Genomic DNA, 72,089 nt, shown 5'->3' with positions numbered 1-72,089 from the left:
TTTGATAGCTGCTATATCTATACTTCCAATTTATTTTAATAGACATCAATCTCAATTTGCTATTTCAAGTAATTTGTATAATGCATTTATCTATACATAATTTGATAGTGTCTTCAGATCGGAAGGTGGCGGATCTGATAATGAGAAAACGCACTAAGTAATTAGGGATATTATAGTAATCCATTATAAATGGGAAAGTGTGTGTGTCTGTTTGTTTGTCCGTCTTTCACGGCAAAACGGAGTGACGAATTGACGTGATTTTTTAAGTGGAGATAGTTGAAGGGATGGAGAGTGACATAGGCTACTTTTTATCTCTTTTGAACCCCCCACTTTCCTAAATAGGAGGGGGGGGGAGGAGTTTGTATGGAGCATTCCGCAATTTTCAAATTTAACGCGAGCGAAGCGCTAAAGCCGGTCGGTTTGACAACCGGTCTGGCTCAGTCGGTAGTGACCCTGCCTGCTGAGCCGCGGTCCTGGGTTCGAATCCAGGTAAGGGCATTTATTTGTGTGATGAGCACAGATATTTGTTCCTGAGTCATGGATGTTTTCTATGTATGTATTTATCTATTTAAGTATGTATATCGTCGCTTAGCACCCATAGTACAAGCTTTGCTTAGTTTGGGGCTAAGTTGATCTGTGTAAGGAGTCTCCAATATTTATTTATATTTATTTTATTTTAAAGCTAGTACATATTATATAACTATGTGCTTAGCAATATTGTGACGCAAGGTGTGTATTTCTTTCGCCTTACACAATATTTAAAGCCACAAATATAACAAAGAATTCCAGTAAATACACGCTAGCTATATTTAATATCATTGCATAAAACCTGCCTAGGTACCAATCGCAGCAAACCACCATTTTATCAGACAGAAGTTCAATAAATGCCTACTAAAAATAACTTATCGAGTGTCCTCAGCGATATCGAGCGCCCACTTGATGCCATCGCTCGCTCAGACAATGCCACTGAAACCGCTATCAGGGGGGTTACCATTAAGACGATACGATACAGGTCAAATCTCCATACAAACGCTCTCGACTATTTCCTCCCTAGTTTTTGAAGATAGAGCAATGATTTTTTCAACACAGATTATTATGATTTTTATCTGTGTCAGACCGCTTTGTTTTTTTTTGCTATTTTTATTTTAAAAGGCGCTAGAGCCAATCAAAAATTCCTAAAAACGACCTTTTTCAATATGGCTCAAAAAAGGTGTGATAATCAAGATTGGTAACAATTAGCCAACAAATCTAAACCGTCCGACACAGATGATTTCATTGTTATTCAGATTTTCAAATTTCGTTCCATTTAAATAAGTTTTGAAGGAGGAAACAGTCGAGAGCGGAACCTCGATTTTAAAGATTTTTTCACAATATCTTTTAACTGAGTTGTTCTTAATGGACTTTTTTTTCGATAAATCTAGTTGATAACACTAGTATTGGGTTGGTAAGAAAGTAATGAGCGATCGATTGAATTCCACATAAACTTTTTGAGAGTTCTAGAATCTTCTATGGTCGAAAGTATATAAAGAGCGAGTCGCACAGTTTCTCGTCAGTCATTCACTAGCTGTCGCCGAGCTAATTAGGAAGAAAATGGACGAATAAAAAGTGCATGTAAGGCATTGCTTACTATATGAATTTCAGTCTGGCCATTCAGCCGCCGAAGCAGTGCGTAATATATGTCAGCGTGTTGCTCCTGAAGTTGTGTCTGAGGCCACGGCGAAACGATGGTTCCAGCGGTTTCGCAGTGGCGACTTTTCATTATCAGATCAACCTAAGTCTGGTCGACCGGTGAAGATTGATGTAGCCAAATTAAAAACCTTAATTGAAGGAGATCCGAGGCTAACGAGTCGTACTCTTGCTACCGAGTTAGGCTGCTCTCATGTCACCATAGAAACACATTTACACGAGTTGGGACAAAACTACAAATACAGTGTTTGGATACCGCACGAACTTGATAGAGATCAACTAAACCGCCGTGCCGATATCTGCATACAACTTCTGTCTTTTCGCCGCACATTCAACTGGTTGGACCATCTTATCACTGGAGATGAAAAAATGGGTCTTATATATAAATCACACGCGCAAACGTCAGTGGCTAGCTCCAAACGAAAAAGGAATAGAGGCACCAAAAACAGAGCCTCACCCGAAAAAAGTTATGCTGTCCGTTTGGTGGGATATTCATGGTATTATTCACTAGGAACTCCTACCAAGTGGAATGACTGTTACCGCATCAGTATACTGTAATCAGCTTGAAAATTTAAACCAAAAAATCTGTCAGAATCGTCCACAGCATGCTAAAGTTTTTTTCTTACACGACAATGCTCGCCCACACATTGCAAAAGTGACTCGGCTAAAGCTATTGGAGCTAGGTTGGAAAGTGATACCTCATCCACCGTACTCTCCAGACTTGGCACCTACGGATTACGCATTGTTCAGATCGCTAAGCAATGCCTTGAATGAAAAAAGTTCGATGATCAAGCCCATCTACGACAGTACATAGCTGAGTTTTTTGAATCTAAACCTAAGAACTTCTTCGCCGATGCTATTCATTCTTTACCAGAACGATGGAGACAAGTAGTAGATAACGAAGGCCGTGATATTTTTGATAAATGATTAAAATAATAAATTAAATAAAAATTACAATATTGGTTATGATTCGCTCATTACTTTCTTACCAACTCAATATATTTCACTGAAATTCCCAAATTGAAAGGGGGACTCCTTTCCATTTTAGCATTTTCGCTCCCGTAGCGTCTTAAGTGCTAAAACCGTTCAGGCCCCCTAGCCGAATGGCATTTTTGCGACGCCAAACGCCACCGAAATGCCGCAGAAATGTAGTCTGGCTCTGTCGCGCTAATACGCAAGAGCGATAGAGATAGATAGCTACGAAAGAGACATTATCGTGAGCGTTTGTGCATTCGGATACGCACACAGTTTAGGTTGAGTGAGAGGGACGGAGCAATGTAAGTGCTATAGCTGTGTCGTTTCTCTCGACCTAAACTGAACGTGTTTTGTACCACATGGTAACCCCCCTACTCTCAATAGTCTCAATACATACCTACTTTCATACTTATTCCGACTTACGCCCAGATTTGAACTTTAAGATAATGGATATTAGGTACTTCAAATTCACGTTTTACTGGGAACTCGACAAAAAACGAAAAGGTTATGACGGTCTATTACCCCGGTCTTAATAAGTCTTGAGAAACTAGCCGTGAATCATTCAAAACGTTTAAGCTAATGATAGTAATAAATAGCTTCATTGAATATTATATGGTTAACTGGTAGAGAGTGCCTGTTAGTAGTTGACTGGTAGAGAATATCTGCTAACATTAAGTCTGCCATTCGTACTTTTTTTGGATTGTGCGATAAAGCTTAAATAGAGATAAATAAATAAATAGCTTAGATTCGATATGGGATCGTAAGTGTTCATCTCAAAAATCACTTCATCAAACAACAATGTCACTTTTGGCCATCCTATTGTACGTATGCTCATATGTTCATATTCACGTAGAACTTTACTAATAATTGACGTATTGTCATATTATCTTTACCTTAATTTTCGAATCGCACCGCTACTCAATTTAGGTACTTACTTAAGTTAGTATCAGGATCAGGGTGCGTAGCCGAATGGCACAAACGCTCACGAAACGAAACGCTCGTAGATACCTATCTCTATCGCTCGTGCGTATTGGCGCGACAGAGCCAGACTACCTTTCGCGGTATTTCGTTTTCGTTTCTTAGAAATGCCATTCGGCTACGGGGTCGGTAATAGTCCATTAAAAACCACATTTAGATTTCTTGATTTTTATTAACTCATAAAGTTATTTATAAATTTTGTCTTCGGTTCATATTTTTTTGTTTTATTTTTTATTTTACTTTATTAGGTACACCAAACAGATTTCGGACAAAATCTTGATAACAATTAAATCTTATGCTAAGTGGCTTAAAACTAGCACGAGATCCAAAACAAGTGTACTCAGCATGTTTTACAATTCAGCAGAAACAATACATATTTTAGCACTATCTAGTAAGTAAAACTACAATAGCAAACATCAGAGAACTATTGGGTAACAATTTAGCTAATACCAAATAAGGGAGTAATTGACTTAAGCTAAGGGTATACGCATTTAAACTATACGAGTGAGACAAACTTAAACATATTTAAACGGTAGAAGGAAAATTTAGCAATCAGCGACAGAAGATGAAGATGAGGATGAGGAGGAGGTAAAGAGGACGCCAGCCAAGCGCCTCTTAAATCTAGCAATGTTGGGGTCAAAAATGTCAAGATGAATATGATTAGAAGCTAACTCGTTATATTGGCGGCACATTCTAGTAATGGGATTATAAAAAGAAGTATTGTTTTTATATACTCTAAGAGCGAAAAGTTTTGTCATTGAACAATAAGTACCTAGGCCTAGGTATACACTGTTAATGTCGTTTTTTTGTATATTTCTAATTGTAGTATTCTCTGTGTCAACCAATTGGTGTGGTGAAAATATGTTACTTCAAATAATTTTAAAGAAATCTTATCCAAAAAAATTATAGGGACGGTATTCAATGCGAAAGGTATTAGGTTTTATAAAAGGATGTGTATTTAAATCATAAAGTACAGCTGCGCCCTTCTATTTCCAGTTAGTGTTCGAATTACAGGCATTTTTCGTTCTGGAATCCTCGTGTTCCTATCACGTGACCTATTTTTAGGTGCTTTGTGTTTGCTTCATTGTGAAAACGAATACCTATTGTCAGAAAACCTATTGATATTCGGAATGGCGCGTGTCGTGTGAAGGTCTGATACGAGATTCTTGAGCAGGGCCCGTGGATAAGTCGCCAGCGGTCATGCTCTGTGGCGAATGATACCAAAGAGGATCGAGTATTATAGAGAGTTACTGTCAAAGTAAAATGTGTAATCACAGTGCATAACTGCCATCTCTCGCCACAAGCTTAAAACTTTTGAACCCCAGTTTTGACAATTTGGCACACATTGTTAGCTTCATACGTGTTAAAATGTCAAATAATAATTTTAGCGCCAGGGTTGTGTTTAGTCATTACCAAATATAAGATCTTTTGTACACGCAAAGCAATGATTAAATGAATACTGAATCTAGCCGAGCGTTCCCTAACGGTAACGCCATCTAGACCGTCCCTTTTTCTCTAGGGCTTTGAGGTACGTTTTTTTCTCAGACTTTATCCGTCTATACGGAGTTACATATGTCCTTGATGATACGCAACTTCCTTTATCGCCACAGAATAAATAATAGTGCTTACGCACAGAAAGGACACTTCCTACAAAAGCTTGACAGCAGTTAGGCCGATATTGGAATACCATATGTAGAAATATGATCATAGATAATCAGAGTTTGATCCTACTTCACAGCAAGCATACAATTTTGATCATATTTCATTGTATAGCGGCCTTAGAGTCGAATCGTATTGGCCCTTTCTAATGCATGACAATAGTCCTTTCGACTATTTAGGATTATCAAAAATACACGTTACCTAGCCTGTTGTAGCGCACCAACTCTAATAATTGCTACGTAGCAACGCGAGCCTAACGTTGCCGGAATCGCCCAAGAGAGTGTACCATCCCTGTAGGCCTAGCACATGATTGCCGCGGGAGTATGTCGCCGCGAGATAGATGACACGTCTTCTTCTAACTGTATTAATGACATAAGGACGGGTAGCCTATCTCGCGGCAATCATATGCTAACCCTGCTGCAATCGCTATATGCGACATAGGTGCTGTCGTTCGCGTTGGCATTTGTCTACTAGGCCAGTTGCACTAACATTCATATGACCCATATTCTGAACTGTGCACATAAAGTCTTTGAGTGGTACAATCGTATGCAATTATTGGTATTGACGTGTTGACATTACTCGTACTGATTAGTACATAAATAGAGTGAATGCTGATGGAATTGTAATTAATATTGCGCACGTTCTAGAAACATGAGTAGGAAGATATATGCAATTAATTGCTCCATATATTAGATTATAGTATAATTTATATTTACAAGCGCTGGTAGCCTAGCGGTAAGTACATGCGGCTTTCGTTCCGGAGGTCGCGGGTTCGAACCCCGGCTCGCATCAATGAGTTTTTCGCAATTTATGTGCGAAATGTCATTTGTTATTTGCCAGTCGCTTTTCGGTGAAGGAAAACATCGAGGTCTAGTTTACCCTTCGGGTTGGAAGATCAGGGGGGTTACCATGACGTGCTAAAGCCGTTCAGTTTAGGTTGAGAGAGAGGGACGGAGCTATGTAACTGCTATAGCCCTTTCTCTCAACCTAAACTGAACGTCTTTAGTACGTCATGGTAACCCCCCAGATGGCAGTCGCTTTCGTAAAAGCTAGTGCCTACGCCAAATCTTGGGATTAGTTGTCAAAGCGGACCCCAGGCTCCCATGAGCCGTGGCAAATGCCGGGATAACGCAAGGAGGATGATGAGTGTAATTTATATCAACATAGCTATACATAACATAATATATAGAAAACAATAAGAGTTGTGAATTAACCAATTATTATAGTATGAGCTCGTGACATCAATGTTTTTTTTTAAATTATGGTGAGGTGATGAAATTAGATGCAGATAGTAATAAATTGATGGTCACGTTCAATTAGTATTTCATTTTTAATAATTTTCATACATAGAGCATTAACTATTTAAGACGCAAGTATGTTATTATTTATACATGAAAAGTCTTTGATTACCAGCGACCTTATAGATAATTAAACTTTAAATTGTACCTTCATATTTATTAGACTAAGGTAAGGTTATATTATAATTACTAATTAGGATTATACGTTAGTCACTAGGGTGACACGAGTGTGAAACGCGACAAGGACTAACTGAAATAGCTGAGGACACCAGAACATGACGATTTCATTATGGACCACTGCACACAATTCAGTACAGCTATATAGTACATTACGATACAAGTGCGTAAAAAAGGAAGTGTCGAAACTCGTGTCGATTTAAAACACTCCCTTCGGTCGTTTCGCTTCGAATTTCCTTTTCGCACGTGTATCGTATGACGTTTTTCAGTACAGATGAACCTCCGAAGTTTCGACCTGGCATATAATGAACCACTTCTCACACTAGTGCGTAAAAAAAAACCCATCTGTACTGAAAACACAATTACAATTACCACGGCCCGGAGGTCTACAAAGGTCAATCCGAAGTATCAATGTACAAATTGAAGAACATTCTGAACCGTAAATTACTGGTTCATGCAAAATTCCACTGAGAACATTCTCTTTATTAGGATGTATTACGCAACAGTTGACGATCGCTTCATTTGATGGTTGACACACACTCACATTTAGATTCCGGCCACGATAAGTCTGCAAAGATTTCAATATTAGCCCCGCCTCTGCAAGGGTTAAGTAAACGTCATAATTTCATCAAAGTTTGACGTTTAAAATAACATCCGCACTGGCGGGGCTGTGTAAATCGTTGCAAGCTTATTTTAGATTACCTATATTATCAACTTATTAAATGTCATAGACATTGACATTGAAACATATCATTTCCGTTCAATTCGTCAGGATATTAGGCTCATTAATCTCATTATCAAAGAATAACTGGTAGGTATACTGCTTTTTGCACATTTTTTAAAAATATTAATTTATTTATTAATTTCAAATTTCAACATAAATACAATAAAAAAAAAACCTAAATTAAAACTAAACCCAAAACCTATACATGATGACGTGATCAGCAGCGCAGACTTCGTCAAGTGGACATAAAACAAATCACCTACAGGCTTTGTCAACTATATAAGGTCCTAATTTATTAGTTGCAGATATTTTAACACATGATACTTTACATTAAAATAATTAACTTTAAATATAAATTAAGAAATCTTTTCATGTAACTTTTTTGATTTCATTTTCCTAACAAAAAAATTAATTATAATTTCGTCTAAAAAAAATCATCATGTGCATTATCACATGTCACAATAACACTGTCTGTCATGTCAACAATTGTTTGTTGTAAATGTCGTAAAGGTTCGGCGGGAAAACTGCACATGTCATTGAAGTGGCCAGTTACAGTTAAGTGGTACGTAAAAGAGGTACTAGAATCTGTTCAATGAGTTTTCATTTAATAATCACATAAACAGGGTGTTTTTACGTAGCAAATTTGTTTTTCCGTTTTCTCCAAAAAAACATCGTAAAAGCTATAATGTTTCACGGTTTAATATACTCCAGAGACCGAGTACTATCAGCTGTAAAAATATCTGCATCTAATAAATTAGGACCTTATATACAAACGAAATAATCCGCAACAGGCTTTGTCAAACTGGCGGCTTTTTGTTAAATTATAATACTTTATTACTGTTTTTTTTTTTTTAAATACTACGTCGGTGGCAAACAAGCATACGGCCCGCCTGATGTAAAGCGGTCACCGTAACCTATGGACGCCTGCAACTCAAACAGTGTCACATGCGCGTTGCCACCCCATTAGAAACTTGTACACTCCCTTTTGCTGTGTTAAGTACACAGCAAAAAGGAGTGTACAAGTTCTAAGGAGGGTTCGGGTTGCCGACGACTCAAAGGACAATAGACGGAACAAGTTAGTTCCGTAAGTCCTCCCGTCATCAGCTCACCGCACCCTCGTTGAGCTCTGGCAGCCTTACTCACCGACAGGAACACAACACTATGAGTAGGGTCTAGTGCTATTTGGCTGCGGTCTTCTGTAAGGCGGAGGTACTACCCCAGTTGGGCTCTGCTCTAGATTCGAGCGAGACGATATGCGCTGTGCTGTGCCCTACCACACAAAGCGGAATATCATTCGCTATGCCCTACCTCCTTCCAAGATACTTTAGCTATTTATAGACTTTAACATTGTTATCTATGTTTGCTTGATGAATCCTGAATTTACTTTGTAATGAAGCCCTTGGATTTGTTTGTAGAAAAAGGCCTTTGAATTACACCTGGGAGAGGCTTGAGTGATGCTTGGCCTAAATCTTGAAAAGGAATTATATTAAGAGTACCTAAGCATTAAGTACGTACTCGTACTAAATATAGGGAAAAATTACTTAGCAAAGAAACAGTGAAATTAGAAGTCTTAATTTGAAAGGTTTGTATACTTACTACTAGAATATTTCAGTTCATTCTTTTTGTAATAAATTCACTAGTAATATATATTAAATGTTTTACAATTATACAAGTATTAGCTTTTGTAGTGTGATTTGATTGAAATTACTAGTCTGCTAAATTGTTTCTCTTAATTTTTTTATCACAGATTGAACATTAAAAACCGGCCAAGAGCGTGTCGGGCCACGCTCAGTGTAGGGTTCCGTAGTTTTCCGTATTTTTCTCAAAAACTACTGAACCTATCAAGTTCAAAACAATTTTCCTAGAAAGTCTTTATAAAGTTCCACTTTTGTGATTTTTTTCATATTTTTTAAACATATGGTTCAAAAGTTAGAGGGGGGGGACGCACTTTTTTTTCCTTTAGGAGCGATTATTTCCGAAAATATTAATATTATCAAAAAACGATCTTAGTAAACCCTTATTCATTTTTAAATACCTATTCAACAATATATCACACGTTGGGGTTGGAATGAAAAAAAATATCAGCCCCCACTTTGCATGTAGGGGGGGTACCCTAATAAAACATTTTTTTCCATTTTTTATTTTTGCACTTTGTTGGCGTGATTGATATACATATTGGTACCAAATTTCAGCTTTCTAGTGCTAACGGTTACTGAGATTATCCGCGGACGGACGGACGGACGGACGGACGGACAGACAGACATGGCGAAACTATAAGGGTTCCTAGTTGACTACGGAACCCTAAAAACCAATATAGTGTCTTTTTAACCATTTTTGCTTGAATGAGTATTAAAAGTACAGTCATAGAATATTTCCTATCAACTTCATTAGTTGTGTGAACAATCTGTTACTGACATCCGTTAACCTAACTTCAGGGTTGCTAGGTAATTAGGTCACGAAGTATAAACTACAATAGAGCTGACCTACCTACGACACGTTTTAATATTTTAATACAATTTTTAAGAAAAACAAACCGTATTTTTTGGGGTTCTGGTGAAAGGTACTTGCGAATGTTGGATTATACACAGAAATGTGTAGGTATTTTTCAAACTGCTTTTAATGTAAATCTTTGATGAATTTTCAATTCCTCATGAATCCGATATACGATTATAAGACATCGAGCTTCACAAAATTTGACTTGAAAACTCAATATGCTTAATTTATTTTTAACAAGCAGAAACGTCTGCTAACGATTCTAAACATTTTTAAGGAAAGGCATGGAAAGATTTGCGATGTCCGGCGCGGCTTCCGTAGCTCAATTGGTTAAGAGCCTTGCACGGATTGCAAATGATGCGGGTTCAAGTCCCGCCGGAAGCGTAAATTTTTCATTTTTTCCTTTAATATAAAAATGTCAATATGCTTAACAAACATAGGGTAAACTCGCCTCATTCGGTGACACGACTAATTCGGTGAAACAAACAAAAATCGTCTTTCGGAATAGTGCTTCAAAGCTTGTATACCGAATTAGGCGTGTCACCGAATGAGGCGAGTTTACCCTAACAAAGAGAACAAATCCCCTAACAAATAAATGTCATTGTTCTGAACGTAACAGTACGACGACGGAGATATCGCGGAACAAATATTATAAATATAAATTTAAAAAAAATACAGACGAATTAACAACCATCGCCCTTGAGATTTGGGCGGCGGTTAAAAAGTGACCGTCTCCCCTGTTAACCAAGCCGTTCTCAAATAGGTATTTTTGGATCTATTTAACCATGGCTCATTTTTACAGACACCTTACCTTTTCAAATCTAACATAAGCAAGAAGATTAACATATGGGAAAAATGTTTCAATAGACCTATACCAAAATACTAAACTCATAAATTGGCAAAATTTACTTCACTGGTGTTAAAAACCCGACAAATTTGGTGCCATTAAGGTAAAGAGACATCCATGCTAACGCTCCTGGAAGAGTTCCCAATCCGCATTAGAGGAGGCTCGTGGAGTGTAACGGAACATAATGCGATGATCACTACTTTAACAAGTGTAACGTACGTAATACATGACTTACATAACTTATACCACACAGATTATATTTAAGTAAGTACCTATGTGAACTGCACACGTAGATTACATGGCCGCAATGAAAGCTTTGATTAAACTGGCCTGAGTAATTAGAGACCCAGCTGTGTGTGTGGCATTTCACTGGTGTCGTGCGTAGGTAGTACCTAATCAGTTTCAATCAGATTTGTGGTCTTTACTCTTAGGGCCACTTGAACCAACGAAAATGGTGGGTTAACCCGAGGACCACATTTTATATGGAATTTGACAGATGACAGCCCACTAACCCTGTTAAGTGGTTGGTGCAAGTAGGCCTCACAATTATTGATGACTTATTGCGTCACACTTTCAAGACGTGTCTGTAATAGATACTTAGACGTTAAACTTTCTTGAGACATATTTAAATATATGGATGTTATATCAGCTGCAAAAGTGCATGGCGAATATATCAATAAATTCATTCATAATTTCCCCATCAAGCAATTTTGTTCCGAGTCATATGGAGACCCATCATCAGGCATGAGTGCTCGCGGCGGCTACACGGGCTCTCCCTAGTCCACGTCCAAAATAGGGTTTAACATAAAAAGCCCACAAAATGAGGGTAGCGCCAGTTATTCGCCTAGCGAATACATAAAATGTGAATAGAATAAATAAATAAAAAAACTTCTTCTTCTTCTTCTTTCTCCTGGCTATATTCCCATATCACTTGGGGTCAGCCCTCCTCGTACGTTTTCGCCACAACAATCTATTTTGTTTTATTTTTTATTTATAAATTAAAAATAAAATTAATAAATATTATAGGACATTCTTACACAGATTGACTGAGTCCCACGGTAAGCTCAAGAATCTCAAGATGGCTAGTGTTGCAGGTAGGTACTCAGACAACGACACATATTACATATTTATTATTTACTTCCTTTTATAAGAAGCGTAAGCAGCTTACGACAAATAACCTGTTGTGTAATAATCTGTTTTCTATTACACCACTGTAATACTTATATAACAATGCCATTCTAGGCGGCACGCTAACCCAAATCAAGAAACAGCTTGCCTGTTATAATCACCGTTTTATTATTACTGTACTCAATTGCGAACGTTTATAGGTTGAAAATTAGCCATAAAACTAATCAAGTTAAGTGCCTCTTACGCGTAGCGACAAATGATTTAGTGCGACACGGTCAGTCCGTTACGTGGGCCCTGGTTTAGTTCCGGGCCGTAAATAACTGGATGTCCGGGATACGGCAATACCTCAGGGAGGCGACAACAAGCTGAGATATTACTGCTATCGCCTTACAAGTATAATGTCTTAGGAAAACCAGTATATAAAACAAAATTAAGCGGGTTCCTCACGTATTAAGTTGTTTTGTTGTAATGGAGCGAAACATGTCGAGCGTTATATCGACTTAATACGTGAGTAACCCGCTTAAAATATTTTTTTAATATGTTTGAGTCTTACGGGAGTTTTATAGTTTAAACTAGTATATTCAAAATAGTATGTGTGTTATATTCGAATCTTTGTCTGGTAGGTACTAGTTGTCGATGAAAGACATTTTCTTAACAAGAAATAAACTTACTATTAGTTAAAACACACTTAGGGACGCGATGCGCCCGACAAAATAGACAGATGTCTAATTATCTTTATGTCTTACTCATCCGAACGTGTCAAGTACCTATAACTATTACATACCTGCATAAAAACTACTACACCTATGTCTGTAATGTCCTGAAAGAGCAAAGCAATTCCAGAACGGCTAAATAATCGAATGCACTCCTGTCATCTGTATTACCTGAGGCATATGACCTCGGTCTCTTCAAAATAAGAGTAAACGGGTTATCACTACATTAGTGAGCTCCGTAGACCATGTTTTCACTTCCCACCAGTAGTTAGTCACTATAACTGTCACGTTCTATCACGTAAATGCAAATAGTGTCACTGCCTCCAAGTGGCAAAACCTCGAGGCTAAACGCCGATCAGGACAAAACAAAATCCCGTGAGACGAGACACTGTGTCAGCAGCAGGAATAGCAGCGTCCATGCTACGTGCCGTGGCACAGATTGCGTGAGTGATCGGCGCTTGGATTACTTGCCTTATGTAACGAACCCGTGCTACTTCGATAGAAGTTCGGAATTGTACGAAGTGCGCCTACTGACCCGAATGACTTCATTGCAAGGGTAACGGTTTTTTGAAGAACATGGCTGTTTGTTTGCTTCTTACTGTTCTTACGAAGCCATAAAGCTTGAATCGGTTGAAAAATTTGCTTGTTAGTAGTATCCGAAATGTTACCGCTCGACCAGAAGCTCTTATAAGGTTTAAAAATGTCAAATTCATTTGCTAAGATTTTCCAGGTACGCTACAGCGAACTAGATTAAATGACTACGGAATTTCTTATTTTATTCTGCAAAAATGACTTGAAAAGTGTCATAGATGTATGTGATGGAACATAGGAGTATATAGACTGGTATTGTAAATAGTTAATCGTTTCAAATTTCACTTAAATTACTTGTTGTACTGTTACTGTAAACCTACTGTAGGTACTTATGATTATAAATGGTTTATTTTTGTTACGTAATTGTTATCATCCACCTTATTTCTCCAGAGTACAATGAAAAAAGCAAAATCTCCATAATTACACGTCATTTGTTTATTCTATCTCTTGACATTTGAGGGGACCCAAAATTTAAGTGTACCGTAGACGCCTACGAGCTACGAGCCGCGTAGCGCCGCTACGGAGGCTTGGCTACGCGGCCGTGGGAGGCTGCTTGCTCTAGAAGCTTCTGTTTACTGTACACCTACTATGTGAAGGCGACCTTAAATAATGCCTGACATTTAGCTTATCTAATAAGTCAAGTAACTAATTCTATAAGTTTGCCGTTTAAGCCCTTCCTTTACGTCACGCCATAGGTACAATAAAACAGAACTGTTATTTAAGTTATATTTTTTTTAATATTGAAAAAAGTGTGTAAACATATTCTGTTGAAATAATAGCTCTTGTACATTCAAACATAGGCACAAATATTATATAGTCTTTAATATTACGCGCACGTTAAGTACCCGATAGCGCAAACGTCAGAAAAAATGTATACAATTTTCAGTATTAGTAATTATGTCGTTATTAACATTCTTCATACCATCACGTCATTATAAATGTAACGTTTACGGTAAGTATTACTTATATCAGAAAATTCATGATATCCACATAGTTAAAGTTTTCTCTCATATTCACTATTCTCCATAGATAGACAGATAGGCGTTAAAGTTTCCACGTCCATTGCCATTACCATTCATGAAAATAGCGGCCAAAGGGTGTAGATATTCATTAGCGAGGCTTTTAACTGCCCGTAGACGTGGGCGCGCCCACGCCGCTCGCTGCATCTGCTCCGCGCATATTAAACGGTTTGCCAACCAAATGTGATTAAAGATTACTGTAAAAGTACTGAATGTGGGGTGTATTAAAAACTTTAGTAGTGTATTATGCTGCTAAGATGCACATGTTTAAGTTTAAAACACGTTCACTGACAATTGGACCGGATTAGTGTTAACCTGACGGATTAGTTGGTGAAACCTTGAGTTATCACGTCATTTGCCACGGCTGATGGGAGCCTGGGGTACGCTTTGACTACTTATCCCAAGATTTTTGTCACTGACTTTATCCAATCAATATGGTATTTAAAGGTAGAATCGTCCCACAATAAGTCTGCATTGATTTTAATTGCCCCCGCCTCTGCGGGTTAAACTAAACGTTAAAATGTCATCAAAGTTTTAATAACATCTGCACTGGCGAGGCTGCGAAAATCGTTGCAAACTTACCGTGGATTACCACTAATATTCGACGTGTATCAAACGTATAATACATATATTCAAACGTTTTCGTAATACAAACTCGTAACCGATCTAAGTATTTTCCCGCTTGGTAGAGGAAAACGAAAACAAAAAAAAATCGCCAAGCGGGTTTCCCGTCACTACTTATATTAATATATTTCAAAAATACTTAGTTAAAACAAACCGTGAGAACTCGTCTTTCAATGTCATTTTTGTTTGTTAATCACTCTCAACTTTTCTATCTCTGAATTTGCCACTCAACACTCAATTAGCACATTGGTCCTATTTTTAGGCCGCAGTTCCAGCTCACTTCAGACCACTTCAAATGATTGAGATTGTCACAATACGCGCTAATTACGTGGGTTGGCAACGTCCAAGTTGCACCTAACAGCCACTACCACGAGTTTTTTGCGAGTAGTTTACAAATATATACCATATTATAGGACTTTTTCTACTTGGTCTAACAAAATATGAGAAAATGTCCAGAAGTGGTAATAATTGTGACGGTGAAGGCTCGTTTTCAAAAAATTGCCAAAAATATATAATAGAAATTTTATTTATAATCACTAAGACATAAGAGAAATTTTAGTAAACGTTGTAAATTAATTTAGTACGAAAATAACTTCGATGTGATGTAGATTTTCAAAGAAATTGTCACTTAATTTTAGTTAATTTCTGAAAAAGAATGAATTCGTCTTAGCCTCGTTTACTCTTTTTCAAAGTAAAAATGTAGTCTGAGATGATTGTAGTACAGGATATACGTTTTATAAATTTACCAGTTTCAGTATTCAAAATTGTCAAATTTTACAAATAAGATCGACTAATTCAGCTCTATACGCAGGTTTTCCTAAACGTGCATCAGAGAAAAAATCAGCTTGTGTCGTGTATGCAGGTTTCCTGGTTAAGTTGGTGGCTGAATAGGGTAACCTATCGATGTTTCGAAAATCCTTTGTCCGATTATCACTTGTCCGAAAACGGTTGACAGAATTTTTATAATCCAAATACATTGTTTACCATACTTTTATTATGCCGCTAGTTTGCTATCCCACATTATCGTTTTCCCGAAATTCAATATCCAGAAGAACGGTTGCCAACTTTATCATTTGACAACCGATTTGTTAACCACCTTTTCATAAATCCCATGCTACGTAACATCGAAATGTCATTTTCCCTAATATCATTTTATAGAAACTCAATAACCAGAAGAACGGTTGCCAATCTTATCATATGACAACCGTTTCGTTAACCACCTTTTCATAAATCCGATGCTAACGCGACATCGAAATGTCATTTTCCCTAATATCATTCTAAAAAAAATACAAAAAAAATTGGTTAGGTTACGTCACGGAAACAAACATTTGCTAGAAAAGTGGGTTAGGTTAGGTTAGAACTGCGACCATACAGAAACAAACTTGTGCTAGAAGTGGGTTAGGTTAGGTTAGAACTGCGACCATACAGAAACAAACTTGTACTAGAAAAGTGGGTTAGGTTAGGTTAGAACTGCGACCATACAGAAACAAACTTGTGCTAGAAGTGGGTTAGGTTAGGTTAGAACTGCGACCATACAGAAACAAACTTGTACTAGAAAAGTGGGTTAGGTTAGGTTAGAACTGCGACCATACAGAAACAAACTTGTGCTAGAAAAGTGGGTTAGGTTAGGTTAGAACTGCGACCATATAGAAACAAACTTGTGCTAGAAATGTGGGTTAGGTTAGGTTAGAACTGCGACCATATAGAAACAAACTTGTGCTAGAAAAGTGGGTTAGGTTAGGTTAGAACTGCGACCATACAGAAACAAACTTGTGCTAGAAAAGTGGGTTAGGTTAGGTTAGAACTGCGATCATACAGAAACAAACCTTTGCCATAAACCCTTATGGCAAGGATTCTTAAGTCAAGTAAGAACTGCGACCGTGAGGGTCGGCAACAAACTTTTGTTAGAAAATTAAGGATTTACTGAACTTTTGATATAGCGGCTTGATAATATTTCGAATTATAAAACTATACGCCATACAAAATAGCTGTCAAAGGATACTTAGGAATTTTAATAAGTGTTAATTTGAATTTCGAACTTTTGATATAGCGGCTAAACAATATTTCGGATTAGAAACTTTACGCGACAAAAAGTAGTTGTCAAATGATTCTTAGGCATTTTAATAAGTGTTGATTCGAATCATAAGCGAAACAAAATTACAGCGACATAAGAATGGGGAAAATAATAATAGGGGAAAAGTACTTTCGGGCAAACAAAACTTAGGGCAATTAATAAAATGGGAAGCGTTTTCGGGCTACTAATATTCGACATTACAATTTTCGACTTTTTGATAGGTAACCGGCTGAATAGGTATTGTTTAATCTTTATTTTAAAACTATGAATACTTTGCAGGTTCCTCAAGGGCGGAGGGATGTTATTCCAGCATTTTGAACTTTGATATTTATAACTTCCTCGGAAAGCTGCCGACGCGTGGCGTGGCGTCAGCAAATGGATCCCACATTGACGGCGGTCGCGAAGCTTAATACAAGATAGCTTATTAAAAAGATATGCAGGCGATTTATACTTCAATACTCCGAAGAGTAGAAGCCAAATGAAGCTTACGACGATGCAACATTTTAAGAATTTTATGCTGATTAAGGAAGGGAGTCACGTGGGCTCTCAATGGAATATTGAAACAAAAACGAGCACAGGCATTCTGAACACGCTGTATGAGTTTCTTAGTTTTAGCAAGAAGCCTAGGCCCAGTTACTACATCCATATAGTTAAGTTTGGATAGGACAAGTGACTCGATCAGTCGGATGCGCAGAGTTTCGCTAAGATACGGCCGAATTTTATATAGCACCTTAAGCTTGTAGAAGCAACTTCTTACAGCTTCTGCGGTATGCTTCTCAAAACGAAGTTCGCAATCCATCATAAGACCTAAGTTTCGTGCTTCACATAGCCTCTCAACTGGTTCATTCATCAGCATAACATCCACTGTAGTACCGACACTGGCCAGCCGCTGCTTGCTGCCAAGAACAAGGTACTTAGTCTTACTTGGATTTAGCAGCAGACAATTAGCTGATACCCAAGTGGCTATTCTTGTGAGATCGTGATTGAGTTTCTCTATGGCAGTGTTAATTTCCGCTGGTTTACATGATATGTAGACCTGTATGTCATCTGCGTAGATGTGATATTTACAGTGCAAAATGTGAGATCTAATATCTGCAGAGTAAAGTATAAAAAGGAGCGGGCCTATCACCGATCCTTGCGGGACACCTCTGGTAAGCTCGACCTTTTCAGAAACAAATGACGAACCATTACTAAGTCGTACCTAACTATCTGTGATCGATTGCTTAGGTAACTTTCGAACCACCTAATAGTTTTCTGGTCAAAGCCATAATAGGTTAACTTAGATAAAAGTAGGTTTATATTTAAACAATCGAAGGCCCTAGAGAAATCAAGAAGTACCAAAACAGTGCACATGCCTTTATCTTGCGCATCCAAAATGTTGTCAGTAACATCGAGTAAAGCAGTGGTCATGCTGCGACCTTTCCGAAAACCAGATTGGACATCAGGCAAAATGTTGTTCATTTCGAGGTAGGTGGTTAACTGTGCACAGACCGCTTTCTCTATTATTTTCGATAGACAAGGTAGTATGCTAATTGGCCTGAGGTCTTTTATTACAGATGGGTTAGAAACTTTAGGCAGGGGATTAACAACCCATATAACCATAATCGGTCGCCGTTCCTACGCAAATCCTCCTATTTTGTGTACACACAGGTCTTCGGGTCTCAATGCTTAGTCGCAGTACGGTCGACGTTTAGTCGCGGCGACCCAAATGGGGACGATTGGTAACAGGCACAAATGGTCACAGAAGTGACAGAAGTGTGCACTACGCGTGCACACATTGTTACCGTTTGGCGACTACTTTCCCAAAATCATTCGTTCATTTCATTCTTTTCAAATGGCGACTATCAGAGACGTCAAAGTAAAAAAGAAATAAAATCATTTGACATTAAAATGTAATGGCGTAAGAATTTGTTAAAGATAAATATTGTTTGCATTTGTAATATAATGTGGGCTAATTACCATGGCCAATTAAATTGCTCGAGTGATTTCATAAAATAAGTCTAAATTTATCAACGCGCCATCAATTTACCTCAGTTTAACCAGTAATAATATTATTGACTACTCGGTGTTTGCGTGTTATGTATACTGATTGGTGAAGTTTTAGTGCTCCGGTGCATATACTATACTGAAATAATAAAAATAATGCCTAGAAAACCAATAAAGTTGTTAAAATATGGATTAAGACGGTAATATTCCATGTAAAAAACAGTCGCCAAACGGTCACCAAACGGTCGACAAACGGTCGCAAAATGGTCGCAGCGTACACGCGTGACCGAAAGCAGTGAATATTTATTATATTTTCAAAATGGCTTGTATTAATTTTTTCCAGGTATCCTCAAACTTTATAAACAATTAAATATGCCGTCGTACTCAGTTGCCCTCACTAAAGAAGATTAAAAAAAAATTGTAACGTGCGTACCGAGCTGCTGGGTTGTAAAGGATCGGGGATCATATTATTATGGTCTTCTATAGAGCAACTAGTATTTTGCGGCATTTCACAATTGACACTTGTTGAAGTAGTCTTCATTAATATTACTATCAACATTCATTTCAGCGATCTGTATTTCTTTTGTCAAGATTTTTGTATAGATAAGTGTCTACAAATTTGTAATGTTAAAGAGACATAAATAAAACGTAGTAGAGTAAATAATGTGTTTTTTTTGTAACCCAAACAAAATACTTGTAGATACGAGTGCGGAAAAGAGGAAAATCGATACGAGTAGCGATAAATTAATACACGAACGAAGGGAGTGTTTTAAATCGACACGAGTTGTGAATGTCCTTTTCGCACGTGTATCGTACGACGATTTTCAGTACCTAAATCTAAGCTAAGAGTTTCGACCAGACAAGAAATGAATCATTGCTTGATTTGCTCGCACTACTGCGTTAAAAAAAGTAGCATCTGTACTGAAAAAAACTATCATTGCGCAACAGAAATTCTATTAATATCACAGTAAATACTCTATTTCATTTGATTCCTACTTTTATTGTGTAAAGCAACACTACACTTCATTTTTATCAATAAGAATTAAAAATTATATATTTAATACATTAAGTAACTATAAAGTGCTTATCTATTTGTATTATCATTCTGCACTTTTCTTAACTTTCCCACATTTCTATAAAATGTCGAAGAGTGCTTAAATGGTCGTCGTCGTTTATTATTATTTAATTCGCTCATATTTAAATGATTCAAAGCAACCAGTCCACAACTTCACAAGACAGTTTGAGAAACCTTCGTATTTCAGATTGTCATTTGCGGATACAGTGGTTTAGGAGCAGTTCGGTAATCAGACCTACACATGTGTGTACAAATTCTGTCAATGTCACTGTCAGAACGGTTTCTGACAGTAACATTGACAGCCACAAATTCGTCCACATGTTGTTACCGTTATGTGTGCAAACGTTGACTAATAAAGTGTCGTTAAAAGTCATTCTGACAGTGACATTGACAGCCACAAATTCGTACACATTTTGTTACCGTAACGAGTGCACACGACGACTACATTTTGTTATTGTATCAATACGGTCGCATTGTTTGCACGACGTTACCACGCGTTATGTCACATTTGACAGTTAGTTACTGATTTGAAGATTTTGCGACTGAAATGGTTGTATGGGAATTGCTAACTTCCATATATCGGGGAAAGTCGATGAAACTATAGATAAATTAATTAAATAAGTAATAATATTAATTGTATAAGGCAGTGTTAGAATAATCATATTTAAATTTATCCCATCAGCACCCTCTGCATTAGATTTTAAACCTCTAATTATTTTCATTGTTTCATTAGAGTTAATTGTGTTCAGACTAAAAACAGAATCATCAAACCTATGGAACTCAAAATAAGTTAGCTGTGATAGAGTTAGATTTAGTGAGTTAGTTTTCAAAAATCTAGTCTGATAAGAATCAAGACAATAAAATTCTCTAATTGAAACTTGAATTAAATATATCTAATAGATAACGGAAAGTGTAGTTTTTCACCGACTAAAACTATCAATTATTTTGACGTTTTTCTTGAAAGTCTTAAGGGTGCTTTCAAGATTTTTATAGTATTTTCCGAGTGGGATGAGTTTACGTCAAAATATAAATTATTGTTCAAAAATATTTTATAAGTCAGTGACTGGCAGGACCATGTCATTCCTTCTTCGGAGGCCAAGATTCACTTTGGATCACTAAGCCAAAATAATTAGTTATATTTACTTAGTAAGTTACGTAACCACTTGGGGGTTCTCGTAAAACCACTTTCTCTCAATGTCATTTTTCGTGACGGATACAGTCAAGTGACGTATTATAAAACGTCAGAACTCGTGGTAAATGTTTAGCTTACTCGTGTGGACGCGAAAAGGGAACAGGGTGCTCCACCCACGGACATAATATTCTTGAATGAAAGCAAGTTTGATTATGTTTATACGCTCTTTGTTGTAGATGGGATGTTGAAAAAGTTTTGATCCTTTTTGTGTTTATATGTATATTGTTTATTTGTCATTCGTATTAAGTTTTTGTAGTATTAACTTTACGCGCGTGCAAGGAATTGTAGCCATTATGTTTTTGGATTTTAATGTTACGTATGTTTTAACAAACAAAAAATAATACATGACTTTCCTCAACCACCGTATACGTGATTTTTTTAAAAGCTCTGGTCTCAAGATCTACAGCATCTAAAGGGATCAGCGAATCGATATTAGTTTTATTTTTAGCTTGTTTCCGTCACCTCGTTTGCCAAACTATCAAAATAGATATAAACCATACACTTTTCTCACAATCTCATCATACATCGTCTACCTACTTGTGCCTACTACTCAGAATTGAAATACCATTCATAAAAATGAAACTACAACGGAAACGCTCTGCGTAACGCAGTAAGCAGAACCATACGCATTTGTCTATTTATTTTAAATTTTCTATTAAATATTGAACATCAAATCAAACACTTCGGTGTGTTTAAAGAGTTTTCAGTTACAGTTAAACAATGCTTCTGATGAACCGGCGGGGGCATATGTTTAAAGTAAACAAATGCGAAGCGCGTTTCATATTTTCTTGGAAACTTGGAGCGTTATTATTGAATGCGTATTTGAAGTACTCATATCAAAATGAAATTAATGCACCTATTCGGTGCGGTCCTTTGTACCCTCAGCCAGCGGAGAGAATCTGTTCACTTCGGACAAACTCGGTTCCATTCGACTCAGCATTATACAATACAATACAATACAAATATTCTTTATTGTTCACCAATATAACAAGATTACATCACATAACTCATCACAACAACTCATCATACTTATGTACATAATTAATTAATAATAATAATAATAATCAACGCAGGGCAGCTTGTGGCGAGCTGTTGGGGAACAGCGACCCCACGTACCCGAGTGCTCCTGGGGAGTTCTGTTACCCGTAAGGCGGGTGGGTGGGACAGTACTCTCTACCTCTGGCTTGCCTTGGCTGGCCGTCCAGAGTGGAGTCGTTAGGGCTATATGCCCCAGGGATGGAAGTGAAAATTTGCATAAGACGCGAGTTGGTGCAGTGGCTTGACAGCCACTGGGCAGAAAGCGGTGTACACCTCTCGACACCCTTGAGTTCTCACACCGGTGTTGCCCTTGAGCCATCTTGGATGTCGCTTTTTGTGGGGGCCCATCTTGTGGGGACGAGTCACCGTCTGCCGGAAATAAAATTGGATACCGTTTTATTAGGCAGGCGTTCGGTTTTTTTATCCATAGCCCAGTAATTAGTCCATCACTTTCATCAAAATAGACCAGTTCATTTTAGATTCCATTAACTCTCAAATAGTCCTTACACCCTGGCGGGTGTTGCCTCTGCGTGTGTCCCATGATACGGGCAAGGGCAACATCCGCTCGGTGTACCCCTTACATTTCATTAAAGTGTCGAAAGGGCCTCTACGTGTTGGCTTCGGCCCCGCGCACGCCTCCCAAAGGTCCGGAACACCATTGTTCCGTGATGGGAAAGACATACAAAAAAAAAATAATAATAAGAAAGCCGAGAAGGACAAGTCCAGTAAGTACCTAGACTTGGCTTACGAGATAACCGCCATGTGGGATGTTGATTCGACGATCATTGTCCCGATAGTCGTTTCAGCGAACGGTCTCATAGCGAAGAGTCTCGACCAACATCTCGAGAGACTCTCGCTAGGTGGATGGATCAAGGGCCAGATGCAGAAGGCAGTGATCTTGGACACAGCGCGGATAGTCCGACGGTTCCTCTCTCTGCAGCCCTAACCACCGGCAGCTTGGGCCCTGCCCCGCTGCTGGCGGCACCCTAGGTTAGGTTTTTTATAATGTGTTTATATATTTTGTATTGTTTTGTATGTGGTTTTGTATTTTACTTTTATAATCATATTATAAGTAGCCTAACTTAAGAAGAAAGATAAATAAAGAGAATAATAATAATAATTATGTACTCCGACCATGGAAAATTAGGAAAAGCTCTGCTCAGAGGCAGCTGCAGGCATATTGAGAAGGGCCTTCCTAATAGGACCCTTAATAAAAAAACCGGCCAAGAGCGTGTCGGGCCACGCTCAGTGTATGGTTCCGTAGTTTTACGTATTTTTCTCAAAAACAAAAATGGATAGCAATGCATAACATTAGAAAATTACAAGACTCGACCTTGAACTGCTATCAAACTTCAGTTTTTTTTGTACTGGTTTCTATCCTGTGTCTCAACTCAGCTATTATTATATGGCTAGTAAGCGCTGGCATGTATTACAAGCATAATATCAATTAGCATAAAGGCCAAACTGGAACATTAGCGTTGGTAACACGCGGTGAGAAAATATAGTTGCTTATGCTGGCCTACCACGCTTTACAAAACTACATTAAAAGTTTAAACAGCTATCGGAAAACTCAATTAATAGTTTACTGATTTCTTACACAACAAGTTACACCTGTGCGTGGTCGGACAATGAACTTTTTCTATAATAGAGGTCGAAGACTTAATTCTCACAGTTCTTAAAATTGTTAGTCTCATTGATCTCAGAATCAGTAGCAAACTCAATTCAAAAATATGTAGGTACCGATGCCTAGAAATTTTGAGACATTTGTTTTGATGGCGAGGTGATAAATGCTGACGATTCTGCGTAAGAAGAAACCCACAAATCCCAGTTTCATTAAAATCTGATATTATGATTTTTTTTTAAATCTTCAGTATTTATTTATCTGGTCGATAAGGAGCGATGATAGGAACCAGTACAGTCATATTCAATGTGAAATCAGTACAGTCATATTCAATGTTCATTTCTATATTCTGGAGGAGGTTTGAAGAAAATCGAATTGTTTTGAAGCGGGAATTGCGTTGCATTGACTCATGTACGCTAATGAATGAACTTGTTTACTACACGGGAAATTTAAAATTGCAGTGAGATTATCGACTCACTAATAGTGTCGATGCACTTTTACAAAAAGTTTTTTTTAAATAAATATTGGGGACACCTTACACAGATCAACTTTGGCCCCAAACTAAGCAAAGCTTGTACTATGGGTGCTAAGCGACGATATACATACCTACTTAAATAGATAAATTTTATTTTATTTTATTTTTATTTTAAATACATACATAAATACATACTTGTATACATAGAAAACATACATGACTCAGGAACAAATTGGCATTTCTACGACGCGAAAGGAAAACGAAATGCCGCGCCAATACGCAAGAGCGATAGAGATAAATATATACGAGCGTTTCGTTTCGTGAGCGTTTCGTGAGCGTTTGTACATTCGGCTACGTACGCAGCTTTAGCTGGGTCAGCTGAGGTGTTATATAAGCTTTACTGACTCTATAACATCGCACCGCAGGTTTCTGGTAACTTACGCACATGGCAGGAACACAAGTAAAGTCTAGTGTTATTTATCTGCGGTTTTCTGTAAGGTGGAGGTACTTTCCCAGTTCTGGATCTGCAATGGCATCCGTTAGACTGATTTGCTCGTTAATACTGATTTGGTCATTCTGAAAAATTAATATAATCTGGTCACAAAATTTTACTAGAATCGGCTGAGAAATGCGACCCTGTAAAGAACATCCGGGCATACAAATCGCCCGAGCCAAACCGTAGACATGCTACCGCTTTGGTCAGTTACGAGTTTTTTAGTGGCATTCCAAAGTGTTAGAGGTTAGCTTTGATTTGGTTTCCGTTATAAACCTGAAAGCTACCGCTAACATATATATACACAGGTAGTAAAAAAAAGTTCTTGGCCTAAATAACTCCGTCGTATGTCGTGAATAGTTAACGTTATTGGTTTATTGTCAATAAAACGTCAATAATGCCGTTGTTCGAGGCATTGTTTATGCAAAGTTAAGGTCGCCGAACAAAAGAAATGAATACAGAAAATACGAGTATATTCCATTAAAACGCTGTCAACCGATTTCAGAAGATAATTAATGGCTCTACGTTAAATTACTAAGGTAAAGTGAATTGACTTGGACTTGTTTTAAAAAGACCACCCTGTATGACTATCAGTGGTAACGCTTGAACGCAGCCGACGCGCGCGAAGGAGGGTGTCTATACAACTTTAACATCCACCCGCCTTCGTCAGTTTTCCGTGATCATGATGCATGCAACTGCGTCGAAATATCGGGATTTTTTTCTTGTACAGATTTTTTAGGACTACAGGATGGCGATGAGGTTTGAACTCACGATTTTTTTGAGTCTTGCTCGTTAAAGGGTACAATTGTTCAACTTTTTCTTGTATTATTTTTTTCTAACTACTTGTTATTAGACCGTTATTAATAAATATAATAAACAACATAATTCCTCCCGTCTACTTTAAGTACCTACGCGGCGCAGCTTACGTTACTACATAGTAATATCAATAAATATTGGGAAAAATCTCATGTTGATTGCAAATCGCTGCAGTCCTTGAACTGGTTTCTTTTTAGTTGGATTTATAGTAACGCCCATCATTACTTTCCATTTGTTTTCAACCTAAACAACTATGATTTATTCTCTATTAAAAATTACATGTTTTAAACTGAACGCGATTAAAATCAAGGTTGTATAAGTTATGGAGTCGTATTAGCGAGTTACGGCTGGAACCGGTCATCACTCAGCTCCGAGGAATGTGGCCAGCCGTCTCAGCATGCAGGCGTGCCGGGGATCAACGCTCTCATTGTGTCGGTATTAAGGCAGTGACAGCGAAAATTAGGCTCCGGATTCCTTTGATATTTTTGTATGCACAAAAAGCGCGGAGGGCGGGCGGCGCGGCTCGCTACAGCGCCGTATATATAGACGGGACGGCTGCGCGGCGCCCAGTCGCCCGCCGTCGCTCGCCAGCGCCCCGTATCGGAGTTTGCGCTTTGACAGCTTTCTAGCATTTCTATCACACTTTCACAAAATCCTTTAGCAAAGACTGAACATTGTGTAGATCGGGATAAATCGGTGTGTTTAGTGGATCGGTTGAGACTGTTTGCTGTGATTCGCCGGTGGTTAGCCGACCTGTAGCTGCCCAGGCTCGTTTGCCATTGTTCACGCCGCCAGGTAAGCTTTCATTCATAAAGTTATGTTTTTCAGCTAACGTCAAACGTAATTCAGCTGAAAGCCTTCAATAGTATCTACTTTTTCATTTTATTAGTAGTTAGAGGTGATTTCTGTAGTTGTTTTCATATTTGTAATCCGTTTTCTGAAATAACCTCAGAAAATGTAGCTACCGATGGTATCACCGGAAACATAGAAACGTGGTCCTTTTAAGACTGATAAAATGATAAGTAAATCACTGAAACTAATATGGCAACGGCCCTTATTGGTCTCAGACTGTATATTGATAGAATAGGTATCATTCAGTTGGAAATCAAAGGTTGAAATCAATGAATTTCAATAAAATCAATCAATAAAAGGAAACTGACAAATATTTATTGTATGTGTGCTTGTGCAAAATGTCTGTTACCATTTTAGTAAAATTAAAAGGTCGCTGCGATCGACTCATCTCACTCATGGTTTTCCATTGATCTTTTTGATTTCGGCTTTCAGATTTTTTATCTGTGTATGTTTACAGTAATTTTAAATTTGGAATGACATGCCATGAGTTACTAAGCATTCACTAAGCACTGAAGCGCGGCTTATTTAAAGGGACGTATTGGAACACAGAGAATTTTCCTGAAAGGTACCGAATGATTTTTTTCATCGTAGGTAGGTAATATTTGAAAGAGGATGCAATTATGGACAAAGACGACGGATAAAAATAAAAAACGATTGCTCTGTTATATCCAAAATATAATTCATTGATAGACATTTCAGTACAGATGTGATCAGCTTATTACGGCGTGTCTCGTCTCGTCACCGTTTCTCTCTCTTACTCACTTGGCTTTAAGCTGCCATGGAACTGAATCGAATGCCATCAATACAATTGAAGTTATTTTTTAAGATATATTTTGATATCAGTGAGCTCGGTCTAGCTTTAAGCTAGAATAAGGCGCGTGCTCAGATACGATTTTGATAGAATCTCAAGATCGAATTAAGGAAATTCTTAGGAAATTTTCAAAATAGTATATTTCGATACGCGGAAAAAAGTAAGGTGCGAAACGAGTGGCGATAAATTAAAACACAATCGAAGGGAGTGTTTTAAGTCGACACGAGTTACGAAAGCACCATCTGTACTGAAAAAACAATATGTTGCAACATACAAAAAGCCAGGCAAGAATGGCGTGTATAACCATGAGTTAAATCTGTTAAATCATGAAGGTGAAGCAGAACAAAACTGATATACCACTATGATCCTGTATAGAGTATTGCAGCCACCTGTGGGACGGCTCAGCTAAATACCAACTCGCCGCTTTAGACTCAGTGGAGCGCAGAGCCAGGAGGATGATTGGCGACAAGAAGCTAACGGCCAAGCTACAGTCTTTGGCCCATCGGCGGAAAGTCGCCAATCTGTCGGTGTTTTACAGGTTGCACTTTTTTTTATTTTTTTTATCTACTCAAAAAAGGTTACACAGTATTATTCTAATTATAGTACTTCGGGGAGTGTGCTCAAGAGCTACACGAGCTTATTCCACCGTCCTCATTCTACCATCTGACTCTTAGACGCACGGCCGGTTTTCATCCTTACTTGGTAGATATTCCGCGAATTCGCACGAAGCGCTTCGCTTCTTCTTTTCTTATGCGTACTGCCAAGGAGTGGAATTCCTTGCAGCTATATTTCCGAGCTCATATAACCTGGCAACCTTCAAATCAAGAGTGAACAGGCACCTTCTGGGCGAGCTCACTCCATCGTAGGCCACGTCTTTGCCTTTGGCTAGTCTGTGACCAAGAGTAAGCCCATTTATAATTAAAAAAAAAGATATATCAAATTGTCTATACAAATTTTCTATCGAGCAAATCTCATAAAACCATTAGCAATATCACTTCTTAAAATACGATCAATTTATATTGGTGTACTCATAACATAAAGATCGCTTGACAGACGAGCAACTATCGAGAGTGGTATAACTGGTATACTTCATCCAACTGCCAGTAGAAAGTATGGACAATTGTCATAGCCAGAGAATCGTAAATTTGTATACAAACACTTTTTCCTAACCATGCCAGCTAATAGATTCGAACATACATACCTTTAACGCGACAATGCTGCACCAAAATTGTTACTAACTTTTACGATAACTAGTCATTGCATTAATTTTAATTACCCGAGTTGTGCGTAATCACACAAATATTCGAGAAATCTATCATTTGAACAAGACGTAGGAGCAGTGTAGCATTCTCTGGCCGCCGTTAATAGTATGTATCTGTCATGGATCATGCTATTTTCAGATATCCTGTTTAACGCCATTTAGCCATCACAAATGGTTTAAATGGCTACATTAATTTTCTATATTGATTGCCAGATAAATATTATAAATTAAAACAAGAATTCAGTTTATAAACAATCTGAAATACTTACCTACTTTCAAAATTTATAGGCATGTATGTCCAAAAAAGGATGGGACGTACAATCGCTGTTTTAAATTGGTTAGATTGTTATACTGGGCATTTTCCATAAGTCCATTGTGACAAGCACTACTCTAGCCACCACTTGCTCATTAGACAGAAATTATCTTTCTAAATTACAGATCGTTGATCGGAAAAAACAGGTGGGTAAAGTTATAACTGTTGAAAGCCCTAATATTTGCATTTACTTCCGCCCGAACAAGCTAACTATCTCTTCGAGTGTCAGTAAATACCTAACTTCCCTTTGTCTTTTCTATTTCTATTCGCCGAAGTGTCCAACCTATCTTCCTACGATCCTTCTACAAACAATTAACTCTAGTTACCTATCTACACCTCGAAGATGTCAGCGACCTCTATCTACTGAGAGATTAAGTAAAGACCAGAAATTATAGATAAGCTTATTCTTTACGAAAATAAGACAATATTTGCAATACGCCCAAAGGAATCTAATAAGTAATCATATTTTATCGTCGGAAAAATTGTGCCTGAAAAAGTTTGAAACAATTTCCCGCTTAGTAACAGGATAAAAAACTCGTATCCTGTTCTGGTCATGACCGCTTTTACTCATACCTGAACTCCCCACGGCAAACACGGCGACAAATTACAATTATGCGCGGAGCGATGGAGGAACTCGAGAATACATCCATTTTCATTAAGTCCTCGTGGACGCAGGTTTTCCTGGCGGAATTTTTGCACAGACTGGAAATTTTCCGAGCCGTAAAAAGTGTCTGGGGAGCAGAGTTCGACAACGATGTTTGACACATGCGGTAGGTACTAGGTACTTTAGATACCTACCTTTACTAATTTGGCGCTCGGCTTGATTAGAGTGTGAATTAATAGTTTTTGAAAACCAGATGTCGTCTTTAATGTTGATTACCAACTGATTCATTAACGCCGCTAAAGAAAACGAATTATGAAGAATGCAATATATATAGGTAGGTATTAAGAAGTATGATAACATAAGAATTAAGAATACAAAAACGTGCAAATAACACCCCACAGAGCGATTGACAACCTTAAATTTGTTTAGCATTTAGCTTAATAATTAAAGATTAGAGAGAGAGAGAGGGGTATAGAGAGAGAAATGAAAAAAATATATATTCAACACTCAGTCGATAGTCACATGTTACCTAGGAGCGGACTGTCCGCAATCGATCAAGGATAATCATGTAATTAACGATCAGCGGTCAATAGATCGTTACAGAAAAATACCGCACAAACATCCGTTGACGTCTATACAGATGAGAGATTCTAGAAATTCTCAATCACATAGGTCATCCACCAGTTTAAATTATAGATCTAATTAAGAATTTTAGGAAGAAATCTAGAATGGTGAAAGTTACTGCATATTTTAACACGTTATAAAAAATGTTTCTTACGAAAAATCTTTGCCATTGAATAAGAATTGTTTATTGCCAAATTACCTACCAATTAGGAAATAAGTATCTATTATGTAGAATATGTAGATGACGAAATAATTTGGTCCATATTTCCTCCGAACTCATACCATGTATGTAAAAACTACTTGTAATTTAACATACGCATAGGATATCTGCGCATTTACGTTATGATTAATTATAAGTGCGTTTTCACATTATCCGATCCGATATCGGATGTCGGACAGATATCCCATACATTACAGGCGCCATCTTGGATTTTTTCTATGGAAATCCTTCCGACATCCGATATCGGATCGGATAATGTGAAAACGGCGTAATGCCACGTTGCACGTCAATAACAAATTCTAAATTAACCTCGGCTTACGGTACACGTGCCTACACTAATGAACAGGGTAAATACAATATAGGGTAAATTTTCCGCGAAATTGAAAACATTCCGCGATGCTGTTGTACAGTAAATCAATGGGTATTTTTAGTCATCATCCTCCTTGCGTTATCCTGGCGTTCGCCACGGCTCACTGGAGCCTGGGGTCCGCTTTGACAACTAATCCTATTGGCGTAGAGACTAGTTTTACAAAAGCGACTGCCACCTGACTTAAACCCGAATGGTAACTAATCCTTATCCAGCCACCACTACTTACCACCACTGGAAAGCGGCTGACAAATATGAAATGACATTTCGCATATAAATTCCGAAACACTCATTATTTAGTCGGGGTTAGAAACCGCGACCTCCGGATTGAAAGTCGCCCGCTATTACGACTCAGCCACCAGCGCTTCATGAGCATTTTTAGACCAACACGAGAAAAATTAACTGCACCTACAGTTTTATTATATATTGTATAAGTAACTATGGGCAGCTTTTTAGATTAAAAGTCTTAGCCAGCCTGATATTTCGCGATTTCATTATACCTATTACATTACAAATCGCGTTATTTTTCAACCAGTTTACACAAACTTTAACAAATTATACGTATACCTTTCTCAAAAATCACACTATACATAGATGAAATTGTACGAAAATTCGTTTAGTCGTCTGAGTTTACCGGGAACATACAATACATACTGACGGAAGGCTTTGTTTTCTAAGGCGAAGGATAAGATTCAGTGGTTTTCCTGCACGCTAAAAATATTTTGAGAGATTTAATCCCTTGTTGCAATCTGGGTAAAACCCAACACAAGGTACTTACGTTTTCAAGCCGCCCGGCAATATATTATTTCGCGGCTTACAATATTGGCATATGATGTTTGTGATATGAGCCACGAGTGAGCGAATAAATAATGTGTGAATGGTATGAATGTACGATATGGAAAATTTCAGAAGTACTTATTACTTACCTACTATTTATTATACGCTTTAAAACAATCATTTAATCATTTATTTTGCGTTCATGTACAACAAAATGAAAATATGTTAAACATGAACCCCGAGAGGTTGTAACAAATTAGTAATATTTATTTTTATAACATTGTTTAGTATTAGTGCATGCGTACTAATCTATTGTTATTAAAAATTGTAAGGTACAACGGGGCAAATCTCGACTGGGGGGCCATTGTAACTGATCCATTTTTTCCATTATTACACTATGATGTTGAGTTCTACATGTATCCACTGAACACGCTTACCATATATAACCGGTGGACACTCTATTTAATAATGAAAACATTGTAAAACATGGATAAAATGGACCAGTTTCATTTGACCTCCAGTCGAGATTTGACCCGCTGTACCTTATTAACAAAGATATTTGATGAAATTCGTCAGGTGAATAAGTGCATGGCGAAATTATGAATGAATTCATTGATAAATTCGCCATGCACTTTTGCATCTGATAGTACATTGAATCTAGTTTTTAATTTGTACCCTCCCAACGTATTATTTCAAAACAGTGATTGGCTTTAGGATAGGAAAATTGTTGTTGCAATTGCTTCAGTTCTAACAACACACAGTAACAAGGCCAAAACTAATTATTTGGCTGACTGTACTTACACTCGGTGAACTTCATGAGTTTCATGAGTCATCGTGGTTGTGAAATTTTCATAACATTGTTAGTGAACTGGGTCAAGTTTACTAGACATACTGATATTGATGGATGGCTCCGTTGCGTAAGAGTGCCTGTCACTTTTGACACATTCCTTAGAAAATGACCTCATTCATCAACATTTTATTATTTGTCAAAGAAAGAAAAGTTATAATACCTACTTTAAACTCTCGCGCTTTACGGGCGTAGAACGTGGTTAGATTTCACTATTTTATTTTTTACATGAAGATGAATATAAACATACGGTTTTGGGTAATTAGTGTTGTTTACCAAGATATCCTGTGACATAAATGTCTGTTGTCTACTAAGCATATCTACATCTAATTCTAATCTAATACCAATATAGATCTAGGGAACAAACCAAATTATTTTATTGAATATTTTTCGATTCCCGGCTCGGCCAACAGTGGGCCTTGTTGTTTTTTTCTTTCGTGTATGATATCTGTTTCAGTTTATAATCTAATCTTATGTCGGATAAACTGCAAATTAATGGCATTTAATCGCGTTTACAACGAATATGTAATTTTTTTTTACATATTATTATTATTTTACAAATCGATTTGTTATTTAGGTTATATTGATATCTAGGTTAAAATATCTATCAAAATATTCATAATATTAATAAAAGCTCGATAACAAATGTATAACAGGTGTTCACGATAGGTTCAGTCAAGGCCGGACGCATAAGATAAACCAAGGGTTAAGAAATCCAGTTGGCGCGCCATAACAATGGTTTCGCAACCGTTGTGTACCCTACACTTCTTGTAAACTGCTCGAAGATTAATTATTATAACGGGATATTAGGTCAAGAACGAGTCGTTTTGGGAGAGCATTGCAACATACGGCTAGTGCAGAGTACCTGATGAATACTATAGCCACCGGCTTGCACGCGAGTCAATATCAGTTGCTGTATCTGATGTTATGTATGATTATCAGTGCTTTTATGCATGATATTGATTCACAACACCAACGTACTTAAAGCGTAAGTACATTCTTTTAAAATATAGATATTTATGTATGATCATGTAATAATATTGCAAATTAAAAGGAAAATGAAATATAAAATATTGACAACTACAAAAACAAGACGTAGTCTGGAATATTAAATTAACAAGAGTGGCAAATTGCCAATTATAGTTACGATAAAATTTTACAGATTTAATATATTTTAGAGACCAGAATGCAAAATTTGTACAAACACTTTAGGGATCCATTGAGCGATTCAATATCACTTGCTTTATCAGAATCCTTATCAGAGCTTTTAAACACCGAAGTACCTGAAGCGTAATAGATACTTACTCGTAGTTTACATCATCATTGGCCTTAACGTCTGATGCAGACGATTTATGGTGTAATATTCGAGGAGCACCTTTTATGATGACTTATTAGACCGATGCGAGACCGACATAGTCTACCGCAGGACTGACAAGAGAAGTTTGCGGAAATCGGCGATGAAACACCTTGGCGTCTCTTCTGTCTCTTATCAGCGAGTGCAGCAAACCATGACTCATCGCAAATTTTGCGACACTCCACAATGCATTTGCACCACTCCGTTCGTTGTTCTGCAACCTTCTCCCAGAGTCGGTAGTCAATATGAAAGGCAATCATGTAGTTTATAATGTATATAATTATGCGAACTATTTTAAACTCGCTACAATAATTTTCAAATTAAAAACCAGTTGACCGGTGTAAAACCTTTATACGAACACTTTAGGTCTCGATTAGAGACGTCCTGAATGACCGGGTCACGATCCCTTTTTACACAGTTCGCGACTTTAGTATAATACCTTGTTACCTATTACCGATTACGTTAGGAACTTTAGTAGACATGAGGGTTCGAGGGTTACACTACATTATACTCCTTGAGTTATCCCGGTATTTTGTCACGCTCACGCCTCATGGGAGCCGCTCCGCTTGGAAACTAGTCCCAAGAATTGGCGGTAGGCATCGATTTTTAAGAAACCAACCGCCATTTGACCTTCCATCCCGAAGGGTAAACCACTAAACACTACGCCTTTTCGGGATGAATCCGTTTTCTTCACGAAGTTTTCCTATACTGAAAAGCGATTGGTAAGTAAGTGACATTTCGTAAAATTAGTTTAGAAAAACTCATTGCTATACGAGTCAAGTATTATCAGGGGTAGCTCACTCCGCGATTCTATCGCCGTGCTACAAGTACATGCCGGCGGCCGCGAGTCCACGGCCCACAGATGTCATATATACCATAGATCAAGCAAACGTATCTACTTAGCGTGTCAAATGAACTCAGTGAAATCCACTGAGTTGTCCGTCTTTAATCGCAGCTTGCAGCTTTCGGGTGTCAATTTTTGTAAGTTGAAGTCAATCAAAACATAAAAAATGCCTCGTTACGTGATATTCAATTGCAACAACACAAAAATTATGAACAATCAAGAGCCTGAGACATATTTAAAATTACAGGCAAGAAACAACTTCAGTACAAAATTTGACACGCTCGGCCCTTATACAAATAGATGAACTTGTTTCTTCTATCTAAATATAGTTCTGTGCCACGGCCTAATTAGGGGTGCAGGCGCGCGTTCTCACGGAACGCACTTTCGCACTTTCTATTGTTATTTTACGTCGCGAGTTTTTCTTAAGGTTCATATGCGATGTCCACGTGTGGAATGGCTAACAATGCTAAGTTAAATATACATCATGAATAAAATATGTACCATAGGACATTCTTACACAGATCTACTATTGATTAAGTCCCACGGAAAAGTTCAGTTAGGCTTGTGATGTTGGAACTTAAACCAAAATACTGTTTTTCTACTCGTCGACTATAATCTGTCAATTAGGACATCACAGATTAAACTATAAGTGCTAACTTTTCAGTGTTGGATACTCTATGGCAGCTCCAACTCAACTATAATAATCTCATTATAGTTGACTTTTAGTTAACTGAAATAATTTCAAAAATAGAACTTCATACAATTTCTATACTAATTTGCGATACCTGGCAAATTTGTCAGCATCTGAAACACATTTTTTTTATCTGTCGCGTTATCGGCCAATCAGAGACGGTTATTACAAACAATTGGTTGCTAGGTAATTCGATGTTGATACAACGGTGAACGACGCTATTAATATTAATTTTAACTTGCATGAATGATGATATTTCCGTCCATTGATGATGAAGATGATGACTCGTAGAAAAAGTATTGTATAAAATAGTGATATAATTAAGCTTTTCACTCTCGTACCGTACTATTAGGCCACTCAGCAAAGCTTCGTGGCCTAAACATGGTACTCGACTGAAAAGCTTTGTATTATATCACGATTGTATAAAATACTATTATATACGAGTATATACCTAGAAAGTACCCAAGACTTAAATATAATAGTATAAAATTTTATCTGAGTAATTTTTCGTTTTAATCTATAGGCAACCTTATCATCCGACGCTGCGCACGTGCGGCTGGTTTCTTTGTAAAATTTTTGTAGGCATTTGAATAGGCGGCATTTCGTGAACATTAAAGCAGTGGGCCTTCTGTACTTGTACTATTATATATTCTGTGGTATTATACTAGTTTTAGGTGTATACATGTTTGAATAAAATATTATAGTTTGTAATACTTAGGTATCTATTGTCCCTGTTAGATTTAAAAAGTTATCGATTTTATTTTGCCAAGCCAGAGCTTTTCGATAATAATACACCCACTCTTAACAAGCGTGTCGAATATGCATAGATTTCTGACATGTAGATTTAATGGCCGCGTTTAAACATTTTATGAATTATTTTATAGATAGGTCGCATCTGTGGTAAGGTTGACGAAACATAAAGTGAGCTGATCTCTCAAAAAAGTTCAAACATGATCCACTCACTTTATATTTCGTACACAAAACGACATATTTACTTGACACCTCTTCTGAAAATGATTCGACTAAAAATAGCCTAATATTTACATAAAATAATGTCTCACTACTCGTACTTCTATCTCAAATGAAATTATGATGTCACTTTCTTTATATCGCCTCCTCCCGTGCGATATCGTACGCATAGTTTACATGATACGATATTTTTTTCTCGTACTTCGATAATCGTAAGTTCGAGGCGAGAAACTCGTACCATCTAAATGGGCCTTTAGGAAGAATCGGCATGATTTAAGTACGACGTACTAAGTATATATATTAGACTCGAAAGTTTGGCCCATTTTAAGTCGTACTTGACACAATTAAGAACAAACTCTAATTTTAAGTTACATTGTCCTTAAATTACTCGGATTAGTAGGTCACAACTCTTAAACATTGAGCTTCAATTTTGTCACTGAGGGCACTCAAGTACTAACCTAAGTTGTGACAATTCAGAGAATTAGACCTAATAATGAGTTTCAAAGTATAGCACTAATTATGTTTAACAAATAGGTAGTATGAAGCTGATAGGTACCTACATAAAATGTAGTCTCCTCCCCTCTCTCCCTTTATTAAAGCAAAGGAAATTGAACTTTGAGAGACGTAGTTAGAATTAAAGAATATTGTTATTGACGATACAGACTTGTCAAACTTAAACTTTAAAAAGCATGACAATACAATCGAAGGAAGCGTTTTCGTGAGTCAGGTGATCTATACACCTACGTATGAGAATTTCAGCGAGCCGCCATGGCGAACGCTGGAATAACGCAAGGAGAATGATGATGACATTATGACGATGAAATACCAAATCGAATATTGCGTTACTCAACTAATATAACATTTTTATATCCATTGTAAAACGGGTAAAGAGGTAATTTTAAGGAAGCTGTTACTGAAATGCCAAAATATTTTATTTTAAATAAGAGACCGTTACTAGGTATACCGGCTCCTTATAAGTTATCTCCGTGCCGGCTCCTTATAAGTTATGAACGTGTCATATAAAATTAGTGTCTAGGTATAACTCCAGTTTCAGTAACTACAATATCTGCTCACAAAATTAAAAAATAAATTGACAGACAGACGGACAGAGTCGCACCATAAGGGTTCCTTTTGTACCTTTTAGGTACGGAACTCTAATAACACAACTAAACCAGAGACTTTCGCTTACGCCCGGTCGGTAAAAAAAAAACCGCTTGGCACTTGTTTCTTTCAGTAACCATCTGCGTACGAATTTTATAATAAGTACTTTTTTGGCCGTTTTATATTGGGTCATTGTGTCACTTTATCGCTGATGTTAAAACTTTGCAACTTTTAAGTGCTTAAGCCTTGATTTGTGTTTCGACAAAAGTTTAGGCTTTTGGCCCATTAGTAGGAAATATGAGTACTTATACTTTGACGTTTTAGACCATGATACATAATAATAAAAACATAATCACAAAACACAAAACCACGACGTTCCATGGCAAACAATACGGAACTGATTGTGTGGTACCAATACGGAATAGGGATAGAGAGAGATAACTACGATACGAAGCGTCAACGATTGCACTCTTGGCTACAGCCGGCCTAGCTGAAATGACAATCGTTCACGCTAGACGCCGTCCAACACGCAGTCTGGCTCTGTCGCGCCAATACGAAAGAGCAATAGAGATAGTGATATTAGCAACAACAACGACATTATAAATAAATAAATAAATATTGGGGACACCTTACACAGATCAACTTAGTCCCAAACTAAGCAAAGCTTGTACTATGGGTGCTAAGCGACGATATACATACTTAAATAGATAAATACCTACATACTTATATACATAGAAAACATTCATGACTCAGGAACAAATATCTGTGCTCATCACACAAATAAATGCCCTTACCGGGATTCGAACCCAGGACCGCGGCTTAGCAGACAGGGTAACTACCGACTGAGGCAGACCGGTCGTCCTATTATAATAAGCGTTTGTGCATTTGGCTCCGTACCTACACAACCCTAACTGTTTTGTTAATGGAAAAGAGTTGTTTCCTCTTTCATTACGTAAAAGATGTTTCTTTAAACGGCATTAAAAGCTCTTAACAACTTTCGGGGTCTCTCCATTACCATTTATATAACTTTATTACAGTTTAGAGTACAACGACTTCTGGGTTCGCTGGCCTCATTAAGGTTCACAAACAACTTTAGACAAAGCGGAATGCAAAAACTGAACTCTCTTTGCTGGAATAATAAGCTTTTCTTACCTAAAAAACAATGTCGGTACAGGAACTGATTAGATATTAAATCGGTTGGTATCGGATTAGTTGTAGTGATTTATTTTTATCTAATTTCCTATAAATTAAATTTCAGGTAAATGAATCTCCATAAATAGACACACTCAGGTTCCTCAAAGTCTATATCGAGTGTAGTGGAATAAGGAAATTGCTTTGAGCGAGCGCAAACTACTACGAGTAGGCTTGTCTAACGGAAGCTTGGCAATTTGTCTCTGCAATATGGGGCTGGATATTTTATTTTACTATCTTGTTTATTTCACTTAATAAATAAAATATTACGATACAAGTGCGGAAAAGAAGAAATCAAAACGAGTGGCGACAAATTAAATTACAATAAGTATTCGCTCGTGTGACGATTTTAATATATGGTCCTATGAAGTTTCGATATGGGCACATAAAGTATTCACTCATTTGTGCACTAGTGGCAGAAAGTAACATCATAGGTACTGTATTTAAAATACGAGTTATTTTAAATATCAAACTTCTGTGAAACTATAACGTTTACTATCAAAATCGCGGTCAACTTATTAGCTTGGTAGCATATTATCACATTTTTGCTCTGTGGTAAAGTTACATCACACAAGAAACGTAATAATAAAGTGGTTAAATCGCACACCCACTAAGATTATTACAAAGTTTACGAATATTATGATATCAAGAAAGTGGTCGTAAAGCTTCAGCGTGGTAAACGTTACCAGATGTGAAGTAGAACACGCTTCAAGGTTTCACGTATTGTATAAAACGTGCAAGCAAACCTAAATAAATAACTGGAGCCATGGATGTGGTCTTTGAACTCGATTAGTAGGTTTACGATTTGCTTATTTTACAAGTCTGAACCAGGAAACTGGGGTAAAATTGAATACGAGTGGGTAATGTATACAGGTAGTTACTAATGACGTGAAAGCTATGAGCAATTGTTGAATAGGAAATATATGTATAAAGTGAACAGCGCTCCCAAACGGTGACTCACTAAAATAAAAAAATAGATAAGTATCTTAGCGACGAATACATATATTGATAACAATGAATAATACTAATTAGTACCTACTATGGTTTATTTTTCAGCATCAAAGACAACATCTAATAGGACTTTATTTAGTAACTGTCTCTTCTCCAAATTTCCGACCGCCAATCTTCGCGGATAACTGTGATTAATCCGATCATTAGTTATTCTCGCCCCACCAAGGCCGAGGACTCCTTGTCATGCGAATCTTGACCTTCGACGTTGTCGCGTCAGCGTGACGTCCTTGCTTCTAGCCTTCAACCCCTGTGGGAAAATCCTGAAGAGCCTATTTGACCTTTGGGCCGTGGCCTCTAACAAAACGCCTGAGATGAAGGGCGTTATGTAAACACTTTGTAAGTGTTGGGCGTCTTTTTACTATCAATGCTCTTGGGAACACATAATCGCCGTCCACGTGCCGGCTTTGATGTCATAATGGAACATAAAAGATTCGTATAGAAATATATTAAAACAAGGATATATTTTTAAACGAATTCTTCAATATGCCCCAGAAATATCGTTCGTACCTACGCTTTATATGCTTTGGAAAATTTCGTTTAAGGATAAAGAACCTTTCCCAGTGAAAGTTTGATGAATTTTATCTTTTTTATTACTTCTTATTTTGTATGATTATAAATATATATTTCCGTAAGGGTCGAACTTTAAGTGTATGTGAGAAAGTGGGAGGCGTATATAATAATTTAAGTCCATAATCCTGTATCCATTATTCTACGCCAAATCTTGGGATTAGTTGTCAAAGCGGACCCCAGGCTCCCATGAGCCTGATGCTGTATCCGTTATTATCTCTATATTTACACATTTTTATAGTAAACCTTATAGCTAAGTCATTACATTAATTCGATTGCATTTAAATTAGTTTCTCAAAAGTAACCTACTTTGTAAAGCTTCGTAAGTTGATTTAAACAACATAGTACTTTACATGTGATTTTTTTAAGGTGTTTTAAGTACTGCTAATTCACTTATACCTATATATCTAGGTATTATACAGGCCATTATAGTCGATCATGTCAAGAGCAGAGCCTCACGTCACGTGACGCCTTCCCCACGGGCCGTCCTTCTGCTAGCGGCTTAGTAGGTACTACAGTGCCAACTGTATCTTAGTAAACATAGACATCTGCCAATATGTAAATACAACAATTGTGAGCGCACTACGCACTGAGCATTAAAGTAAATAAACACATTTGTTAACGCCATAACAATCGATTTTGCAGCTGATTTAAAGATTAGTTAAATTCCTTTTTTAATGCGGAATAGAGTACAAGGCATAACAAGGCAAACGCTGATAGTTTACGCTCCACGAGCCTCCGCTTGTTATTGCGATGAACTGGAAAGGAAAATGGAAAAAACCTGACGACAAACAAGCTTGTTGCACATCAACAAGAGCAATTTATCAAGCGCAGCATGCAAAAAAAAACCTTAGCGTTTCTCTCACATGCACATCAAGAGTAAAATAAAAAGTGACGACACTATAGTGGGATGACACTAGAATATTTTCACTTTTTAATTTCTACGCTTTTTGCAAGAATGTAGGTACAACAAAGGATGCAGAAGAGGCAAAGTTCGTTACAAACTCATCAAGTAGATAGGTATCTACATCCATATCCTGTTGCATGGTCGTCAATGCTTTCATTTAATTTATTTTGGCTACCTTTTCACTGCGTAGTATGTGATTTTTTGGCAGCTCCTGACCACAGCCGGTTGATAGATTAATTTTATTAATTTTGGCGCCACGCGTAAATAAAAAGTGGTGTCGCCGGCTAGGCGGGTTACAGTCAGTATTCCGGTTTAGAGATATTTCAGTGTACATATATATCTGTCACGTTGGATTTATAAAAATCTGTTTGAACGACAAATTAGCTTTCATAAATTCCATTTGATGGGACTTAGCCTGGGAATAATACCAGTATTCGGTAACATTACAATACAATACAAATACTCTTTATTGCACACCTCAATACAGGAAACAATATATTAGTAAGTATACACAACAACTTAAGAGGTAAAACAAGAGGTGGTCTTATCGCTAAAGAGCGATGTCTTCCAGACAACCTAGATAGTGGAGAATAATAAATAATAATTATATTTGAACATTAAGTGGCACAATATGATTGAAAACTAACCAAGTTCGTATGACCGCATTTAATATAAGGTGTAGCGGGACAATCCCGACTGGGGGGTCAATTGTAAATGATCCTTTTTCTATTATTACACTATCCACCGAACACGCGTGCCATATATAACCAGTGGACACTCTAATTAATAATGCAAACATTGTAAAGCCAGTAAAAAATGGATCAGTTGCATTTGCCCCCCAGTCGAAATAGTCGTTTTTTTGTATAAATACTCTATACCTACACATTTGGCGCCCAATATTATTTATATCCGCCCATTTAATTTAAAATGTAGCTACTTAAACAAAGCTCGTGTTTTTATTATAAGTAGGTAATATTTTTAAGTCAGCGTATGTGATACAAATTATGTCGGGGAAACCAATAATTCTTAAGAAAGTATTTTAAAAATTAAACGGCGGAAGTAGATATTTATGTACCTACATCAACATTGTGTGTTTTATTTCGTGTTCCTGCGTCACGAGGGCGACGTAATGTTGCGTGGATTAAATTGTTTACATATAGGTAATGAGTTATAAATAAGTAGCCAAGATGACAACTTAATGATCTTAGAATAGTTTGAATGTGTCTATTATATACCATCAATATTTTGCTGATAACAGATACATTATACATAGAACGTTACGAATTAACATACAAGTGTGAAAAGTAGGAAATTCGCTACGCGTGGCGGTAAATTAAAACCATGACCAAAGGGAGATTTCTACCGAACATTTCCGGTCTGGCCTAGCGCGTAGTGACCCTGTCTGCTACGCCGCGGTCCCGGGTTCTAATCCCGGTAAGGGCATTTATTTGTGTGATGAGCACAGATATTTGTTCCTGAGTCACGGATGCTTTCTATGTATATAAGTATTTGTAATTGTATATTATATATATCGTTAACTAAGTATCCAAACCACCCTCTTGAGCTTACCGTGGGACTCGGTCAATCTGTGTAAGAATGTCCTATAAAATTTATTTATTTATTATTAGATACACCTGTTTTATGATTAATAGGTCGCTGGGTGGTCAGTGTCAGCATTGTTGTCAAGAAGTCCGCCTCCATGGTGTTATTCATCGTATATTAGGGTTATTCAACTATTTGCGGGCGCGCGGAGCTGCCGGCCTAGTCGAAGTGACAAACCTTTGACGCTACGCGGCGATCGAAACGCAGTCTGGCTCTATCGCACCACTACTATAGTGCGGTAGGGAGATCTAGCTTACAAAGCGTAAGCGATTGTGATGTTGGCTAGATACCCTGTACTGACGCAGGTCGCATCGACATCGTAAATATAGAATACTTGCCGCATGTTTTGTTTTTGCCATCGATTTGCGTAACACTGATTAACAAATATACAACAACCTTGGCAAAACAATTGAAAACCACAAAATATTTCAGACACTAAAACTGTGAAAGTCGTAAAACTACTTCAATAAATTACTTTATACGATCTAGGAAAAACCTTCAAACCTTATATTAGAAAGTCGTTTAACAAAATTAAGATGTTTGTGGCTTTTATGATTCTGACGCTCTTTCACTACGTCTTTAGCTTATGGATGGACGTCATTTGTAGCAATCAAGCCAAATTATTGAAACCCAAAAGTTACAATTACGGCCTCATGTGACGTTACATTACTTTAAATAGGTACTTCTACTTACCACAAGACTGATCAGAAATCTGAGCTAAGTATATAGCGACTTAGCGAGAAATATTTGGATAACAACGAGATTTTAGACTGTGATATAAATAATGTGCTATATGTTGTTTTTTTCTTATTGTTCCAGTTATAAAACAATTCCAAAAATGAAGGACGAACGTGCGAGTCCCCCGCGCGTGCGCGTCGCAGTTCTTGGCAGCTCACGTGTGGGAAAATCAGGTAAATACTAAATTCTCACACAAAAATGTAATTCCAAACATACGATAATCAATACTATCTCAGGTAGACTTATATTGACCGGGATATGGGCGTGATTACCTTTTAGATTTTTATTGAGGTCCCGATATTTCGACGCAGTTTCATGCATCATGATCACGGGAAACTGAAGACAGCGGGTGGACGTCAAAGTTGCGTAGACAGCGCGCGATCTACTCTCGTTCATTCTTATATCCCAATAATAGGTAAATATAAGTCTAATGAAACTAACCGTGAATCATTTAAAACTCTTATTTTCTGAGATATTTATTAAGTACAGTCAACCAATTGAAACCCTAGGCCACTGTAGAACCATGTCATAGTGACGATAATACATCAGATTGTAAGAAATCTCTTACTGATTGTCATTTTGATATGGATGTAGAGTGGCCTAGGGTTCCAATAATTAGTTGACTATACATCAAATAATGCTAACACGTACACGTACTAAATTAATATTCACTAACCGTGTGTTAAAATCATTATCGCTTGAGGTATTTAGAACGCACATACAAAAATGTGTCATGTCAGAAACATTTTAGATCTCATCACTGATTACATCTTGTGACCTAAATACTACTCCCTAGAGCGTGATGTAATGGGTCCTAGTTTAAGTAAGTAAACAAACTATTTGAAATAGTCTTCTAAACTAGCATTAAAGGATTCCCACGTCTCACGAACCGCGTGGGCGCTTGAGCCCTAAGAAAATACATAAAATGCTTTTATGCTCTTATCAAGAACTGAAGTGTTAAATACAGCTGACCCACTCGACATTACATAAACAGCCAGGCATACTCCAGTGACCCGTTCTGATGTAATACTGTTTTCTTTAACAACAACCAATCAATCTCTACTAGTGAATTCGTAGTTCAACCTGCTTAAAGTCGGTCAACAGATGAACCAAATTTAAGATGATTCATAGATTATCAAGATCCGTCAAGACAACTTGTCTATGCTACCTCGTAAATACAGATATAAAAATAAATATTCGTACCGGCATTTGAAATGGACATTCAAAATTTGTAGATCAATTTGGAGCGGTTGTTGACGTTTTTATATTTCGCAATTGAAATATTTAAGACTTTTTAATAGTTATATGAGTCGTTCACCTATCTAAAAATATCGTTATTAACCTATGGTAAATTATACTTTTTTTTTGTTGCAGCTCTTATTGTAAGATACTTAACAAGGCGATACATAGGAGAATATCATTCAAATACAGGTAATAAAACACAACCACATTTTGCAAATAGCTGAGGAGATAACTCAATTGAGTCCAAATTAATAAGAATATCTTTTTTTTTTTCAGATTTATTATACAGACAGACAGTTCAAATAAACAGCAGTCCTGTGGAATTAGAAGTAATAGATGTCTCGGGCTCAAACTCGGACAAATTTCCAGCAGAGCAGGTGAGTGATCAATAAAGTGTTGTAAATAAATAGGTTACATTTCTACTCGACTTCTTTCCACTGTAATTGGAACGAGATATAGGTTAATGCAGTTCTTTACGAGACCTTGCCGACTCCAATAGACTTCACCTTCACGTTAAAAGCTTAATTCAACGGCTGCGAGAAGGTTACAGCTAATTTAACTGGAACTACATCCCAAATAACCAGAAGATTACAGACGGCCTTACAGAACATCTATAATTATCCTTGATCTTGCATTATGGATCGTGTTCTGTTTACGGCGTAATAATGAGCATTCATAATAGGTATAGTCGCTCAGATATGTTGAAGCGGCTACTGTACTCAAAAATATCTGTACACACCTATAATGACTAGGTGTTAGTGCGTTTTCATATTATCCGATCCGATATCGAATGTAGGACCGTTATCCCATACATTTATTTTGATTTTTGCCTTTGAAATCCTTCGGACATCCGATATCGGATCGGATAATGTATAATGTGAAAACGCACAGAGTGCGAGTGCAGACATTTTTGAGCACTTTGGGCGTGCCGATATAGCTGACAGCGACTGTCAAGATTCAAGAACGTCCAAATGTAAAACAAAACGGTTATGATCCAGTATCAGCTGTCTCAATGAACATGCCCGGTTATAATTATTCTCATGAATCATTGGCATTGTACTTTGTTCGATTGATGTTGTTTATGAATAATTTCTTTGATACGGGATTGCACCTGGCTTCTGTCTGCATTGGAAACGATCCCGTCTTCCGCAAACAAAATGGAAGATTAACTGGAGATTAAACTGGCCTTTATGAGTTAGCAACTAGGTTAATCGTCGCTAATATTTCGAGTGGAACGAGTTATGGCTTCTAGTGCTCTAGTGACCAGCTAGACTGCAACATGACTCACAATGTTTACGTTCCAAAACATTATCTACTGAGTTACCTATTCGCAATTCTTCAGGGGAAAGCCCAATTCAAATATATTGTCTTTAAAAATAGTTGTCCATTAAACTGTTAAAGAACAAATTAACCACACGTCACACGTTTTTCCTCCTTGTTGATAAGTACTATTAGAATATCCAAGCATTTTTATAGAATACTTAAAGTGCGAAACTGAACGGACTAATTGAATTTCTGCATAATTTTTTCTTAATTAGGTAAATAGAAATATCGCTTTTTAATTTTCATATCAAAATATTTCAAGGAATAGATGAGAGAGACAATCGAAATACAATACTTTATTACGCGTAATTCTTCTGTTGTAAGCAAATACAGCCCGCATATTACAAGCATTACGAATTCTAAAACATTTAATATTTATTATATTTAAAAGCATCTGAAAAGGAAAGCTGTCATCCCCGGCCAGGAGTGGGCGGGCCGGCTAGACATCTAATCGATGGGAATCAGAAGGATCCATTACAAAGCTTTACTTAATGCTGCCCACGCAGACTTGCATGTATCGAGCTAGCTCGGTGTGGTTTTGCTTTGGGTAAACGATACATACTTACGTAGGAAATTAAGTTCTTGGAAGGAAATAATATCGGGTGGCCGCTAGCTCCATGTTCTCAGACCGGGTTAACGAAAAGTGTGCAGTAGGTTTAGTAAACGTAATATTGAAAAGTCGTAGCGCCTTTTGAATAACAATATGTCTGCTATAAAATTGAATTAGTAAAGAGAGCATCTCGATGGATTTTAAGTCGATAGAAGAAAATGACGAACAGATGCATAAATTTTCTGTGAACATAGGTCTAAAAAAATCTGTACAAAGGCTAAAAGAAGGCATCACACTTACGTGCGGTGAGAGGGAGAAGCATACGTTAGAAAATCAGTATCAAATAATATGTTAAAATGTATGTGTTATCTATATTTTATTCCTACAATATAATATATGTAGGTCACAATGTAATATCGCAGCGCTGTTACTAAGTGCCGTTATCTATAGTCTATTGTTATGTAACTATGTAAATGTAACATTACCTTTCGACGCTCACCCCTTCGAGGATACTTAACGTCGTTACCGTGGCGACATTAGAGCTGACATAACATAATCCACTTAACCCTAAGGAAGTTTCTTGTGCTTGCTCGAGTTATTATTTTATCATAATTAGCCAATAAGGGTGTAATTTGAACTAAATAAACGTAGATTTCAAATAAATCCTGCCATTAACATATGTATGATACTATATTTTTAAACAATTATTTCATTCGGTAACATGTGTTCCTATAGATCATGTCATTCGCGAGGACACGTAGTGTCTTGTTTCGTATATATTTTGTAACAAAATAGTAATAACTAAAACAATGCACTATTTTTAAGACTAGATTTTTAGTTTTGACATTCCCTAGTGAAATAGTGTAAAACAAAATAAATTAGTCATTCCAAAGCTGAATGGGTGTAAGCGTCAACAACACGTCTCATGAATGAGCTGCGAGGTCATTAGCTATTTCCGAAATGTGGGAGTGAGCAATCAGCACTGAAAAGCAATTCGGTTTAATTTGGCCCAACAATGAGCATCGCCAATCACAGTCGTCCGGCGTCGTGAGTCGCGACGGCGCAGGCGCCCGTGAACCGACAATCTAATTTTACCACGGAATGTTGGCTTCCATCCGTAATTAATCATTTATGTCTGAACTCTCAGCTTTTTACGGAGAGCATAGCTCGCCTGCGCTTCTTCAGACTTTAGAAAACAATCAGTCAAAATCTCCCGGACGATTAATAAAGGTCCAGACCGGTTTGCGCAGGTGATTCACGGCTTATTCTTAACGCCCACGTGTTCAAACAAGACAAACAATAATAGAACGCGATTTGACTTTCCTCAATAACAGCTCATGATATGGCGAGCACGTGGCTTTTCTTGTAAAAGGTGAAAAAGCAAATGTTTGCTAATATTCGTATCATTGCCCTAAAAGTTAAGAGTGCTAAATTACTTTCATGGTGTCAAAATATGAACGTGGTGTTTTGACACTTTAAGTGGTTAATATAATGCTGACAGTGATTCATTGGAACAGTTTTCGTACGGCACTATATTAACGAAATACCGGGCAAAAAATAATATTTTGACATTTTTGACTTTTAAATTGCGCTAATGGATCCAGAAAAGTGCTAGGTAATTTTTTTGCGCTACTGAAATTAAGGTTGAAATAACTTTCATTGATGATTGCCAACTTAAATAAAATTCCCATTACTTAATGATTATCAAATTTGATGTTTGGTTTTGTTATTCCAGATCCAATGGGCCGACGCTTGCCTAGTCGTGTACTCAGTGACAGACAGGAGCAGCTTCGAGTACGCCACGGAAGTCCTGAAAGCCCTGAGGAGAGCCCCGGCCACTGCGAGCCCTGCTCACGGCCCCGCCGGTGCTACCACACCCATGCCCTTAGCCCTGCTGGGAAATAAAACGGACTTGGACCATTTGAGACAGGTCAGTAGATACAAAAAATACAATAGAATTCATTCCCCGCTTAGGTAGGTATTGACTTGTGGCAATGACAATGTAGACAAAAATTATGTAGATACAAAGAAAGCTACATAGACTCAACATTATTCTTAATACCTATCTATCAATTCTATTTCGCTAAATAAAGCTTTTCATAAAAGATTACAAACTTCAGTTTCTAAAATCAAAATCCGTAGGAAATGTTAAAATAATTCCGGACAAAAATAAACTTGTGTCATAAAACTTTTTAGCAATAATTGACCTTTAAGAGATAATATTTTCATTCTGACCTATACTAATATTAAGTCAACCTACCAACGCAAATATGGATTAACAATTTGTTGAAATAAATCGTGTTCGCTATGTGGGTGGCAGAGTCAAAGTATTTATTATATTAAAGTGAAGTAACTTTCAAATTTATTGACATTCTGTATTGGCAATTTCTTAGTACAATTTAGTAATTAATTACACATTGACGATGTTAAGACGTTTGACGACCGGTCTGGCGCAGTCGGTAGTGACCCTGCCTGCTACGCCGCGGTCCCGGGTTCTAATCCCGGTAAGGGCATTTATTTGTGTGATGAGCACAGATATTAAATATCTGTGCTCATCACATGAATAAATGCCCTTCAAACATCCATGACTCAGGAACAAATTTTGTTCCTGAGTCATGGATGTTTTCTATGTATATAAGTATATCGTTGTCTGAGTACCCACTACACAAGCCTTCTTGAACTTACCGTGGTCCTCAGTCAATTTGTGTAAGAATGTCCTATAATATTTATTATTTTATTTATTTATTATAAAACAAATACATTGATACATTTCTACGAACAATGAATCAGGCGGTACTTTGCTGAAAACAAAAATATTACGGAAATATCCTGATGAGGGTGCCTCGTAGAGGCGAAACGCGTGTCGAGTTTAGTCCTTTTGGTAATGGTTTGCTACATTTATTTGCGTAGGTATGTATTTATTTTTGGTGGCAGAATGACAACGTTAATTGCATTAATATAACGCAAATATTTAAACATAACGGTTTAGTACTGATGAACTAGTAGGTAGGTATTAGTTTTCGAGAATCAGTGAAAAATATTTATGTTCTGTTTATTTCTACGTCACGCCTACTAAACACAGATGAATATGTGGAAATCTGTGGGCGGTAATCATTCATTCGGAGATCATTGAATCGAACATCAATCATACAATTTTAGTGATAAATGTAATGTACTCGCGATTGTTGCGGATTCATCTGTCATTTCGATAAAAGCATAACTTCCATCCACACTGGAGGCGTATTTAGATCCTAAAAATATCGTTAATGTAAACTGAACTGAGCGTTTTTTTCGCGACAGCAAATTTATGCGAAAGCAAAAGACACAGGCGGCATATCATGTGTGTAGACACAAGCACGCGTACCTAATGGAATACCGTCGGTAATTACGCACGTTTCATATTCATATCCTTACACGTGTAGCCGCGATTCACGTATCATGAATGACATCGCTCCCATCTCCATGATTCCGTGAAACAAGCATTCATTACACGAACATGCCAACAATAGCGGTGCCCTGTTGAAGCCGCCATTCATATGTCAGACTCCTATTCCTATCTGTGAAAGTTCCCTTCGTTTTGTGCACTATAACTTTGATGAGGCATCAAAATGGCTGTTGATAAAAGTGACAGGTTACGCAAACACATTCTTGGAACTTTAGTTATTGAATAGATTACATTCAATTACATTAACATTTTGTATTGACACAAAACTATTAAGCTAATGCTTAGATGTTTGAATGCAGAAACTGCCTGTTCGGCTTGGCATACAAAGACATTGAAATTATTAAGGTAATGCTTAGGTGTCTCAATATAGAAATTGCCTTTGCAGGCAATACAGAAATTGCCACACAGTAACAAAATTATAATTTTAACTCATGGCAGACTTATGATATCTATTGAAAAAAATCTAGTTACATAATTTAATTGGCCTAAAATTCAAACCAGAACCCCGCACATTTATCAAAGAATTCTACAACAAACTCGTAACTAAATGACTTTTCATCCAATTTACGGCCTAACTCGGCCGGCTGAAGTTACGTAACGGGGCCAGCCCGAATGGACGACCGAAATGAACAGAAAAGTTTGCTCCAATTACACAATTAAAGAGGGATAACCACATTCAAATAAGATTTTGGGTTATGTTTTGTTAACTTTTAAATTCAATTGTAATTTTACTGGATACGTACGCGTGTCAACATGTTTTGTTAGTACCTAATGCTACATTGTTTCAATACGTTACGGGTTACGAGTAGGTAGGTTACAATTACATAATATACCTACATATTTAGGTTATCAATTATTTATACGCAATGATTTAGAACGGCCAAAACTGCATCACATTTTTACGACAACCGTTATCCGTTATTACATTCCGCGAACGGTAACACTTTCGTTTCGTCAAAAGCCGCCGAGAAAATTTCATCGTAAATGTCATTCCCAATATATGAAGGCGATTTAAAGCGATTATTACACATCATTATTTTTAAAATCGGGACTTAATCGCGTATAACTACATATTAAACTGACCTCCAAAAGTCTCGGAGAAGACCGACATCAACAGACAAAGTTTTTCGAACTCTTGGTTTTGATTATCAACTTGAACTGTTTGCGCCTAGGGAACTCTGTCGCTGACGATATTTGATTTAACGATCGAAATGTGACAGGATTCCATGTGGATGAGATCCTAAAACCTTCGTCCCGATTGAAATATGTTTTTTGAAGAAATGGCGTTCCGTGGAAAGGACTTTAGGGTCAGATCGATCCAGTGGTTTGGCCCTGACTCTAACAAATTTTTGTTGACGATCACAGCCGCGATGTGCTCCTTTACCCTTGAGGTGTTGAATATGGTCCTTTTTCAGTTTACGCGATTTTCGATTTTAAAAATAATGTAAAATAATTTTTTTGTTATAGCTCTGAATATGGTTTTTCAGTTTCTTGCGTAAAATAATTGGCGCGCATCGTTGCCCGAAAAATGAAAATGAAATTATCTAAAACTTCAATGTTTGTTTTATTACAGGTAACGACCCAAGATGGCCAAAGCATAAGCTCAGCTCACAACGCGTCGTTCAGCGAGGCAAGCGTGGCCGACAACTCGGGCGACCTGTACCGCTGCGTAGACCGCCTGCTGGCTGAAGTGCGCACGCCGCTGCGTACACGCAAGTTCTCCGTTACCAAGATGCTGGGCTCTCTTATAGGTAAAATACTAAGCTTTAGATTAACCTGAAATTTCTGTTTGGAGTTAATTTGTTTAGCTATTAATTACACGTTTTTCCAAAACGTCCTGATTGTCGCGCTGTTCAAAATTCCATAAAAATAAAAGGGGCTCGACGAAACCTTACGTCACATTTTCAAATTAAATTTACTCAAAGCGTTTTCCGTTACCTGCCTATAGATTTTATATTTATTAAGTGCTAAATTACCGATTTTAAATTCGATTTAAATTGTGTCATAAAATGTAGTCATGAAAATGTACTTAGCTATAAAAAGTTCTTCGTTCAACAGAAGTATTTTACGCAGGTGGCGCGACGAACAACAGCCAAGCGAGCCGCAGCGGGTCGATGGTGGCGTGCCCGCGCGTGCCCACGCCGGCGCGGCCGCCGCTGGCCGCCGCGGCGCCCTGACCGGCCGCCGCGCCCGCGCACCGCGCGCGTTGATGCCTCGCCGGCGCGGGCGCCATGTGGCTCGCCTGCCTGCCCGTGCCCACCCGCTTCGCCGCCGCCGCCGCGCCGCTCTCAGCTACCATGTGATTTGCTACTCGTTACCGTACACTCGGCCTAATTCATGTACATTTTAATGAACTGTATATAATCTTCTTGTATAGATCTGATTTTAAAGAAGTGTAAGTTTGTGAGATTATGTGCCGACTGATTAACAACTTGGACCTACTGTTTTAGAATAAAGAGGTGGGCACCTTTTTGCAAACATGGTGCTGATCTCTACCCTGTTGATGAAGCAGATGACAACCAGAAGAAATTTTCATTTTCATTCATTTCATTTCATCTGAGATATTATAATCTCGAATACATGTAGTATCTAATGAAAAGCGTGGATTTTGGTGTTATCCATCTGCGTAGCACTGCTGTAAGAGGTTAGAGCACAAGAAGGTACAGCTATTGTACCTATAAGCTGTCTCACCAAACCAAAGATGGTAATGACTAGTCTTATAAATATGTAAGTTATGAAATTGTAAATAAACTTGTTATAGTTATAGATAAAAGTTTAAGATAACCGACAGTTAGGTAGATAGAGGATATAAGATTTTTTTTTGCAAGAGATGACACCGAGTGCAATCAATAAAGAAGCCAGCATGATTCGTGTATTTGTCGAAAATTGTTGGGTATTTTATTGATGGTGATAAACTGTATCATGGGCCTAATATTGAGTACCTATTTGTAATGTTTACAATTCATATTTGTGCGGGAAACGAAGCGAGTTATGAAATTCGTGATGGATGTTAACTATAGTTGTTACAATTAACGACTTATATTGTTATTTATATTGAAATAAGACAATAACACCCATTCTTACAAGAAAGTTTCAAGAATATATGTTTCTCTTTTAAGCATATAGGTATCCATTTTCATAATATAATAACTTCTTCGTACTTCGTATCCAATATGATCTATTATTACAAATAATGGATTTAAAAGAGTTTATAGTTTATCCGTGTTTACGACGCAACTGTCTAAATGTCTATATTATATCCCAAATAATAAACCAAAGTAGGTACTTACTAGTATTATGTAATGCTCTTAATAGATTTTTCAATACTTTCTGATCTAAACCTAAGCTTACTCCTTGTAAAGCTACTACTTACTAATAGAAACAATGAACCTAGCTTTAACCTGATGATCCAACATGATATTTATTATACTGTTTACAAATAATGATGTATTGACAAATATCTCGTATCTCGATGTCTATACTTGCTATATAAAAAATACAAGGGTACGAAACTGGAATCTAGTGAGAAATTGATTTTGATAGATTAGATAGGGCTAAGATCTGTGCCAAAAATGATAAATTTGGATACCTACTAGGAGAACAAGTGTGATATGTACACTAAGTGCTGTTTAGAAAAGGATGTTATGAATCGTGTGTAGGTAGCCTAAACTACTTATGACTTTATCTAGATGTACTCGAAATAATGGCCTAAATGAATTTTAGTAGGTACTTGTACTCTTTCTTACCAGTTTTCTACTTTTGCACAGTATTATTATGCTATGTAATACGTAAGTCTCAAATTACTTTCTCTGTATAAATAAACTTTAAATGTCAAACTGTCTCTAATAAATACATGCTTAATCTAATCACTACATGTTGATGTTGTTGGTAAACTACAGTGTTAAAAGTAATAGTTCTTGTTAAACCATACAATAGTTTTGCCGAAGGAATAAGAAAGTAAATGCTAATAATGGTTACAAACATGGTTTATCCCTATGGTATATGGGGCATAGAAATTTAGAATTTCAGACAACCCCATATCTGTCCAAAAAATATTCATGAATGAATAAGATTCAAGTTATACTTTTTAAATAATTATATTTCTTAACAAAATACCAAAAACAATGACAACCTTGAGTTTAGTTTGATCTCTTTGATTGTTCCTAAGTTCTGGCCCCGTAGCCGAATGGCATTTCTCCGACGCCAAACGAAAGCGATACGCCGCTGGCTCTGTCGCGCCAATACGCAAGCGCGATAGAGATAGATATCTACTAGCGCTTCGTTTCGTGAGCGTTTCGTGAGCGATTGTGCCATTCGGCTAGCCACCCTGTGGAGATTTGAGGTGGAAATGTTACGATAGGATAGGTACATAAAAAAACTTATGACAACTGATTGAAAGCCATAATCGTTCATAATAGTTCGTGTCATCCACGATGGCACATGATGACATGAGACATGGTGGAGACATGTTAGGTCTGAACTTTAAAAACACGACATTACGAGTAAAGGCACTTGTCTTCGTGAATGACATGATCTACAGAGACCACAGATGTTGTTGTCATAAAAACGTATTATTTTCTGGCGATTTTATGACATCGCTTAATCTAAGATGTACATAACCAAGTTATAAATCAAAATATACCAAAGAATTATGGCTGAAAATTGAATTAGGTCTCATCACTTTTTTTGTAACATGGGTATTTTTTACGCTATTCATACTCAGAATCGCGAGGTTTTTCGATCCTGATAGGAGAAAAAAAAATGTCCCAAGATTTCCATAATTTTTTCAGACCTTCCATTCCGTTATCGCCATACAAAATGTATGAAATGGTAATGGTAACGGAATGGGAAAAAACCTTCGGACACTTTTTTTTCTTCTATTAGGATTGAAAGAGCTCGCGATTCTGAGTGGAAATCACATAAAAATTTCCAAATCCAAAAAAAGTGGGGTGGCGCCCGCGCCCTAATGATACTGATATTATAAGCTGTCATAAATCGACAGGAACTAAAATGGCGCCAGTACCAGTACTTACATGTTCCATGGGCGTAAATTGCATTTATGTGTTGATATTATGAAATATGATTTAAAATATAAAGACTAAAAAGTCGGAACTGATTGGAATAAGTTGTAAATAATTTTGAATTGTTTAGCTTTAATATGACATATTTAAAATAAACTTTATTGAATTATTTGACGTATTTTATTTTAAACTGACACAAAAATATAAGACCACCATTTGGTCACAGTTACGAAGTATGACCTATGTATTAGTTTTTTTTTTTAATAATTGCTCCTATTCCCAACGTTTGTACCTACCTATCGTTGAATAAGACTGTTGAATTAAAAGTAGTAGGATAACACTGGAATGAATCAAACAGAAGTCCGACATTGAAATTATTGGAAATAGAGGGAAGCAAAGCAAAGTAATTTCTGACTAAGAATACATCGCTAAACATAAATGATCCATTTATTAGTCGTATACCTCGAAATCAAAAAAATCCTTGTAGCTTTTCACCTATTCGCGTTTTGCCGCGATATTATAGATTATAGCTTTTTTCAACATAGCGGATTTTTATGTAGTGTTTATCACTAATAGCCTATTCAGTTAGCCGCAAATATTTTTAGTCGCATTTTACCTGGGTCGCATATTGTATTAATGGTTTAAAAAAAGGCTATATCACTGGGATATAATACGTGGGATATAATGGACATTATATCAACATCAAAATTTGCATTAGTAATACCGTGGTAATATCATTGATATGCACAACGAGGTTATATAACCAGAGAAAAACTACTAATGCGAAATGCATTTACAAAACAAAACTATAGGTAAAGCGCTTAAAAGAAATATCACGATATCTAATAACGCGTTACAATAGTTATTTGTTATACAAGGGGGCAAAGTTGTATTTTAACGCCGAGTGTGGAATTGAAAAACGAGCAAGTGAAAGGATTCTATAGTTGAACCACGAGCGAAGCGAGTGGTTCGAGAATAGAATCCTGAACTTGCGAGTTTTTTAACACACGAGAAGTAAAATACATTTGCACCCGAGTGTAACACAAAACTATTCCCCTCACTGTAGCGAGGAAACTACAACGCTTACCTACAACGTTTATCACTGCTTCCGGGCGTACACCCATCTTAAAGGCCGGCAACGCACCTCCAACACCTCTGGTGTTTCGGGTGTCCATGGGCGGCGGTGATCGCTTACCATCAGGCGACCTGTCTGCTCGTTTGCCTCCTATCCCATAAAAAAAAAAAAAAAAAAAAGATTCACCTACTATTATCAATTTTAAATCAGTTAATTTGACTTTATTCAAGGTCAAATTACTTTACCCACTAGTGGATAAAATGCGTTTTTACCCGCTGGTATTAAAGGACAAAACACGTGTTTCCGAGCTAGTGAGGGGAAAACAAATATCTAGACCGATTCTGATTCAGATACGAACTGTCGTTGAATAGTTTGTTATGAAATGATCATAACAATCTATCACCAAAATCACAAATGTCTTTTTTAGTATTTTCATGCAAATTAAAAAGTGCCAACATCTTAGTGTTGTCCCGTTTTCTCACACATACTGATTTGAAAGGGATGTCACTGCAATGTTGCCACTTTTTAATTTGTACTCTTTTTGGTCAGACTATAATTAAACCTAGAATACCTACGTAACTCGGTCTATAGCTTGTCAAGGAGAATGACATTCAGAAAATGTCCATAATGGAGTAGTTATGCAGTGAACAATTACAACTTCCACACAACTTCATTATTAAAAGTGTTAGTGTATGATAAATAGTTTCCTTGACTTCCTGCTAGTATTATTTTAAGTTTCCAAAATTCGATTAGAGATAAAAATGTGCATGGGATAATATGTTTTACATGAGCAAGTGTTATGATTGTTATGAAAATATTACAATTTATTAGTCGTTTAAGATAATACCAGTATAACGTACAGCGGAGCAAGTCTCGACTGGGAAGCAATTGTAACTAATCGATTTTTTTCATTTACACTATGATGTTGAGTTCTACATGTATTCACTGAACACGCCTACCATATAAAAATATAACCAGTGGACACTCTATTTAATAATGCAAACATTGTAAAACATGGAAAAAATGGACCAGTTACATTTGTCCCCCAGTCGAGATTTGCCCCGCTGTAGGTACCTTACACAGTTGTATTTTTTACAAGAAATAACATATCCGAATTCGCAAAAATGATTGATTACCACATACTTCACCCAAATTAAGCAATAAAATACATAACCGTATCGCGTTCTCAAACCCTTTAAATTATTACATTACTAAAGATATACGCTGATGGACTATACAAAGTTAACCCACTTGCTGGGGCGCCCATAATTTAGTCCGGGATAATGTTCGAGATAGAGCTTGTGTAGTACATGTACTAATAGTACAAAAGAAGACTCCCTCCACTGTACTAGAACTATTCTCAAAAGATTTTGCTCTTTAGTACATTTAGTATACTAGTAGGTATACCTACTACAGACACAAAACATGACGGGAGCAGGAGCCGGAGTGACAAAGACCTCCGATTGACCTGACTCCAACCGAACTAGAACTAACCGAAAGCGAGCGGAACGGCTCTAGGTGAGAATGAGCAAGAAACATTTAAGTATCATTCCGTACGTTCAGTTAGTCTTAATCTTGATGTACCTACTAGTGTACTAAAAGTACTACAAGACCGAACTAATACATTTGTAAGAATGTACTAGTTTGGAACGATCTTTTCAGTAAACGAGCAAGCACAACTCTAGATAGAGATGAACACGACAGGGGGCAATGACCGCGCTGTTTTGGGATACCTGCTAGCGATTATTGGTGATATTTACGAATGTGTATAAGAATGTGTGGGATACTATTTGTTCGTATTATTATAGAAACAAGGTCATTTAGGTTGTTAATATAGTTTCGCACTTCCGTAAATTGCTATTTCGGTTTGTATGAATATTCAATCGTATAAGAAAATTAAACTGTAACCTGTGACTAAAAACTCGAATAAATAGTACCTATATGTGGGTAAATTCTTTCCTCCCGTAGATGGCGTAGAAGTCGACTGTGGGATATGGGTTAAATTGAGACGTACGCGAGAGGCTGGCAACCTGTCACTGCTATAGGTACTTATCACAATTTCCACTGGCAGTTTCATATGCTCTGCTTACAGTGCTTAGCCCTTATGTATACAGGTGAGAGTATACTCGTATGTGTGTATAAAGGATTTACATTGAATTTCTTGGACTTCTATGTATTAAATCTTAAAATCATTAGCTAATTATTATAGGTATGATATTTTTGAATTGACTACCTATAAGTTATACTATCTCGAATTTTTTTTAATTTAATATTTTTGTTAGTGTATTATCTAGAACACCCATAAAGTTTTTAAATCGTTCGTAGATATTTAATAAAACAAACGCGTTTCAAATATATTACGCCCATAAAATGACCAGATGCAATAACTGCCGATCAATATCATAAGCGTTTAAAACCAATTTGATGTCGTCCACGCGACAACAAATCACAATCGCATCTCGAACAATGCGAGATGAGGGGTGCGCACCCCAGCTGCGTGCCGCGATCGATTGTGGACCGCGCCAACTTCTCGCCACGCTGCACTATCCGACCACACTCTTCCCAATTCAAACGTCCCGATTTTCCAACCAGTGTTTGTTTATTTTTTTATTTGTTTAACCTATCCTGCCAGTATAAATTATAACCTGCCAGTGTTGCAGTGACAGTTTTTCGGCCAGTGTTATGTGTTAACTTTAAATGATGGAGGGGCGAAGGGCTTGGGATGGTGTGCCGGTGGAATCCCACTCGCCACCGCAGTCGGTGCCGGGGCGACGGACGCCACTGGGAGCCGTGGGGCTGGGTGGTTTCTACATGCAGGGTGGGCAGCCGCCGCCGCCGCAGCACTGCTATCAGACTGACGAGAACCAGCCGGAACCGGGGACCAGTTACGGTCAAAGGTACGAACAACTGTTTTTTAGGGGTGAAGAAAGCCCTACTACACTTCAAAATACATATTTTAATGCTAATATTTGTATTTGCAATAATATTTTAAATAGGGTAGTTTACATAGTCTAACCTGCAAAGAAACAGGTTGGAAGTTTACAAGATTTCAATAAACGAATTTTGTAGGATTCTAATAAGATCCCCGAATTTATCTCGTAGTGCATATCATTTTCAAATGTGTCCCAGTTAAAGCAAAACCAATGTAGCATTACTAATAGCCTAAATTTGCATAATCAAGTCTGTTTTGACGTTTGAATCTCCAGCATCACATCGCTGGCAATTTTCAGCCCTATTTGTAAGAAGTTTAGACTCAAAAGTTTATAAAGTCGGTTGTATCTGTTCCGCCAGCGGCGCATGCGTCTTGAGATTTGGAAATTAGTTTGGAATAAATGGTTTCGAATGTCGTCGTTGGCTGCAATGATTTTTTAAATCGAAAGCAGAAATACCTCAGTAAAAAAATTAACATAATATAAGTAGTACCGTACCTACACAGGTATGCTAACATCATAAATACACTTTGCACACTTTGCACTTTGTTTATGAATAAATTAATTGACTTAATTTATTAATTTTATTTAGCTTGGCATGTGTATTTTCTTTCTTTGTAAATGACGATCCTTATTGAGAGACACAATTATTTTTACTTTGAATTTATTATGTAATTTTTGACGATCATGATGAGAAGATAAACATAATTTTGACATGTAGCAAATTTATAGTGTAATTTTTATCATGAAATAAAGAAATCTAAATCTAAATCACCGGTTGAGGTACCAGTTGTGACCTCCTCGAGCGGCGCCTTTACCGCTGAAATAGCAATACTACCAATTTTATGTTATTAAAATTATTTAGGTATTTAACTTTAATGTAATAGTTATAGTAGCATGATGTTTAAATAAAAAGTATATAATTATAATTTTCTTGTAATGTATAATTGTAAGTTTAGTTAATTAAAAACTGTTAATTACTTTATAAACAATATAAACTGTAGTACTTACCAATAGTGGAAGAGCGGTATTCTCTTAATACAAGTATTTCAAATACTTAAAAAGAGATACTAGCCCAATTATGTAAATATTGTATTGCTACCAAATAAATAATTTTAATTTTTTTTTTTTAATTTGAAAATTTCCCGATATTCTTATTTCTTCTTATCTCTTTTCTTTTCCTGATTAAAAAAATATGTAGCTTATTTTTCATTTTGCTTAGCCAGACGCAGGTTGAGATACTTCGAGCATTATTCGTTGGTTAGCATAAACTTTAAGTATCTTAAAAAGTAACTGTCCTGTCGTATTCGCACGTTTGAACATTTTGTCATTTTTTTATCAGGCCAGTGAAAATCTGATAAATATGCACATATTGCACTTATAAATCCTACCACATGTGCACATGTGTGGTGCTAATACAAAGGGTAGCACAATGATGTGCTTCTAATGGAGTTACCATCTGTACACAAATGGGACCCCTGTCAAGTGCCCGCTCGCCAGCTCACTAACGCGACAATAGTGCAGAAATCAATCATACCTCGTTCAAGTATACTTTGTTAGTAGTTCAAGTATATTTAGTTTGAGACTTTAAAAGAGTTGCTTAGTTCTAGGTTTTTAGAAAAATTCACTGTTTAACACACTACACAGAAGTAAAATACAAAAGAAGCTAAGAATTCTAAGTAGATCTCATTGAAATCAGAGGTTTTCAACCTTTAATTTTGGCACAATAATTCATGGTCTTGAACTCACTTCAAACTTCCTCGCCACAAAATATTAATAAAAAAAATTAAAAGAGAGTCATAGGTGTGTCATGAACAAGAGTTTAAAAAAAGTTTTACTTCAATCAAATAAATAATTATATGAACTTTTTTTACCATTGATTTGTTCATAAATCGAACTGTCATAAAGACCCTCTATTTATCCTCCCTAGGTTAGGGGGTAGCTGTCGTTCTTTTTCATTGTTAAATAATTCGGCCACTTGTCTCACACAAGGAAACTCTTTGTCAAAACTGAAAACCGAGCAAACAGCGTAGTAATATAATGTTATTTAGTAGGCCATTATTTTCGTGATATTTATTGATTCTTAGCAGACTTAAAGACAATGAAAAATATATGATTCAAAGACAAAATAAATGTATTAATAAAGTTTATTTTTTTGCAGACCTATGGGCGAAGGAAAATCAAAACAGAAAATGAGACAAGGAAAAACAGTACGACTTAATATCAACGCCAGAGAACGGAGAAGAATGCACGACTTGGTGAGAAATTGATTGTAATTACCTAAATATGATTCCGTTGGATCGTTGGGTGGATGACATTCGAAAAACTGCTGGGTACTTCTGGATGAGATTAGCCCAGGCCGGGATAAGTGGCGTACACGAAGGGAGGCCTATGCTCAGCAGTGGGCGATTAATGGCTGAAATGATGATGATGATGATTCCAGATTCTTCAATTATGACATCTCGCTAAATTCATATCAATTTGTAGCAAAAAAGATAGATAGATATTTAGATAATAAAAAAATATTGAGGTAGGAATTATAAACTTATACTTACAGTAATTGAAAAATATGTTTTTTATTATTATTATACTTACTTGGCCACAGACTAGCCAAAGGCAAAGACGTGGCCTACGATGGAGTGAGCTCGCCCAGAAGATGCCTGTTCACTCTTGATTTATGATATTTCTTTCCAATTGTCACGCAGAAACCCAACAAGTATTTTTTTATTCGTGGTTAATTGTTGTTGTCTAAACATGCCAGATATTTATAACTCATTAAAATTTTTCAGAATGACGCTCTCGATGAATTGAGAAGCGTGATTCCTTACGCTCACTCACCCTCCGTCCGAAAACTGTCAAAAATTGCGACTCTGCTCCTAGCCAAGAATTACATCCTCATGCAGGCCAGCGCCTTGGACGAATTACGAAGGTAAAACTAAAATAATGATATAAACTAATTACTCTAATTAGCCATTCTTAAATTTCTTTACTTAGTTAAAATCAATCAGTTCAGCCATTCAGTCCATCTACATCTCAGTCTCCAATCAGTTAATAGCATCACTTATAAAGAAATGCCTGCAAAATGCGTTTAATAATGTGTAATGATTATATTTTTCAGGTTAGTAGCATATCTTCAAGGCACAGCGACGGCAGCAGGCATAGTACCCCCTCCCGGCTTCGACCTGGCCGGACTACCAGCGGCCGCCAAGCTGCTGCAACCACCCACGCTGCCGCTGGGACCGCCCGCTCCGCCCGATCCACCGTCTTGAGATCTGCCTCCGCCCGTCAAACTAGAACCCATAACTTCGCCCCCGTAGTGACATCATAAGTTAGGATACAATTTGAGGTAAAGTGAGTTCGCCACTAGATTTTGTTGATTTCACAGCATCAAATCGATCGAAATTATCGTTTACACAGATTTTTTATATTTATAAGTATGCGATTTGTTGAGTATTAAATAGTACTTTTTTGTCCCGAATGCTACATGCAAGTCGTGAGTGAACGATGTGATGATTATATTTGTCTGCTTCAAACTTGAGGTAGATACGATACGATATCGATATATCATTTTCAAAAATGACGTTTATTCAAATAAAAACTTCACTTATGACACCCTACACATCGGATTCGTGTCTACAACTCATTTTTGAAGCCCGGAGTTCGAATCAGGGCATATTTTTTACAGACCAAACCCATGGAAAACACACATTAATTTTATACTTGCGATACTTTTACCATCATACATAATTATGTTAGAAATCAATTGCCTCTTTAAATATTTACTAATTTATCTTTTAAAAGGACTAGCATGGTTTTCTGGTTTTATAAACGGGCAAATAAAAATAAGTAGGCAGTATTATACATAAATACAGGATAGATTAATAGGATTTGATATTAGAATAATATTTTCGAATTAATCCGAACCGTCTGATGTCGACTATTTCAATTAATTCGTAAGGTAGATTTTGACTCTAAATGTATTTATTTAGGTAGATGATAAAATATTAAGTAATTTTATCAATATTTATAAAGCAATGAAAATTACTCAAGTTCAAAAAGTTTACACAGTAGATATCTAAATTTCTGACAAGTAAAACTATTACCTCGTATATCGAATGATGATTTATTGGTCCTATTGTCATAAGAATCATCATTCGATGCGTGAAATAAGTATACATATCGTCACTACTTTTAAAAAATCTCGTATCTCACGCTGCTTCTCAAAGTTAAAACGCAGTATGTCTATATGCATTCCATACATACTTACTACAATTTTCTTTTCATTGACAGACGAAGATACAAGTTTTTTTAAAAGTAGTGACGATATACTAAGACGATGTATTTACATTACGAGTATAATTCATTCCAGCGATTTAATTATTTACTTCTCAATGTGTAGTATGTATTCTGGTTAATATTGAAATCGTAAATAACATACACTGATATAATTAATAACTTTTTCATCACACTCGCGCAGTAAATGTGTATTCTTCTGCCAAGGGAGCTATGAAATTTCAAGTAGGTACCATAATTAACTTCATTTATCGTTTTTTAATTATGTAGCAAGTGTGATAAAAAATCTTTGTGTAACTCGAGGTGTAAGAATATTGCAAACTCGAATCTGTAAATCGTTTGCAATATTTAACCGCCTCTTGCACAATGTACTATAGTTATGTATACCTACAACTGCTACAATCATAATATTTAGTATTATAGTACATACCTAATGTTCTGTAATATTTTCTGCAGCTACGTACGTACGTACATTAAGTTACTCTCTATTTATGTAGTTAGTGTAGTTACTTAACCCTCCATATTTTTAGATGTATATTTCAAAGAAGTTGGAGGTAAAATAGAACTAGATATACGAGTAAATTATGTTATTTCTCTTCTTGAATACAAGAGAGGACTGTGAATCAACGTGCCAAAATAATTAAGGACCGTCTAGGTAATTTAGCTACGATTAAAATTGTTGTAAGATTTTTCAATGGTTTTGTAGACTTCGTATATATGTATTGTGTGTTAGCTACATTGTGGATTGTATATCACTTATTTGATTTGACTGTCCATTTTATTTCATACCTAATTAGGTACAATTTAATGTAAGTCATTATAAATAAGCTCAACACACTATGTTGATAAGCCAAAGTGAAATTGTGATTGTTAATAGCAATAATATGATTTAATATATTATTTTAATTTAGATGACTTAAAAATAAAGGTATCTGTAAATTTTTATTCTTTTTCTGTGGATTTGTTTCCTGTGCTTTACCTTTTTTAAATTAATACGTGTACCTACTTAATTAGAATTACGTAATATATTCACAAGGAAAGTACGCCAGAAAAATACAGAATGAACCGACGAAAGGGGTTATTTTTTTAACCCCCGACGCAAAAACGACGGGGTGTTATAAATTTGACGTGTCTGTCTGTCTGTCTGTCTGTTTGTCTGTCTGTCTGTGTGTGTGTGTCTGTCTGTGGCATCGTAGCTTCCAAACGGATGAACCGATTTCGATTTAGTTTTTTTTGTTTGAACGCTGAGTTAGTCGGGAGTGTTCTTAGCCATGTTTTATGAAAATCGGTCCACTATGTCGAGGTCGGGGGTTTTTTCAAAATTTTAATTTAGTGGTTAGGTTATACCTCAGTCGCGTCAATCGCCAAGATTTCACCTGGCTGACTGCATGGTGTCCGCAATATCACAGTATAATAAAGAGTACCATCGTACAGTATGGCCACTCCCGCTCCCCGCTGTAAGTGCCGCCCACCCCCTCTCGGTTACCTCACAGTTACCGCCTGTCAAAAAAGCGAACAGTCGACCTGTCATATCTCACTCATGAATACAAGCACGGTACGCGAGCTTAGAATATGTGCTAGGAACGTGCTTCTTTCATGAATATATTTGATCGCCAGTGTCCGAAATGTGGCAATAAGTACCTATATATAGGTACAGCCTGGCAAAAAATAGTAGAAATGGAACATTCTTTCTCTCTTCTTCTCTATTCTCATACAAAAGTGACTCAATAGTTGCCACATGCAAAACGGTTTACATAAACAGTGGCGTCCCTATTAATTTCTACTCTATTTTGCTACTTTTGCCAGGCTTTCTATGATTAACAGAGATCGGATTTTTGTACGTCATCTCATACTAAAAGTCATTAAAATGACGTAAGTCACTAAGAATGTCGCAAATCCGTCCGATCTCTGATGATTCATTAAACATTGCAAATGATAGAATTTGTTGTTAGAAGCACTATTTTTTTATGTTTCACGCCATATAGTGGAAAAAATGTAAACCATTTACCTACCTCGTCATCATCGTACGGTCCCGTCTAAAACTTGTATGCTACTCGTATCGCAATGAAGTTCCAGTCCTCATAGAAAGATGGCGCTTAAAGTCTAGACTGTCGGAGACCCTGTTTTGATCAATAGTTGAACAAAGCAATGAGTGAAATCATCGCTACTTTTGAATCTAGGAAAGTAATACTAAAAAAATCGTAAGGAAGGAAAATATTAGAAGCTGAAAATCTAACCTATGTTGTACATACATCGTATCTTAGTCCAACGTTTATTCTAGGCACCGAGAAACATAGTTGCATTAATTCCAGTATAAGATGAGTTTTTTTAGAAGTTTATTCTATATTAAAAATCTTACATTTGTTCATACACCAGAGTGCCATGAAACCCTATCAGAAATTAGCGGGTAAAAATGAAATAGAAGGATAGTTTCGAGGTCCGGAAAAGAACAAGCACTTCTACCCATGATCATCATCATTTCACGCAGACGAAGGCGCGGACAGGCTAATAAACTATTAGTGATATGGATACAGTGTTAGTTCGTTTTCACATTATCCGATCCGATAACGGATGTCGGAAGGATTTCAAAGCAAAAATTAAAGATGGCGGCTTAAATGTATGGGATAACGGTCCTACATCCGATATCGGATCGGATAATGTGAAAACGCACTTACGACTATGGTTGATTGAAAGAAAATTACAGTTGGCATAAGGGCCATCATTTTATGTAACTATAATAAAAGAAAGCAAAAAAATAAATTTGACTCGGGTCGGGATCAATCTAGAAATCGTAACTTAGAAAATTTTACAATCAAGAATCCGAAGATTAGGTAGACTATTGCCAAGCGAAACTTGTTCTTGTTTCAGTTGTCATCGTTATTTTCCTCAGTACGTATCTCATTATACGATCCGATTTCGGATATAGGGCCGAGATCCCACATATTAAAGGCGCAATTTGACATTTGCCTTTGACAACCTTCCTAGTTCCTACACCTTTTTTTTTGCCATGTTTCAGCTGGAAAATCTGGAGTAGGCTTAGTGCACATATTCTTGAGTAGACAGAGACAGTAAGCAAAACAAGAATTTCTCAGGCGTATGGAAAAACCATAGGCCAAAACGCCTGATGGAGAAATTAGGCAATTTTACTTCGACCACTGTACCATTTAAAATTTTACTGACCGCTTTTGTAGTTAATATGTATTGTGGTACATATTATTACCGATAGGTACTATTATTACCGATTCTACCCTACGTGGCATGTTTCACGAAAGCCACAGAGTGGAGGTTAGGTTTATCAAGTTATTGTTATGATCAGATATTTAATCAGATAAGCGATAACAGATGACGTACCTAAATGACGCCATTCATATTATATTTCCCACTAGACTCCTATGCAATGTCGATTTATTACGAGTATCACAACATGCTGAGCAAGTAAAGGTTACGTTGTGGTCGCAAGTTCTATCGCTATATCACTAATCAACAATAACAAAACATTTACAAACAATATACCCAGCGATACTATCAGGACGTCCAATATACAAGAAGTATTAATCGCTATTAAAAGCCATGACACGAATTACGACATTTGCCGGTTAAAGGTAGTTGAGTATCTATTTATATTGTCATGCCATGCCAGAAGAAAGATTTTGTGACGAAAATAAAACGTGATTTTCACTTGTTCTAGAGCGGTTCATGCAAGTTTAGCGGAAGTTATGTTTATTCATGTCAGTGAATGATGATAGGAGACAAGAAGGTTATGAGATTTGGCCTGATTTAGACACATTGCGGGCTGTTGAGGTTACATACAATTTTGCACAGCCATCAAATACCGCAATGTAATAAAACTCGTACGCAACTTCTCGTACCGTCTAAATGGGCCCTTATAAGTCGCATTTTGCTATAAATCCGTTATTTTTGTATGAAAAGGTGCAACGATTTTTTCAGAAATGATTAACTCGTCCTTATATTACACGAAAATGATATACGTTTTGCCCTAGTCACTAAGAGCAAAAAGAAGTAATGCATAGTTTTCACCGAGGAAACCGGCCCTTTCCCCTTGTCTTTGTCCCCGGGGTTGTGACGTGCGATTTCATGACTATTGAGCTAAATCGGATCAGTTTGACCCAAGGAACAATTTTGTGAAGCAACATCGCCAGCGCCACAGGTAAAAGAGCAAAGTCGCTAGTCTTACTTATCGTTCAGGTCACCAAGGAGAAATATCGTTAGGGGAAAATGAGCATAGTTTGAAAATTATAAGTCCTAGCTTTATACTTCCAAAGACAATATTGTAGAGAATTTTATGAAGAAAATATTTCTCCTAGACATCGTGATGGTAGCTTTAACGGTTTTCATGGAAATATTAAAAACCTGAAATCAGGGAAACAAAAGTGGGGGGAAAGAGGGGAAACATTGACACCTCGGCGTGTTTCTACTTCCATATTTTCTTATAAACCTATAAGCTATATACATGCCAAGTTTCATGCTTTCTGCCAGCAGGGACTGTAGTCTCATACTAAGTAGCCGTTTCCGCGGTTTTAATTTATATTTTTTATACATCAAATAAACGTTTATTTCTTTCTTTCAAAAGGGGGCACAATAAAATACAATTTTGTCCATACCAGCCCTGCTGCACAAATAATTGTCAGTGTTTTCCTTTGGTTTACTAGTAAATAGAGATACCTATAATTTGAAATGAAATGCAAGATGAGATAAAAATCTAGTACCTTATTTATACAAAAATTTATGTACATGTTCCTATTAGCTTCAACCGAAACGAAATATTTTACATTGTAATACCACAAGCATAAGGACGAGATTGCACGAACCAGTGTATTTTAAAGGCCGCAAGCACAGCATTACTTATGTACTGAACAGTCTCGCGTAGGTACATGGCAAGTCTGCCGGGTAATAGGTGTGGCTGATGATTATTGATTGAACATTTTCGACATTGCCTGCTTAGGTATTTCGCTGCTGTTGTAAACTGATGTTAATGTATAATATTTGATGCTTTCGTTATACCTACATATTTAATTCTTACAGCAAAAGGTAAATCCCACAAAAGTGAGAAGACCGTAACTGATAACAAAATATTAAGATTTAAATTTTTCGGGTTTGATATTTGAGACATTTAATAATGTAATGGGTCACAAAACTCTGGAAGGAACAGCAAAAACCATAAGGCTACGGCTTTCGTCAAATGAAACCAACATAACAAGGCTTTACGATCCATAGCGAATGACACGCCAATGTTTCTGCCGCACTAATGTTGAAAACTTATAGAGAGAGATGGGCACGATATGGTATGGAGCACACGATTGGCGTGTTGGCTAAGCAGACAGTTTGTGAGATGGGTAACCTAACCTCCTATACGGTAGCATAAATCGGGCTTTCGTGGGACAAATATATTCACCTGAGACACAAATGATGATGTCTGTCAGCTGAATTCAAGATAGAAAGGCTCAGAGCCAATATAACGAATGCATGAATGTCTGTGGACAAAAAGAGCTCCGTCTGTGCATGCTTCAGCGCTGACGTCACCTCTGCACGCATATCGCGACGAGTCACGCTACTGCTCGGGTCTGCACTCCTGGTTAGTAGCGTTACTTTCGAGAGAAATATATATGGCCTGTACTAGACATGTTTCTCCCTGAACATAGTACATTGTTAAATCTTCATCTATGGTTAAACCATAATGAAAAAGTGTAATTATGATGATGATGAATAATCGCGTGTGATTGACGATCACAGAATCAAAAGTGTCCGTCTTGAACCCCACACTATGTATCAAAAAACATTTATTTATTTATCTACACAAATTCAACATTCATCATAAAAGGAAGAAATTAAGCTAAACAATACAGAATTTGAGAGAACATCGCTTGTGCTTTCCCTTATAACGTTGACCTGGTTCCTACACTAGGCGAGGCCTGTGCTGTAGGTAACCAGCTTACATCCGAGTTACAAATTTGGCTCAAAATTGATACAGATAAGTTGACAATTATATTTATGTAAAGACATGTTAAAGATTATGAACTTAAACGAAGTAGACACTAGGAAATAATGGTTGAGACAAAATCAGAGATAAAATAATCACACACATGTTAAAGATTATGAACTTAAACGAAGTAGACACTAGGCAATAATGGTTGAGACAAAATCAGAGATAAAATAATCTCTTATATTGTCTTAACGTCTTTCGAAGATCGGCGTCTAGTGAGCACCATGGAAAATGCTGTTGTGCAGTTGCATCAGCGTTGCGTCAGGCAGCAACCATAGAGTCGACGCTCGTGAGACACTTGTGTGGGCCACCCCACAGAACTCAGTACAAACCATACTACATAATATAACCTACGACGCTAACTTATGATCTATGATGCCGTTATCATGACGCAGGACTGGTTTGTCTGTTTAAATATTCAGATAGTTGACGTGTTGTTACAATTCTCTTTTAAGTTGTAGAGCTTTTTTCTATGAATATGAAAAACATTCAGTTGTGGTCGAGTACATCTAGAGACCAAACAGTGGATGATTCGAGCATTTTCAAATTTGCTATATACATTTTATATATTTTAAAGGAAATCATAAACATATGTAGTTATTCCACCCACAATATCACAGTATCAGTATAGTTACGTGTTTTTAACCCCCGACGCAAAAACAACGGGGTGTTATAAGTTTGACGTGTCTATCTGTTTGTCTGTCTGTCTTTCTGTGTGTATGTCTGTCTGTGGCATCGTAGCTCCCGAACGGATGAACCGATTTAGATTTAGTTTGTTTTTGTTTGAAAGCTGAGTTAGTCGGGAGTGTTCTTAGCCATGTTTCATGAAAATCGGTCCGATATGTCGCGGTCGGGGGTTTTTTCAAAATTTTAATTTTGTGGTTAGGTTATAGTATACCTGTTTCAAATTATAGTTAAACCTCCTAATAAATAGTTTAAATAGTTTTTAGTGCATTTTCATAACAACAGTATCAGTCAATAACATGGCTTGCAGGAAAACTACGTAAATACGGCGAAATGAACAATTTCATCCATCACTAACTTCGATGAATTCATACATATGAATTACAGGGAAAAGCTTTTATCGCAATGCGGGAAACTTATGAAAAATGTACGGAAATTAGTAGTAAATATCCATGTTGGTTGCCTCACATCATTTTATCTTACACAAATTGCTTCTCAAGATTTACCGTCGCAAATATTATATAATAAATAAAAGAAATATGTACATACATATATTGTTTAATTTATTTATTCAAATACACGATAAATTATATTTTACAATCATACTTTACTATAGTTAATTTACAATAAAACAAATAAAAGAAATTGAATAATTTTAGTAGTTACGCTAATTATTTAGTTTGATTTCATGAATAATTACTTCAAAAAGATCCTTATCAAAATAAATAAAATATAAAATATCATTTATTTCAGACCTTGAGCCCATATTAAAATACAACAAATAACACAAATTAAATTAAAATTAAATGTAAAATTAAATTAAATTAGATGTAAATTAAATTAGATATCAAAAACTAAGTATAGTTTGTATAGTTATTTATTACTTATGTATTTATTCGTATATATTGCATGTTAGTGTAAGTTATAAGTTATTATTATCTTGACTCCGTTTTCTGCGCTGTTTGTACTGTATGCATCTCCAACTCTCCATCAATTGCTCAAAGGTTAACTGGAAGAGATCCCTTAAAGGGATAAGTTCGCCTTTGTACTCGTGATAAGCTTTTTCTTCTGTGTTGTATTATTTTCTGGTACAATAAAGTGTTTTACTACTACTACTACTAAGATGGCACGCCTATACAAGGCATACTATCTATACCTAACCCTTATACCTGCTAAGCATTACTCATATTTTTTTTGAATGCCTTACTGGCGCCTTTGGACAGGTAGCTAACTTTGGAATCTTACAAAACTGGAAGTTTAACAATAATGTACTTTAAGGTGATAATTGTAAGAGTTAGGGAGGTTACTTTCGAGATATCGAAGATAAAGGTCATCATCATCATCCTCCTTGCGTTATCCCGGCCATTTGCCACGGCTCATGGGAGCCTGGGGTTCGCGTTGACAACTAATCCCAAGATTTGGCGTAGGCACTAGTTTTACGAAAGCGACTGCCATCTGACCTTTCAACCCGAAGGGTAACTAGGCCTTATTGGAATTAGTCCGGTTTCCTCAGGATGTTTTCCTTCATCTAAAAGCGACTGGCAAATATCAAATGACATTTCGCATAACAGTTCCGAAACACTCATTGGTACGAGCCGGGGTTCGAGCCCGCGACCTCCGGACCGAAAGTCGCACGCTCTTACCGCTAGGCCACCAGCGCTTTTTTATTATTAGATAAAGGTATAGAATCAAAATCTACTATGTTTATTATTCTGAAGCAATATATGCGAATCTGTACTATAAGTACAATTAATATACACATATACAGCAATATGTACTCGAAAATATTCGGAGATGGACTTTATCTTTTTAAAATTGAGCTGTAGGCCTAGCACATTATTGCCGCGGGAGTATGTCGCCGCGAGATAGATGACACGTCTTCTTCTAACTGTATTAATGATATAAGGACGGGTAGCCTATCTCGCGGCGACATACTCTCGCGGCAATCATATGCTAACCCTGCTGGATTCAGAAATTTTAGAACACAAAATATTTTACTCATAGTCGCCATTTTAGTAAACTAATTCCGTCATTTGTTTCATAAGAGGCATATGCAGCTTTAAGATCGCTCTAGATATGCGATGCCGATGCAAAAAGCTTGACTGCTCGTCAAAGAGATTACTGGAGCCTACGAAGCTTCGAGTAGGTAGTTCGAGTCTGACAAACACTCAGCGATCATCCAGCTATTGATG

The 72,089-nt window shown here is 36.9% G+C and overlaps 2 protein-coding genes across 2 annotated transcripts; both read left to right on the top strand.

Annotated features, from left to right (window-relative positions):
- Positions 1–26,235: 26,235 nt before the first annotated feature.
- On the top strand, positions 26,236–54,062 carry LOC125227405 (ras-related and estrogen-regulated growth inhibitor-like protein). The gene is made up of 7 exons (XM_048131719.1): positions 26,236–26,477; positions 43,415–43,506; positions 44,708–44,764; positions 44,852–44,952; positions 48,184–48,378; positions 51,467–51,644; positions 51,967–54,062. The coding sequence occupies exons 2-7, from the start codon at positions 43,434–43,436 to the stop codon at positions 52,068–52,070; spliced, it is 708 nt and encodes a 235-aa protein (XP_047987676.1). The 5' UTR covers positions 26,236–26,477; positions 43,415–43,433; the 3' UTR covers positions 52,071–54,062.
- Positions 54,063–58,536: 4,474 nt separating this feature from the next.
- LOC125227282 (class E basic helix-loop-helix protein 22-like) lies at positions 58,537–64,145 on the top strand. The gene is made up of 4 exons (XM_048131544.1): positions 58,537–58,886; positions 61,081–61,177; positions 61,709–61,848; positions 62,038–64,145. The coding sequence occupies exons 1-4, from the start codon at positions 58,687–58,689 to the stop codon at positions 62,186–62,188; spliced, it is 588 nt and encodes a 195-aa protein (XP_047987501.1). The 5' UTR covers positions 58,537–58,686; the 3' UTR covers positions 62,189–64,145.
- Positions 64,146–72,089: the final 7,944 nt, after the last annotated feature.

The sequence above is a fragment of the Leguminivora glycinivorella genome, chromosome 6 (assembly GCF_023078275.1).
Source record: "Leguminivora glycinivorella isolate SPB_JAAS2020 chromosome 6, LegGlyc_1.1, whole genome shotgun sequence".
Classification (NCBI taxonomy): Eukaryota; Metazoa; Arthropoda; class Insecta; order Lepidoptera; family Tortricidae; genus Leguminivora; species Leguminivora glycinivorella.
Note: the sequence above shows the minus strand (reverse complement) of the source record. Positions and strands in the feature narration are given on the sequence as shown.

Excerpts from the sequence above, each read along its gene's own strand:
- LOC125227405 (XM_048131719.1), top strand. The coding sequence starts at position 43,434 with ATGAAGGACGAACGTGCGAGTCCCCCGCGCGTGCGCGTCGCAGTTCTT. Across the intron at positions 44,953-48,183 it reads ACAAATTTCCAGCAGAGCAG|ATCCAATGGGCCGACGCTTG; the intron begins GTGAGTGATCAA and ends TTGTTATTCCAG. Across the intron at positions 51,645-51,966 it reads GATGCTGGGCTCTCTTATAG|GTGGCGCGACGAACAACAGC; the intron begins GTAAAATACTAA and ends TATTTTACGCAG.
- LOC125227282 (XM_048131544.1), top strand. The coding sequence starts at position 58,687 with ATGATGGAGGGGCGAAGGGCTTGGGATGGTGTGCCGGTGGAATCCCAC. Across the intron at positions 58,887-61,080 it reads GGGACCAGTTACGGTCAAAG|ACCTATGGGCGAAGGAAAAT; the intron begins GTACGAACAACT and ends ATTTTTTTGCAG. Across the intron at positions 61,178-61,708 it reads GGAGAAGAATGCACGACTTG|AATGACGCTCTCGATGAATT; the intron begins GTGAGAAATTGA and ends AAAATTTTTCAG.